At 39.2% G+C, this 62,119-nt stretch overlaps 3 protein-coding genes across 4 annotated transcripts; 1 reads left to right on the top strand and 2 right to left on the bottom strand.

Annotated features, from left to right (window-relative positions):
• Window positions 1-5,326: 5,326 nt before the first annotated feature.
• si:ch211-1i11.3 (mitogen-activated protein kinase kinase kinase 5) lies at window positions 5,327-21,366 on the bottom strand. The gene is made up of 28 exons (XM_057339777.1): window positions 20,867-21,366; window positions 20,648-20,787; window positions 19,929-20,116; window positions 19,538-19,706; window positions 18,958-19,064; window positions 18,619-18,789; window positions 17,551-17,663; window positions 16,974-17,133; window positions 16,637-16,787; window positions 16,407-16,511; window positions 15,930-15,979; window positions 15,168-15,263; window positions 14,871-14,961; window positions 12,962-13,095; window positions 11,854-11,981; window positions 10,519-10,655; window positions 10,324-10,429; window positions 10,073-10,230; window positions 9,762-9,957; window positions 9,133-9,295; window positions 8,853-9,021; window positions 8,533-8,715; window positions 8,155-8,260; window positions 7,844-8,069; window positions 7,355-7,473; window positions 6,774-6,859; window positions 6,116-6,192; window positions 5,327-6,036 (listed from the first exon to the last, which is right to left on the bottom strand). Exons 1-28 carry the CDS (start codon window positions 21,195-21,197, stop codon window positions 5,940-5,942), a joined length of 3,957 nt encoding a protein of 1,318 aa, XP_057195760.1. The 5' UTR covers window positions 21,198-21,366; the 3' UTR covers window positions 5,327-5,939.
• Window positions 21,367-22,128: 762 nt separating this feature from the next.
• Window positions 22,129-32,841, top strand: LOC130557760 (polycomb protein SCMH1-like). Of its 2 annotated transcripts, none has more exons than XM_057339778.1 (16): window positions 22,129-22,341; window positions 23,521-23,566; window positions 24,075-24,152; window positions 24,356-24,426; window positions 24,550-24,784; window positions 25,650-25,738; window positions 25,873-26,119; window positions 27,478-27,716; window positions 27,865-28,023; window positions 28,130-28,256; window positions 28,395-28,595; window positions 28,689-28,856; window positions 28,986-29,114; window positions 29,241-29,372; window positions 29,870-30,012; window positions 30,467-32,841. In XM_057339778.1, the coding sequence occupies exons 2-16, from the start codon at window positions 23,542-23,544 to the stop codon at window positions 30,587-30,589; spliced, it is 2,166 nt and encodes a 721-aa protein (XP_057195761.1). In that variant the 5' UTR covers window positions 22,129-22,341; window positions 23,521-23,541; the 3' UTR covers window positions 30,590-32,841. The 2 variants fall into 2 exon arrangements, with proteins under 2 accessions (XP_057195761.1, XP_057195762.1); XM_057339779.1 differs by having other exon boundaries at window positions 22,129-22,942.
• Window positions 32,842-37,461: 4,620 nt separating this feature from the next.
• Window positions 37,462-41,743, bottom strand: cited4b (Cbp/p300-interacting transactivator, with Glu/Asp-rich carboxy-terminal domain, 4b). Its single transcript, XM_057339912.1, has 2 exons — window positions 41,568-41,743; window positions 37,462-40,875 (listed from the first exon to the last, which is right to left on the bottom strand). Exon 2 carries the CDS (start codon window positions 40,868-40,870, stop codon window positions 40,124-40,126), a length of 747 nt encoding a protein of 248 aa, XP_057195895.1. The 5' UTR covers window positions 40,871-40,875; window positions 41,568-41,743; the 3' UTR covers window positions 37,462-40,123.
• Between the last annotated feature and the right edge of the window lie 20,376 nt (window positions 41,744-62,119).

Genomic DNA, 62,119 nt, shown 5'->3' with positions numbered 1-62,119 from the left:
AATATTTAATTTTATTACAAATTTTGTTACAAAACCTAGTTTTGTTACAAATTATGCTACAGTAATGCTTTAATGGTTATTACGAGACATGAGTTATATCTTCTTCCTTTTAAGATCATTTTTCATAGTGCGTGTAACGCTAAATTTAAACCATTTAGTTTTCCAAACCAACGAAATAATGACAGTAATGACGATACCTTTACAAATAAAATCATAAAACTATGCTTATTTTACATGTTTAATAAAAACCAGGGTGGTGAACAGTCGGTAGTTTGCTGTTATGGGAATACCGCGTATTACACCTCGGATTTGGGATATTTCCAACCTCAAACGCGGAAAGAAGGTCTGTATTTAAACACATTGAAAGTATTTATTAACATTAAAAGAGCCCAGTTTCAGACATTATTTCCGTTTTGCTCACATTTATTGTATTTTTTATCTAAGATGTTGTCATACATTTATTGGATCATAATAAATTAGTTTACCTTTTAATCAAAATATAACCAAATACATCATATAGAGCAAAACAATGATAACAGAGAAAAATATGTTTTGCTGAATTCTATGCTGCTTGCCACCTGTAGAGTCCAGCTGGCACTTGCTCAAGAGGGGATAAGGGTGGAGGCTTCTGGAGGGGGGTTGGTGCTTTAGCGATATTGTGGGGTGCAAATGGCACGCTTGAGAGGGGACATCCCGTCCCCGAATAGACCTGTGGGGCTCCTTTGTGCAGCTGTTGGCCTGTGTTAGCACAAACCCCCAAGAGCCACCTGTCACTACTGCAACTGGACGGAGCGGTCGGGGGGGGATGTTGAACACTCTGAATGGATGATCTTAGCAGATCTCGAAGAACCTGCATCAAAATATATGTAATTTTTGATTATGTGAGAAAACGATGGAAGAGTGCCTTTATATCCCTGTAGCCCCTATCCAGACACATACTGTACATAAGGAATATTTATGCAAACCAAAAACAAGTCAGGGGTGTAATTGTTTTCTACACTAAGGGAGGAAAACATGAGATAAGGAAACTTTCAACAGATAAGTCTTTAAACTTCTTTTATGTGCGTTGGTGTGAATAAGTTTCCACACCCAAAGTGTTACTATGCACATAACCAGTAAACATCGATTCAGAACACGGACACAGATTTATGAAGCAAGAGAAATGATCAGAATATGTGCAATTTTGTCATCACACCCTTGAAGTACAAAGAAAAGAAAATGCAACAGTGTTCAAGATGACCATGATTATCCAGATGTCTTCGATTAAAAAGCAATTTGACAGCTGGCAGTTTGTTACATGCACCCTATTCTGGTCACATATTTAGATTTAGTTTAGACTCTGTAGTTAGTTATATATGCTTGGTGAGACTCATGTTCAATAGAGTCAGTTTGAAGAAGCCTGCCCATTGTCCCAAAGAACCCAGGGGTCAGCATCACTGCATGGTCAGGGTCATCACTGGCCCCTTAATGAAATCACAATAACAGGAATGTCCAGAATGCATCCACTCACTGTTGCAATCTATCACTAAGTATGTTTCCATGTAAGGATTGTGGTGTCAACATGTTTGTCTACAACATCTTGTTTCATAACGTTAATGTTAACCAGACCAAATTCAATGCAATAATGTTTAGCAGTTCCTTGAATCTCACAGTTCACAAGCTCAGCTGCGATTCTTTGTATCGCAACATATCATATTATGGTTTTGGCTGGCTGTACCTTAAATCTTTAAGTGAGACAAGAAACAAAGGATCCAGTGGTCCCTAATGGTTGTTAATGTTATAGGTATCTTCTCCTAACAAACCTAGTTTGTATTGACACGCTGTGTCCACTCAAGGTACCTGCCCAGTAGCATACCACCGCTTTCAGAGACCAGTGTCGGAATTTTAACCACCGTAAATAATGACTGAAGGAAGCATACATTGTTCTTAGACAAATAGAAATATGGAAATACAATAAAAGAAGTCCTCCAGTGAAGTCCCTGCCCAAGGTATAGTCGGGCAAAAACAAGCAAGCCCTCTTATACACTTATTGTCCTTTGTACGTTGTGACGTCTCATTTTGGAGGTTTGAACATTTTTGTCCCATCAACAATTGAAAGACGTCTACTAAAATAAGTTTACTTTTACAGAATTACTTCATAGGGATGTAACAGAGATATGGTATATGTGTGTGTGCATGTGTGAGTTTTAATGAAAGCTTTGCAAAGAGGAAAATGGCCCATAATTGTTTACGCTCGTTTTTTCTAAATTCCATCATAAAATCTTATATTTTCCAAAACTTTGTCTTCTGGGTTTCTCAGTATCCATAAGCCATGATATGACCCCTCCACTGTAACTCCTTGTGGGCCTCGAGCCCCCCGTTTTGCCCCTTTACACCTTTAAATTCAGTCCCACCCCCTAATGACCTACCCAAAGTACCGCCCATAGACCCTTTCATTACCATGACAAACATTGTACTTACTGGCGAGAGAGAGAATAAAATAGAAACAGTGCGTAAATGACCCTTTGTGACCCTATTTAAGTCCCCACTGATCCATTTAAAAGCTTAAATTCCTCTTTAAAATGTCTTCGCCTGTTGGCTCAGTAAAAACTAAAACTAAAAGCTTTATTGCATGCAGGACTGCTTCTGGAAGTGTTGAACAATGTAAGATCCATGCCGTGGAACATTTATAACGCAGATGCAAAATTGAGCCTGCTGCATTAAATATAGCTGAACTGTGAAGCTAAAAACGGGCAGTGATAGACCACACTTCATGCTTGAGTTGCAGGAGAAGACTAAGATAAGACACGGTGAAAAGGTCAAATAACTATCATTGCTGCTTCACCACACAAACACACACAATAAGTCATGCAGCTGTTCAGGCACGCATAGGCATTATCATTGACGCAAACATACAGCAGCAAACACAAATTCAATGGACAATGCTGTCTGAAGTTCAAAACGTCTCTGGATCTGCTGAAGATGTGACTTGGCGGTAATTTCACACTTATTTTCTCACAAGTTCTGACACGGGCTGCGGAACTCATAATGTGGGCAGCACAAGTTTGAATGTCACTTGTCATTTCCTGATCCCCCTCCCTATTATTTCCTGTAATCAATCTTCTGTGCAATAATAAAAAAAATTGCTGAAGCTCTTCCAGGATTCATCATATACAGCTGCGGAAAAAAAAAGAGAATTGATTCAGCATTTGATGTATTTTGGCAATTCCAGTCCAGTGTCTCTTGAATTTCAATCAAATCAATGCTCAGGAGTGACATAAAGTCATCCATCAGCAATGTGAAAGACTGACAGCATGACAAGACACATGAAAACTGTGATCAAAATTTAGGTTATCACATAAAAAACATTTTTTTAACTTTTCTTAAATACATGTAAAAATATTACTGTTACTTAAAGTGATTATGAACTTCTGAAATTATGAAAACTCTTTCTGTTATTGTGACCTGTTTCTTCAGATTTCATTTTCTGCAAATAAATGCAAATACTTTTATTTTAATTTTGGGAGAAATATTGTAGTAGTTCACAAAATAAAACAAAAATAGTAGTTCAGAAAAACTGAAAACGGCTCAGTTTTTCACGCGGTTGTATTGTCATGTCAAGGGTCCAAAGCTTTAGCTGTTATTTTTTCATTCACTAAATGTCTTTCCTCACATAATGTAGACCATAAAACTGTATTATAAAACTTGAAGCTGTAGAACAGTGATAAGGGAGATGTATTGGAGCTTTGAGATGGTGGAAAAAATCTCATTGATGAAGAAGAGTAACATCCTCTGCAGGCTCTGAATAGAGCTGCTCAGAAATCCTTATTATTCCATTTTTAACAGATCCCATGCACCACTAGCTTGCACAAGGGAAAAAAGAGAGGTTTTAACAGTGAGAGCTAAAAACAAACAGTGAATTAAAAAAGACTGGCCATGAATGAGAAGAAAATACAAAGCAAACAATCTCTGGTACCACTGTTCCATGAACTGTTGAGAGCTTTGAATCGCAACCAGATTTCAAGGACAAAGCTTTGCTCTGCTAGCCTTTCAACTTGCCAAGTCATTAAATAGCAATTTTCCAGTGATGTAAAATCAATTAAAGCAAAACTGTGAAATTAGACAAACTTGTTCACAGCATTTGGGAAATTTCTTGCTCTTTTCTGGTTGGAACGGAAAATTTGGGGCCATGGGACATCGAATCACATTTTAATCTTAGTTGAATGAAGTGATATAAGGCTGTTTGACAGAAAACAGACTAAATGCCGTAGAAACTCTCACTGAATAATTAAGACTGGAACTCAATATATTAATGCTCCAAAAAGTACATCAATTTAAGTAGAACAAATTCAGCCAGTTATTAAATGACTTTTAAAGAGAAACATCACATTTATGAAAGAAAATGATTCATATTTTGGGTTACTTATAGCGATATTTTGACGGTTTACGAAACCAAAGCAAGCTCATATTACTGCAAATTTCCAATTTAGCGGCCTGTTGGAAACTTCAAATCTCATTTGTTCTTGTGTCTTGTGACTAGCTTAAATATTCTCACGTTTCTCCTAAAATGGGAGAAATTCAATTTCACATTAGCTGGAAAAGCGACTATTGGTAGGAACCACTCATGCTTTGGGTCATTATAACAAAGCCCTGACCTGCACGTCATCGGTAAGTGCATGTCAACGCCCAGATGATCAGCATGATCCCCCCACAAGAGCCAGAGGACTGTGATGTATTGTAAAAAAAATGATTTAATGACCTCAATATTTGTTAAATAAATAGAGAAGCCTAACCCGATGATTAGATCATTTCCTTTGGGACAAAGTGAATGCATCATTTTTCACGCTTTCACGATTCAAAAGTTGATCATTTCTATCATAAATCTGTATATAGGGAGAGACAGAAACATTTACGTGTGATCCTTAACTCAGAAACGGGGTAATAGTATGATGTAATGGCTGTTGCTATGGTAACATCAACAGTTTAAAAACACAAGGAAGCATGGATGGAATTTTTAGATTAGCTTCAGTGCATGGCATCACTTCTTCCAAACAGGCCTTTGAACCACCCACCTTCCACACATGTACACACACACTGTTCCTTTGCATCTGCCAGTACAGGAGAAGTCAAATCAGTGTACACTGAGAATGTCAGTAACACCAGTGAGATTCTTCACACCCGGAAAAAGATGATACTGTGCCTTGTCGGAGGATGTTTTGCACTGAGGTTCTGAAGAATTTGAGACTCGTCATCTCTCATAAAATGACATATTTGCCTACAAACTTAGCATCTCATTAGCTTTTGTACACTTAACATGTACAATAATAAAAACAGCATATCTTGAAAATTAAGATGAAAAAATTGAATTATTTATGGGCCCAGATGCATATTGTGGAGGCAAACAAAGCACATTTTAACAAGACTTTCAAATAGACTTAAGTAAAGAACAAAGTAAATATGTAATACAATGACTCGGTGTGCTTAATTCTGCATAAAGTATTACAAAAAACTACAAAGCAAAAATGTAATGACTATATTAAAACATTTATTTCTAAGATAAATTATTATATCGTAGTTTCATTTGTATTTTGTAAGTTGTTTTGCTGTTTGTACAGTTTCAAGCTAAAGCTGTCAGTATAAGATTTCAAAATTCATAAATACAAATACAGATTCTTTGTACCTTAATACATATAGTACACACAACTTAACACCCTGCACATATGCAACATTTTCAGAAAAGAAATGGTAACATGAAGGTTTCACAGAAAAGAGTTCTCAAACATAAAGAAATTAAATCATAAGAATTTCACATTAAAGTTATCTTCCTTTTGGAAATTGTTGTCTTTTATCTAGTGTCATGTCACAAGACACCAAAACAATGCCAAATAAAAAGGCACTTACTCTATACATTGCAAACTCACTGAGCTCATAGTATCCAAAAAAACTTTGGGTCATGTGTGTTAAAGAACGCTTTCTTCACTGTCCTCTTGGACCGGTCTGAGCTGAGACTTCCTCTGTTTGGAAATGGCAGCCCACAAGCGACACAGCATGGCACCTCTGAACAAACACACACGAACATACAGATGTTACACCACATACGTGTGCTATCTTCATGATGTCTACACTTATTACTTACTTGATGCCGCAGTAGTGCAGATCATCTCTGCAGGTCAGATGGACGAGATCCTCCAAGGTGAAGTCATGGAAAACAAGCTTAAACAAAGAAAAGATTACAATTCAACACAGGTATATTGTTCTTTAAGTAATATATCTTAAAGGAATAATTCCCCGAAAATGAAACGTATGTAAATGACTTCCTTCTTCGGTTGAACGCAAACAAATGATTTTATATTCAAATGTCAAGTTCTTATACATGACTCAAAATGGTGAAGCACCAAAAAGCAGGTCATCATTTTAATACATTTCTTAAAAATAAATATGTTTGGGAGGGAAAACTATTAATATCTTAAGCTTATTTAGCAAAAGCGAAACCAAAACAGGTGCATATTAGCGCTAAATTCAAATGGTGGCACATTGGTAACTTCAAATCTCATTGGTTCTCGTGTCTCGTGAATAATTGTCATGCGATATTTCATCACGAAACACACAGCAAAGGAAGTCATTTACATCTGGGATGACATGCGGGTGAGTTAAACATAAAAGAATTAGCATCTTTGGGGTGAACTATTTATTTAAACAGTAGAATAAAAGCAGGGTGAATTCAGATCAACCTAGATTTATTTATTTTCTGAACCTGATATATCTTCCTCCATTTGCAATGAAGTTCCACTCACAATTTCAATTGTTTTCTCATCCACCGGGATGCTTCTCAACCAGCGCACCATAGTGTTGTTCTGGGCATTGTGGGATGTTTTTTTATCTGTGGAAAAGAATGAACATGCACATTGTCAACATGTCTGAATTACATGCAAACTGATACTAATATGATTTATCAGTATGTGAATTTCTTCCCAGTGAAATGCCATTACTTTACTGCAAAATGATTCATAACGAAAAGTACGGGGCAGTGTTTCTGAATCATTTGATCCGCCTGCCATCAGCAGAACAATAAGATTATTTATTATACAAATACACAGGGTGAAAACACAAGGCCTGAGGGTGAGGCTTAAACTTGGGACAGTCGAGGTTGGGTAACAGTTAGGCGGATGATGACAGGACACATCCTCCAAAAGTATCAAGACTACTGACAGAGCTGAAGACATGCAGTGGCATGTGGAGCTGACGTGAGAATTTCACACGCATCGTTCTTTGGCCACACATTTTTAACTCCTCATACCGAGGTAGCGGTTCACTGATATTTGCTCAAGTTTAACGAATAAGATGTCAAGAAGAAACTTAGAAGAAAGGGAGTGACCTGTAGTCGCAGGGCATGCCTTGACCTCCAGGGTGTTGATGTGCATTTGTTTGGACTGAAGTGAGTTCCTGAGAAGTTCCTGGAATTCCCTCTCCTTCTCGTTCAGCTGAATCAGCAACCTGAAACACAGCATGAAAGCTTTCAAACGGCTTGAAATCGATGTGGTGTATCGTGTACTAGCCTCAGACGTCACGGACTGTTAGCTGAACATCTCATGCATATGGCACACACAATTTTTCTTGATCTCATTGGTTGGTTTTTGAGAGATGTGTATTTCTTTCCTCCATTTTCACACCCTTGAACACGACGCTAAACAAAACAAACTGCGACTGGTTGCTTTACATGTCAGTCAAATAGCCTCTTGGACAGTCTAGACTTGTCTATGCTTTCCTGTAGCTCAGTGGTTAGAGCATGGCGCTAACAACGCCAAGGTCATGGGTTCGTATTTGTAATAAAAAAGCAAAAAGCCCAAACATTTCAAGTGTGTACCTCCTGGACTCTTCTCGGAGTTCAGAGAGCTCCTTCGCGAGTGAAGAGCGACTGGGGAGGAGATCGCTGGCCAGATCTTCGTCGCTCTCTTTAGACTTCTGAGGGATTTCTAATTCCCCATTGATCTTCACGACAGGAATGAGAGTTTCTTCCGGAGCAGTCTCCTCGGGAAGCTCGGAATCTGGCGAGCCCTCTTCAAATGAAGACTGCAGCTGAAGTTTGAGCTCTGAGAAACACATTTTGGGAAACTGCTGTGAATAACTATTGATTGAACAGGCCCATTGTACTTTCAACAGGTGTACTTTTCATACCTGGGAGCAGAACTGTAATGGCATCCTGTACAGCCTGTCTCAACAGGTTGTCCAAGGCAAACATCCAATGAGGTTTAATCTGCTGTGTGCGCAGAACCTTCTTCACCTACACACATAAATAGGACTTCCAGGTGAACTTCACTTTAACATCAAATTAATATTTTCAGAGAAAACATTTATCGCGAAAAGAGAAACAAAGCACAACCTGTGCACAGTTTGTTATAATAACCATCAAGATAACCTATTTAATAACATTTATTTAATTCATTTATTTTGGTTTTACTAATGCTACTAATAGCAATAAAAATGTGATTATAAAAATCACAAAGTCATTTACTAACACCAATAATGACAACAAACTGAAAGTAAAGCACATACTGCATCCTGAAAGCTAAAGAGCGCCGCCTGCAGGCTGCTGAGGGGCACAGCGTCATTCATCAGGGTGGAGCGCAACTTTAGGAGGCTATTAGTCAGGTGTCTTCTGTCTGGGGAGCGGATGTTCTCTCCCAGGCAGCCAATCAGCTCACTGATGTGCTCTGAGGTGATAAAGTGCACCTCCGTCTGGAAGATAGGAAAAATGATAAGCATGTTATCAAACGTTCAGACCTTCGAGAAGGAACGCTGGCGGTTTGGCTGCATTCCACATAAAACATTCAGATATTTCCAAGAAATGGTGACATAGCAGTGTTTGTGTTTACCTGAGGAAGCGTTTCCTGAACGGTTTCAACTACGTGGTCGATGTACTCGGTAAGAATTCTGTGTAACTTGTCTCTCCTTTCGCTGTCCTTTCTCAACATGAACAGACCTAGATTTTCTCCGGAACCCGAAGGGCTTGTAGTCATGTCTCCTTGAGGCTCATCTGGTACCCTTCCAGGAGGAAATGCATATGCAGACAAATACCCAAACAAATGCAATAAGATACATTTGTCAGTAAGATAAAGAGCGTTTATAAATCTACATTTTGAAGCATTTACTTACGCCAAGAAGCTGCCAGAGCTGGGAGGACTTGCAGCGATGTCATTTCCTTTGAGAGCGCGTGTGGTCCTCCTTAGATCAAAAGAGCTGGACAATTCAATGTGGTCGACGACTGCGTTTTCCACATGGACAGCGATGGGAACAGACATGCTCCTGTGAAAGTCTCCTGCAAACAAATCCAAACACATGCACAGTTTAATTTTAAACGCCCAATGGCCCTCAATACATGTGCGTCGGCTCCAATGGCATCTATGCGAGAAAGATACTGAAATAAATGTGTTAGTAAACAGGTCAGATTTAAAGGAATAATTCTCCCAAAAATACAAATTCCGTCATCATTTACTCACCCTCTTGTCATTTCAAACCCGTATGACTTCCTTCTTTCCACAGAACACAGAAGAAGATAGTTTGAAGAATGTTGTTAACTGGCCCCCATTCACTTGCATAGTTTTGTGTCCATACAATAGAAGTGAATGGGTGCCAGTGATGGTCGGTTACCAACTTTCTTCAAAATATCTTCTGTTGTGTTCTGCTGAAGAAAGAAAGCAATATTTTTTTATATTTTTGGATGTACTGTTCCTTTCATATCTTCTTGTAGATGACGGTCTACAGACCACGTTTCATTGGCTCACCTGGAGGTTCTTTCAGGACGTTCTCTGTCTGAGGTTTTGCTCTTTTTCTTGGGATGCCCTTCAGAAAGCTGTTCTTGGAAAGCTCTGAGGCTGTGGCTCTCTTATCTGGGTCGGGTTCAAAGCAGCACATGATGAGACCCTTAGCCTCCTCTGACATGCACTCTGGCACCGTGGGGTGGATCTTAAACATGCCCACCTGCGAGGTCAAATTTTCAGGCAAACAGGGTGTGATTTCCTTTCCATAAGTGCAGTCATATATATATTGTGATAAATATATCACTAAAAAATGAGTCTAAAACAACACTCAGCACCTTAAACATGGCTGCCTGAGGACTCCCCAGTTCATGAAAGGGTGGTTTCCCCGTGGCCATTTCTATGATGGTGCAGCCCAGAGACCAGATATCAGCCGGTTTCCCGTACCCACGAGGCCCCTGGTCAATGATCTCTGGAGCCATATACTGCAGAGTGCCTGAGGTCAAATGAATCGGGAGGAGTTTGTAAAGCAAACACACAAGTGTACATACTGTAACACGAGAACTATTCACTACAGGACTCGGCTTACCTGTAAACGTCTCTGTACAAGGATTGATTCCTGCTAATCTCTTTGAGGTGCCAAAATCGGATATCTTGAGCACGCCGCTGTACGTATTTATCAAAACATTGTCCCCCTGGAGACATGAAAATCAATACCATGAGATGAAATATGAAGACGGAATTCTGATGTTGATACATTCCTGGCGCTGTAATGTTTTTTTGCCTTGATATCCCTGTGGACGATCTGATTATCGTGAAGATATTTCAGCCCCTCCAGAATCTGTTTGGTGTAGAAGACAACGGTTGCTTCATTATCTTTAAGAGGTCCCCACTTTGATCTTAACAGAGATGACAAGCTTCCTGTTGGGAAAAAGCAAGTCAATACTTGTTTTGTTACTGTTGAAGAATTATACAATTGCCTTAAAGTCGCAGTGACATTAAAATTGACAATTCCTATTTTTTTATAAAATATTGCGGCATTTATTGTAAATAGCTTATCAGTATAGGTCATTCTCTTTTAAAAATTCATGTGCCCTCATAATCTTCAGTTAAAATCTGAAAACGCACGTTCGACCTTTTGTGACTATCCATCTCAAATGACGTAAGTTAGACGGCTTGGGCGGAGCATCCATTAACTCCTCCCCTTCAACTGTCAGTCTGCTGACAGTTCCACTTCAAAATGAAACGGCTGTTTTTATAAAGCCAATCAAATTGCAGTGAAAAAACAAGCCACGCCTACTATTTTGACAGAATTCGAAATTCTGTTTTGTTCGGAAATGCGTCAGAATATGGAAGTAATAACGATCGCAACTTCCGGTTCACAGGGACTTTAATCATAAGTTATAATGTGTGACAAAGTGATAACTAAAAAATGTCTCACAAATAACATATTTCACCACAAATCAAAAAAATAGAAAATTATATTTTGCATAAAGAAACCATTTTAAAGCAACATCTTTACTTCCATAAAAGTAAGCTTTATTTTCTATATGCAAAATATAAATTATGTCATTTTTCTTTGATTTTGAAGTAAAATATGACCTTGGAATTTTTTGACAGCTGTTAACAAAAAATAATCCTTAGAACCAATTATTCATTTAAGATTTGGCACAGCAATTTTGTTTTTATAACTTGTATTGTGAGTGGACAACAAACATGGAACATCAATAAGAAGTGTTTGAGTCTCTAATATTATTCATAATATTTTGAGCAAATATTTGCTGGTAAATGTAATATATAAGCTCCCAAGCTCATTTTTACAAGACATAAATATTTCTTATAATAAAAGACCAAAGTCTGTAGACCAGAGTTTTGCTTTGAGTATCTCATTTTCAGCTTTGCCCATGTCCTTGCCCTAAAAGGGGTGTGGTCTTGAGTTCAGTATAGCACATTTTCTTTACACGCCCAGCTAGAGATCTTCCCCCACGCATACATCACACACAACACACCCTTCCTGAGAACCAACAATTTCTCAACAGACTTTGCAAAATCAATATTCCTCCCCTTCGTCAAAGAGCAACAGTTAAAGATTAAGTTGGAGAACAATGAGAAAGCATACCTCCAGGAACCTCCTCCATGAAGATCTTGATAAAACCGTCTTCACTAACTGAGCCCAGGTACTGAACAATATTCCTGTGCTTCAGCCTCTTATGTAGAGCGATCTCCTCGTGGAGCGGCTGAGAGTAGCTACAAGCAAGAAGAGAAAACTTTCTTTACGAAGACCATCAATGACACGCAATAACACATATCATAAACAACACAGTATACATACATATCCTAGACAGAGACCAAAATGAGACCAAGTAGACATTATGATTATCTAACTTTATGGGATACTTGGATGACGTGGAGATTATTCAAACAAGAATTACTCTTACAAACATCAATGAATTCTAGGGATCCTTGAACATTATCCAAATGGACAAAAAGAACTAGATTGAGGTCACACATTTTATAAAAAGATAAAATACAAAAATATTTTATTTCTTAAAGGGATGGTTCACACAGAAATTAAAATTCTGTCATCATTTACTCGCCTTCGAGTAATTCTGTATACATTTCTTTGTTCTGATGAACACAGAGAAAGATATTTGGAAGAATGTTTATAACCAGACAGATTTTGCCCCCTATTGACTTCCACAGTAGGAAAAAATACAATGGTAGTCAAAAGTGCCCCAGAACCTACATTCTTCAAAATGTCTTCTTTTGTATACAACAGAACACAAAAAATTTAAGTAATTTTTCCTACTATGGGAGTCAATTGTGGGCAAGATCTGTTTGGTTATAAGCATTCTTCCAAATATCTTTCTCTGTGTTCATCAGAACAAAGATATATAAACAGATTTGGAACGACTCGAAGGTGAGTAAATGATGACAGAACTTTCATTTTTGGGTGAACTATCCCTTTAAGATTAAGATACAATGGAAATTAAGTGTTTACGTGCCAAGAGTCTTTCTTTAGCTTTCTAAGTTTTTCAAGTTCTAAAAGGTCCTGTATGTTTTCATAGTACAAAACGACAAACACTTTTCAACTTATCCTAAAAGGAAAATTTAAATGATATGACCACTTTAAAAAAAATCTGACAGCTAGACTGATTAATAAAGGAGATTTTAAATCAACCGTCCAACCAGAAATACTGGCGCTATATGGAAAAATGTGTTCATACATGCTGTCTTTTTCTGGGATCTCTTTGATGGCGATGCGCACTTGATTGCTGAGATCTCGACCAGCGTACACCACCCCATAGGTTCCTTTTCCCAGCACCACTTTGTCTCCATTCACATTTCTCTCATACATGTACTGCAAAAGATGGAGAAAATACAACTGTATTGTAATCGCATAGATCGAGAACACTCATTATATAATGCAATATATTAGCCAAACATATATTCAATGTAACTATTCTATTTAGAGAGCTTGTGTGCCCCAAGTGACCCAAAAATAAAATTCTTTGCTGCAGCTTAAGCAAGAACTAAAAATTTAGCAATGATTAACTAACCTTAACCCTGAGTTAAAAGGACACGGCATGCCAAGTATTTTTTAAAAGCACAGCTGAACACAGTTTGGTCATAAGAAGCATTCAATTGCAGTATGCTACATAAGCACTAAACTGGCAGTAAGGGCACGGAACAGCAGCAGGAAATGAGTGGAGTTATGACAATACTAAAGATAGTAAAAGGGGAAGCAAACGGGCAGACAAAGCAGTTGCATTATGGTAGTACAAGTCATGTAAAACTTCTATGTTCACAACTTGGCATGACTCAACTCTTTAGCCAAAGATTTCAATGCAACGCTTCCAGAGCAATGCTTTGAATGAGCCATAGAGTTAAGCTTAAGTTATAGTCATGCGTAGGACCTACGCCGTAACCTACGGCGTAGCCTACGTACGTAGACGACGCCGTCGTGAACATTTATGGTTCTGCGTTGAGAGTATGCGTCGTACTGCAATTACACCGCCGAAACGCTAGTTGGCTCTTTGTGTTTTCACGGGTTTGCTCTTCTTCGCCGATGTTTTGTGTGTATGCTAGTGTTTGCAAGCGATGGAAGCTGATCGCATCTTAACGGAGTTGGAGCTGATCGAAGTAGAAAAACTGTTACTTTTAATTAAATCACTTCAACAAAAAGCTAGAAACCAGAGATGTCGATGCTCGCCATGTTGTTCTTTTGTGGACTCTGAACTTGCCGGAAGAAGACGCCAGAGAAGAAGACGCCAGAAATGCGTAGAAGGATGTACGATGCTGCCAAACCGACCAATCACAGCGCTTGCGGTCTGCGTAGGGTCCGCGTTGAGTTGACGCGTTGTTACATTTTTGGAGAGGTGCTCATCAGGCTACGGCGTCGGGTACGCACAGGGTACGCAGCTCTGCGTAGGCTACGCCGTAGGTCCTACGCAGAACCATAATTTGGCCATTACAGTGTTAATTATTTTTAAGGCAACAATCAATGGATTTTTTTGTTGTTGTCTGTGCACATTGTGCTAAGCAGTGTTGGGCAAGTTACTCTGAAAAGTAATGAATTACTAGTTACTAATTACATATTCAATAGTGTAATTAGATTACTGTACAAATGACTCTCTCCAAAAAGTATTTAATTACTTATTACTAATTACTTTCTACAGTATATCCTACATCAACCTCGATTAGTTAAGTGATTCAAGGATAGACATCTTTTAATTCATTCAAATAAATACTATAAAACTAAATAAAGCAGTATTATTAACTGACCAAAGTATTACAAATGTGAGAGTTATACATTAAAGCACAGATTTTAAAGTTAGACTTTTAATTTTGATGTCAATTCCACTATTGCACACACATATATTACACAGAGTATTTAGTTTAATTACATCAGAAGTAACTGTAATTAAATTACAGAAAAAATAGAGTAATCCCTTACTTTACTTTTCAAAGGAAAAGTAATTAAATTACAGTAACTAATTACTTAGTAACTAGTTACACCCAACACTGGTGCTAAGATAGAAAATATTTTATATGAACTTTTTTTAGCTTCGAGTTAATTATACGGTTATTGAGCCTGTACACATAGTGAGGACAATCAAGTTGATTTTTGTCTACCTCTAAAACTCCTTCAGCACTACTGAGATGACTGGAATCTTCCACTGGAGATTCGGTTTGATGCAACAGGGAATTCACCAGATCACAAAACCTGAAAAGTGACAAATTATAGGTGCATATAATCATTTGGAAAGCTGTTTCCATGTGACGCATGATATTTCAGCAAAGCGTTTGGTTATCATCGCCATCTTATCATAACACTTCATTCTTTTGCCATTACACAATCACTCATGTTTAGTTTATTATTTATTTCTAGGTTGTTTTTGGCACAGTGTCTGTGGGAGGAGTTCAGCTCACCCTTTACAATGAAGATCACTGGGAAAGTACAACTGGAAGTCGTCGGAATTATACAGGACGTACAGGAAGCAGCTACGTTCATCGAACTTTGAGATGCTGCAAGAGTGTAATTATGAGAGAATAACAGTGATTCATCATTTATCATTTGTACTGCCATGAAAATATTACACAAAACGTGTCACAGCTCTTTCACACTTGGATCGATCCAAATGCAATTCATTAAAATGTGATTGACAAATGCAAGGCGTTGCAAAATCCTGGAAGTTTTTAGTGTAGTTAAAGATCCAACTGATAAAACAGAGCTTCAATGCCATGGAAAGTGCAAACTTCGATGAAACTTTCATGTGCCGAATTATACAAATAAGATGCTTCCGAGTGGAAACGTTGTGCAATCTCTCTTTTATTTGTAAATAAATCAACCTAAATTTCCATCTAATTTTAATATCACATACTACAAAGCAGCATGTCCTTAGAACTGGAACAAACTCTAAACAAGCTGTCCGCTACCCTAAGGGCTAGATACAAAGATCACAAAAAAATGACCTAGAGCTTAAAAAGCTGGAAAGGAGGTAACGGGCGTCAACTAGACCAAGCAAAGTGGTTAAAAAAAGTTTCTAAAAAAAGACCTATTCAGAGAAAATCTGTGGTCAAAACAGAGCAGCCCTACCGGGGGATATAAACTGCTGCATGAACTCTAAAGGTTCTTTCTGTTCGCATGGAATGGACATTTTTTTGGAAACCATTCCCAAAAGCATACAGTACCTTACTCCACGAATAGCAGATGCTGGGAAAGTCCACTCATGAAGACCCTTCTGGGAAAGCCAAAGAAAGCACATTACACTCCCACAAACATGTGCACAGCAAAGAATTACAGTACATAGCATACGGCAGCCAGCAAGTCTCTCATACTCCCTTTCACAATATCGTGCGTAACAAAACAATGCGACGAAACTGCAGCCAACACAATTAGTGCTGAATGCAGTGTGTGTGTGTGTTTGTGTGGGCTGTCCTGGTACAGAAATCCCAATAATCTTTGGCCTTGTTGGGACATTTTTTTGGTCACCATGAGGAAAACAGCTTATATATCAAACAAAATGTTGTTTCAAATGTAAAAACGTTTTCTGTGATGGTTAGGTTTAGGGGTAACGTTCGGAGATACAGTTTGTACAGTTAGTACACACATTTCTGGTCGATGGAAAAGCCCCATAAAACATGGAAACCCAACGTGTGTGTTTTTACCTCAAGAGGTATAACATGTCTTAGCTGCACCGTCCGGCTGTCGTCTTCCTCGCTCACACTTATTATACTGGGTTGGAACACTTTGGTTGGTTCCAGAATGAGAACCTAAAAATATTTTGGATTTGTTTATGTTCTCCACATTTTTGGACTTGTTCTTTAAACTGTGGTGGTTCATACAATAAAGTAAAAGGAATTGCCTCTTGGATGGTACAATAAAAATCATGTCTTACTGGGCAGTGGGCAGTGGAAACTGTAGGCTTGCATGCCTGTACCATCAACTTCATCCAAAAGTCCACGGTTTCTTGTATGGGATGATTCACTTCTCGAGGTTTGGAAAACTGCTTGTATATTATATACGTCTCCATAATTGATGCAATATACCTGTTATCGGGGACAAATCACCTCGTATTAAGAACACATCCTATTTTAACCATGGAAATGTTATGCTCAGTATTAAAAAGTATCAATAAAACAGAATTATGTTTGAATCTGGGGTGACAACCAAACCTTTACATTACTTTATCGAGCCAAAATCAACATGGATAATAAGCGATTTCCGTTACTCACCACATTGGTGCTTTGAGTCTGTAGAGTTTCTCAGAAGCTTCCGCGACCTTCTTGTGCTCGTTGGCCAAGATCCCGGCCCCCAGATAAAAACCCACATCCCAGTAGTCCTGCATCTTCTCCAGACTGCCTTTCCTGCCCAGCAGGCTACTGAGGGTGACACCTGCACTCCAGACACAAACACAGAGCAGCTTAAACCAAAACCCTGTTGAACCTCTGGGGTATATAGACTGAGTTTCAACCTATACCAACAGTATCCATTCATGCACATCTATACCCGTTTATGAAAACAGGAGACAGGGCATGAATGTCTGCAGACATAAGCCATGACGACATCCACTTAACATTCATAAACCGCCATTTTCTCACATTCTCAAAACACATTTGTGCTATCAAGCATTCAATATGTGCAGTGCCTGGGGCATTTCAACTGTATAAGTAGGCCATTAAATATCCGTTTCTATATACTAACTAACAGATGATACTTTATCTCATAAAGCATTACATAATAGAAGCAAACCATATACGGGGAGGCACACAATCAGGACAGTGAAGGTAAGTGAGGGACACACAAACAAACCTATTTTACGCAGTTCAATAGAGGTGTCGAATTCATGCCCGCTGGCTATTAGAAGCACAACATTATTGATTCCAGAGTGCAGAGTGGATTCGATCTCAAAGGCCTTGCCATACCTGTAAAAGTACATGAGGGTAGAAGACAAATTGTTTTGAGTTGAATATTAGAAAATGACCCTTACACACAAATACAACAACATGACTGGACCAATCCTTAAACCAAAGAAACATTATTAATAAGCTAAAAAAATCAAGATTTACTTTCTGTTCAAGTTCATATGTTTATGAGATTTTGATTCTCGGGTACACTGATATAGGCTATTGTTTTTTATTAAGAACAAAATGAAAATCTTTCATCATTTACTCACCCTAATGTCACTCAAAACCTGTATGACTTTTTTTGCGTAACAAAAGATATTTTAAAGGAACACTCCACTTTTTTTGGAAATAGGCTCATTCTCCAACTCCCCCAGAGTTAATAAGTTGAGTTTTACCATTTTGGAATCTATTCAGCCGATCTCCGGGTCTGGCGATAGCACTTTTAGCATAGCTAACTCCCATTCCTGCGTAATAATCAAGGAAGTTAACTTCCTTGATTATTACGCCAGAATGGGAGTATAGTTCCTAATCATATCGGCCTAGAAAATCGCAACGTTTCATTTTCCACCAGTCTTAGCACACGATATAAGTACAGAAGAGTCAAGTTTTAAATAGGAAAAATATCGAAACTCTTTGGTCATTTTTGAACGCGATGCTACTGGTCTAATTGGATTCAATGATCTATGCTAAGCTATGCTAAAAGTGCTAAAAAAGCTATGCTAAAAGCTCATTGGGAACCTTATGTTGTAGGCATGATGTCATCAACTTTAAGTGAAGTATAATGTTTATGCTTAAAAAAGAAAAAAACTCCAATGGAGTGTGAAAAATAAATGTAATTCATCAAGTTTATTATTGTACACAACAAGGGGAATCTTGTCTTAAGGACAAGACAACATTTTTGCATTTAATTTTTATGAGACCACAGCACCCTATAATAAAGTGGATGTTTAGCAGCTAATGAAAAGAGACCCACCAGTAACACGCTCTGTCTCTGCTGTTTGTGTCTTTAAAGCTTGAACTCAAGAACATGTCCTTGTAGATGCGGCCGCACAGGCAGTACACATCTGAGGCCACGGTGCCCCCCGATTCCACTATGGGTAAAATGAGCTGTAAAGCCTTGGCGCGGTCACCAGGGTGATTCCTCCTTTAAAGGCACGTTAAACAATAATAAACCTTTATTTATACAGCATCTTTTAAATGGCTTTGAAAAGTGCTTTGCAGAAAACATCTAAAAATGCACATCAATGATGTTAACATCAAGAAAATAACCATGAATACACAACAAATATGTTTTCAAAACAACACTGCTCACCTGTTCAGCGCAAAAATAAATTGAAATTTGATGTTCTGATGTGACGTCACCATGCACATCGGCAAATTATTCAAAGTCTCCACCAGATTTATTATGGAATCATAATCCTTGAATGGGATAGAGAAAGAGAGTCGCATTTGAATCAATTATTCACACATTTGGATGGCACCTCTAATATTTCACAACCTTGATAATGAGTCTTGCCAATTCGTCAGGGAGTATTAAATGTCTTGCTTTACTAATATTACACACACAATGAAATAGCTCAATAGGAAAATCTTAAAATAGGAAACAATGGTAAACACATCAAAGCTGGTGCAACTGCATTTCTACATCTCATTAATAATTAAACAGATTGAGGTGTGGATGTCACGGCAGCAGTCAATACGCTCACACAAAGAAGTGCTGACAGAACTATGTGGGCATGCACTGAACACAGCAAAGGTTAAGGATATACACAATTGAGTTATGATAATGGGGCCATAAATGAACCGAAATGTGAGAAGCTAAACGTGTTGTTCGCTAGATAAAGTGACTGCATGTTTGCTTAAGTTTATACACATATGACTGCAGTCCTCACCGGAATGTCTCTGTACGATAGCAGAAGGCTCATTACGATGTCTGGACTCAACAGCTCCACCGAGTCCAAGCGCTGCTGGATCCGACCCAACTCCTGACTCAGCGCCTGTCCTGTGAAGTGCTCTCGAGCCAGACGGATCTCTCTGCGGATCGCCTCGTGCAGGTATTCGCTTTGAACAAGAACGTGTTTAAACGTGTTGCAATATAGGTATAGACTGAGCTTCATGGTAAAATGTAGCACTAGCAACACTACATGTTTGACTTCCAAGCAAATAAATGTATAACCGTAAGTCACTTCACATGGCAACATTTCTGTTTTGGGTGATGTAATGCTTTACTGTAAACATGCAGTTCAGAAAGTTAATGCACAATGTTACACAATACACACTTACCTTGAATGAATGTGAACGCTTTCCAACAACTTGACCAGTCGATCCACCAAAGGGGTCAGCAAGGATTCAATTTTAAAGCTGGAATGGAGGAAATCTGTGATTCCTCTCATCAGAGTGGCATCACAGGCAAACACCTTACCCTGCGGTGACACCATGTAAGGGATAAAAGTGTAGCCCCCACATTGCTCCTGTTAAGAACACAAAGAACCAAATTAACAGAGCAAGTTATTAATCGTATTCTGGAAAGACCGGGGCTAGTCGTCACAACTATGAGGTTTTAAGTCACAATATCAATCACACAAATGTTCAATAAACGGATTTCAATGTTTTCAGCGCATTCAATGTATACATTTTTATTACTATATGTGTTCCCTGGGCATCGAAACGCTACCAAATGGCCAACATATTCACTTGATTCAAAAGTGTGACCACCACTAGCCTGGCCCCGGTTGCATAAAGCACCTTAAGTTTTTCCCTTAAGTATGACACTTAAGGGGTGATTTTCCTTTACCAAAGACAATAGGAGAATAACTTAAGTAAAACTTAAGGTATACTTAAGGCCACACTTAAGGGAAAATTACACTTAAGGTGCTTTATGCAACCGGACTTTTCCTACTTCAGTGTTGCAATTTCTGTATGAGTGGACTTAAAAAAATACATTTATGACAACATTATGCACATTTCACACAATGATGTGTTGTAAGGGTGCAACGTCACACCTTCACAACTTGCAGATCATCTTCTTGCTTGTTACAGTAGAGGATGACATTGTTGGTCATACTGAAACTCTCTCTGACGCCCAGGTGATAAAAGAGCGACGGCTGACAGATACAATTGCTCATCTCCACCACTGCAACATCTACAACAGTACGAACAGTACATTTTAGGAAAATAAATAAATTCCTGAAAGTTCCGCGTAAGTGCGTGTCAGAACTTGCCTGCGTTGTAGAACGTGTCCAGGATCTCAGTGGTGCCCAGAGCTATGCGCTCAAACGAAATGCACTTCAGTAGCGCGTGCGCGTCTGCGCAGGCTTCTTTAAGACATGTCAACGAGAGGTTCTCTTCTGTTTGAGCCACAGAACCGTCATCAACCGCGATATACACCACAGATAGCGCTCTGGTGCGACTCCGCGGCGATATTACGCCTTTATTGGCGGCCCCGATTTCGAGAGCTAAAGGGTCCTGCCATAAACTTCCAGCCGAAACTCGGACGGGGTCTTTTCTCTTCGTCTCGTGCAGGCTCATGCGCCTGCGTTCCGTCGTGTACATAGCGTATCTTAAATATAGCGTCTACCTTATTTAAAAGTCATCTTCCGAGAGCTCACTTGACATGCCTTCACTATGGCGTTAAAGTATTACCATAGTTTTTCCAGGTAACACCGTGAGGAGGATCCGTACAGATGAACCCGCCCACTGGACTCCGCCCTCGCACACACGACACGTTCCCACAGCTGCGCGACCCCTGCCTGCCAAAAGCTTACGATTACAAGTGTTTCCCAACTGACTTCAAAACAAGGTTATACGTTTACTAAAAGTATTTAAACATTTCTGTTTATTACTTTTAAATAAAACATTGGACTGAATATTATGGAAACAAATACTTCATGTTACATCTGGAATAAACTGAAATAAGTTTAGGATGAGGCACTACAACATTAAATGAAAAATAAAATAAATTATAAATGTATATAGTAAGATAAAAAAGGATAAAATGACAAAAGCACATAATATAATGTGAAGAGTTTGGTTCCATAATGAGATAGCTCCGTTTTTAAAAACGGATTTTTATTATGTTATCGTGTTTTTCTTGTGTTAGTTAGCTATAGTTTTTGAGTTATTATGGCCTAAATCAAAACAAATCAACTGATTGATTTGATATTAATTGGAATGCACAATAAAAAACATGATTTTTATCTCATTTTGGAAACAAACTATAATAGATTTTATATCAGGCTAATGAATTTTGTCTGTACCCACTAACATAAAACGTTCTTCGCATTTTTAAATAAAAAAGCTAATTTAGTATAATTTATATTAAAACATATTTTTTAGCATCTTGAGCAATGTATCTGATTCTTTGTTACAATGCACGATAGCCTTCTTAACAGGATTTTTCCTTTCTTGTTGCTTTGTCATTGTTATGCTTCTGTGTCGAACAAAACACCAACGAAACAACTCAATCGGTTTCTAATGACAGACATTGTGGTAGACAAACAAACAAATTATGCCGAGATAAACAAGCTTTTGCCTTCTTGACCCACTTGATGGGGTCTTTATCGTCTCGAGCAGTCGCGTGCAGCCCCTCCCCTCACCACGCGCTTGACACACATACACACAAACGCGCACTACAAACATGGCGGATAAACACTAAACCTCACGTTTGAGAAATTACACTAAAATCTTTCCGCACAAGGTAAAAAGTCCCCTTACTACCGTCCGTAACAATCGCGAAGCAGCTACGACATCACGTCATAACTTGAGTTGGCAAACATTTAGAGGAAAAGGCACAACATGTGACTCAGAGTTGCTGCACGTTAGCATTTAGCTAATGTTTTCTGTACACACACTAGAAGTGTAATTTTGCCCTACGACAACTTTTGACTGAAATGTGTGTGGTTGTAAGTTATGACTGAGAGCAATGTAATTTAAATAAGTAACGTTAAAAAAAGTCATGCATGTTGTGATGCTAAGTAGCATATAGCAACATATGTTATTCATTGAGTAACGTATGCATGTACAGTATGCCGTTTAAAAAGTTGATTATTTTAAACTGTCGGATGCGCGTAAACGATCTCTTGGGGGATTTCCGCGTTTTAAATGAACAAACAGCAAATAATAATATTTTGTTGGAGGTGTAAAGTTAGGAGAGAATGATGCGCTGCCCTGTCATTTATGGAGAGGGAGGGACCGTGTGTTTGGCGCTCAAAGGCGCTCTGCTTTTGAACAGAGACTTGAAAAACTGGGAGACAGGAGCCATCTTTCAAAACAGATATGCGTTACTAAGGAGTATTCATGTATGTAATTCCTCTTTTTATTATTTATACTGCATGTAGACATTAAGGTGGTGTTTGAAAACATAAACGATAAAGATGCACGGGAACAAAATAGCTTGTTTATTGTTTATTAGCCTTTTTATTCCTATGGGACAACGCGTGGTTTAACGGTATCTTGGGATTTATAGTTTTTTTGTTATAGTGTTTTTTTTTTGCCATGATTTTATAGTTGTATAGTTTATTGTAATAGTCAAAAAGATGCTTTGAAGCGATTTACTTATGTAGTATGCTGTTGTTTATCACTTTATGTTGACCTTTAGGGTCAATTGCTGCATGTTAAGCATCTGACCTAAAGACCTCTTGGTCAGTCTAGACGGAAAATGGAAAATAATTCATTTTAAGACAAATTACCCTTTGTCTTCAACACGTAGTTTATGTCGTCCTGAGAATATAGCTGGCATTGGCTTATGGTTCTGTGCTTCAGCAATGACAGCTGACCAGCACACATATTCAGTGTCTGGTAGGCAGACAATACAAATACAAGTACTACAATAAAAATATTGATGGAAGAATGTTTTTTGTGTGTTTATTCTTTATAGAGAGGTTGAATAAGGTGGACCATGAAGAAACCTGTACCACAGAAAGGTACGTTTGTTTTTATACTTTTATGCTATGCAACACATTGACAAACGACAGACAGTGTCATGCTGTCATGGTACTTCAGTAAAATAGGATTCAGGTTTTATTTTTGTAAGCACTTGTTTTGGGGGCACAGCTCTGATGGGCAGTTTCCTTGTAGCTAAAAGGGAGAAAATCCATTAAAATCGAAATGAACTATAACAAGAGTTTTTACAGATATAGACTGTTTCATCAGATGTACGCCCAGGCCCAAAGTCAACTTCCGGTCTGTGTTTGGTTATAATATAACAATTTATTTTGTATCTAATTTATATGAATATTTTATAGTATATTAATTGTATTAAAACGGTTCATTTAAAACAGTTATCGATTCTTCGTAGAGGTCTACTAGAAGTTGAGTTTAGGCCACATAACGTTTGTTTATGTTGTTGACGCTTGAAATCATCTATATGATTCACAAATAATAATTTGGATGTTGTTATTTTTACATTCAAAGTGTTTTTTCTGCCTTTAGCTGTTGAGTGGAAAGATGGCAGGAGGATCAAGCACCCTCGCAGTGGTCGCCCGTCGCGAGTGCAATCCCAGTATCAAGGTAGCAAACTCACTGGATCAAATTTCTTTTTGCTGCTTTGAAATAAATGTGAGAATAGAAATTGGAGCCTGTAGGAATGGAATGGTTTAGGTGAGGTTTGAGCAAGGCATCATGTTGAGAGACAGGCTTGCTAAATTACAGTTTGGATTAGGGTAGAAATATGAGCGCCATTTGATGCTCACGTGTTTGCCTTTATGTTTAAGGGCATTTTAGCTGGGAGAAGTACCTGAAAGAGACCGGAGCAATCGCGGCACCTGCTCACTGCTTCAGACAGGTGAGCCTTTTCATGCACACGTGATTCTGGATTCGCCAATTATAAATATTACATCCGTTTCCATTACCATATACAGTACCTTGAAATCTAAAGTTAAAGAAGTGACCCCTACCCTCTCTGTAGAGCACCACTCCTCCTGTAAATGAGTTTAAGGCGGGTATGAAGCTGGAAGCTCAGGACCCAAGAAACACTACATCCACCTGCATCGCCACTGTGGTGGGCCTGACAGGCTCTCGTCTCCGCCTGCGACTAGATGGCAGCGACAACAAGAATGACTTCTGGCGCCTTGTAGACTCCTCAGAAATCCAACCCATTGGGAGTTGCGAGAAGAACGGAGGCATGCTGCAGCCACCACTCGGTGAGAGAGACAAACACTTCTTATTACTCAACATTTTTACTAGTTAGAGTTGAATAAATTACAACATTTGTTATTAGGGATGTAACGATTCACTCAGCTCACGATGCGATGCGATTCACGATTCTGATCTCACGATGCGATTTATTCACGATTTACTTACGATTTATTTTTAAAAAATGAGTTGAAACAAATTAGAAATGAACAACTTCCCTTGCATTATTTCTTAAATGCTTTACGTTTCTTTGCATAATAAAATAATGTTTTATTTCAAATAACAAAACTAAACTGTGATTTTATAACAAATTAATAATAGAAAAAGTCTCTTTAATATAAACAAACGAATACTGTCTGTGCTTTTCTTGGATTTTTTTGCATTTAAGAAATATCAGCATCCACGTTTAGGTTTGCAGTGAAAATAGCGGCCCCTGCTGTTCAAAAAATGTATTGCGATTCAGTTCAAGCCTCAACCGAATTGAATCGTCACTCATTATAACCGATTTTCAACCGGCTCACGGTGAATCGTTACATCCCTATTTGTTATAGTAAGCTTTGGAATGCTATTTATTTTAAAAGACTACGTTACGTCATTTTAGTCACTTAGTAAGAAGTAAATGCTAAGGTTTATTTCTGTCCTCTAGATGTCACCATCCACTGATGTATACTTTAGCACAATACTCTTATCAACCCAACAATTAGAAACAAGTATCTTAACCTTTACAGTAATCGCATATAAAAGCCATCTCATGCTTTTATGTAATGAATCAACATATTGAATTGTCAGAGCATCCCATCTTGCATCCATACATTAGACACCAAACCATGTTTATACTTCGACTGGCAAATAACTGTAAATGCTGTTCTCCAGGGTTTCGTCTGAATGCCTCTTCATGGCCCATGTTCTTACTAAAAACACTCAATGGAGCAGAAATGGCGCCAGCTCGAATCTTTCACAAGGTACCTGTCAAAAAACACCACCATAACACACACAGAGCAACATGTCTAGGCTGGTCTGTCTTAAACGTGTTTCTTCAGAGATGTACTGTGTTTATGTGAGTCGGTTAACTAAGAACAAAATCTCCGTCTTTCAGGAGGAGCCGCCAGCTCCAGAGCAAAACTCTTTTCAGGTGGGAATGAAGCTGGAGGCAGTGGACAGGAAGAACCCTCACTTCATCTGTCCCGCCACGGTGGGCGAGGTGCGAGGCGTGGAGGTGCTGGTCACCTTCGACGGCTGGCGAGGCGCCTTCGATTACTACTGCCGTTACGACTCCAGAGACATCTTCCCTGTGGGCTGGTGTGCACTTACTGGAGACAACCTTCAGCCACCAGGCACAAAAGGTGCGAGTTATTCCTAATCATTTTAGATTCGCAGGTGTTTGCATTAGCTCAGACTCAGAGGATGGAACGCATTAAGATGTTTTAGGGGGGGTACAAACGATATAGGAGCACAGTGCAAATTTGCTAGACGTGCAAAAAGATTCAGTAAACGTGAGCCAGGTATGTTTTATTTGGTGGTAAAACGACAATCTGGCATTAACCGGGCAAATGTGAACATGCACCACGAAGGTAGAGAAAAAAAGGGACAGATCGATGGTCGTTAAAACCCTTGGATCTCTGGGCATCGGTTGTTAAGCAATAACTGATAGAGGGAAAATCAGCGAGAACACAAACTGTTTTTCACATTGTTGATTTACAAGAGCTTGGCATCCACCCATCTGGCATGACTACAAACCCTGTGCCCAATAGCGGCTCTCATCTTGAAATGATTTGGGGGATGAGAGAAGAGGCTTAAAAAGATGACGCAATGCTTGATAGTTTGTCAGAAGAAGAAACTTTCCAGGCCACTATCAAGGCACTGTAGAACTTCACAGATGGTTGAGGTAAGCAAGTTTCGCTTGTCAACGCGTTTAAACGACATTAGGAAAGTACCAGCATGCTTGTCAGTGTTTGCTGCAGTGTTCGTTGTTTAGCATAGCCATAAAAGCAATGCAATTAAATGTAGTCTGTAAACTGTTAGATGACCATCTCTGGGTATCCTGTCACCATCAGCAAACTTAACATGGCTTTAGAGAGCGCATCGAAAGTAAGGGGCAGGAAGGAAGTGATCTGAGTGAGAGAATAAGATGACAAAATTGACACGCTGCAAGATCAGGAACGACAGACCCTCTTTTAGTGAGGCAGCGTAGTATTCATTCTTCTGTGTTGGATGTGTATAAACTGCAATGCTGTCCTTATTAACAGGTCTGTAAAGCTCATACTCTGAGGTTTGTGTGTGTGTTAGTTCTCTGACAGGTCATTTAGTGTTGTTTGCTTTGTGCTCATTTTAGCACACATTTTTAAAAGAGTGCTGTGTAAATGTTTTATTCGATCTTGCTTATCTGTTCTTCAAGATCTCGTTCTTTCATTCTTACTCTTCCTTTTCTCTTTTCTTTGTGCTGTCTCCCTTGCTCTCTCTCTCTTTTCTCTGTAGCACTTTAGAGGCCACCCTCGACAAAAATGTGTAACACAACTCGTCTCTTTGTTAAGATGGCTCACAGAAAAATGGGTCAGCATGCAGAGTTCTGCACATAAAGTCTTCTACTGTGATGTTTTTTGCTAATTGTTGCGGTATACCACCTATATCAGTCTGCATTTTACTTCCTGTTCATGTTCACATATACCAGCTGGTAAATTCATCATTCGTTTTCTCTTTTTAGCATTCGGGGTACCGAAGACATTGGGTGCACCTGGTCTGCTTCCGGATAGTAGCGTAGAGGGGACAGGCACGCCCCCTACACCAGGCAGACCGCCACCCCAGAAAAAACGTAAACCCGGCCGCAAGAAAACCAAACTATCCGGACCGTGGGGTCAAAAGGGAATGATTGGTTCCCAGATTGGAAAAGAACTGGAAACGATTCAAATCCCCAAAAAGCGAGGCCCCAAACCAGGAAGCAAGGCAAGATTGCGTCTGGGGTCTTTTTCTTCTTTTGCTGTGTATTTGGTACTGAAGTATTGGTCTTTTTGACATCCTTAGTTGTATCTCTATGTGTTCTACTCAGTTTTGGGGATGAGTAAGAATGTGTTGTTGAACGTTTGTCTTTTAGCTGGGTTGGGCCAAAAGGGCCGCGTGGCTGGAGGGCGCTATTGCTGGTCCAGGTAGACCCAGAGGCAGACTGCCAGCCAACTGGGCCCAAAAAGTACAGCTGGACCAGACAGAACCCATCAAGATACCAAAAAAGAGAGGACCCAAACCGGGCAGCAAGGTGTTTCTCTTGGAACGTCGGCAGGCTAATGTTGGAATGTAGGAATCAATGGTGCAGTGTTATTTATACACTTCCATCTGCATTTTATCTTTCTATTTGCATACAGAGAAAGCCCAGATTGATGCCCAACCCTATGCCCACCTCCCCAAGCAGTAGCACTCCAGAACCCGACACCAGCTCGGTTCCGCTGGACAATGCCACCATTCCTAGCGCCGCCCTACAGGCACCTACAGGTACTGCAAGAGTCTTAATGAATCTACAACTACATTCATTTTCTCATTTCTAACCAGTCCATACCTCAGCTCTGAATTTTTCGAAATAATAACCTGTTTTTGCGTTGTAGTAACGTTGCATTTATTTCTCCTTGTCAGTTTGTGTGTACTTAAATAAGTATGGGAAGGTGGGTCCCCACCTGGACGCACGGCGAATCCAGTCTCTGCCAGACCACTTCGGGCCAGGCCGAGCGTCGTCTGTGCTGCAACAGTGTGTTCAGGCCTGTGTGGACTGTGCACATAACCAGAGCGTCATCTTCTCCTGTCTCAAACCAGGCCATGGAGGAGAGCTCATATCAGGTCAGCATGCTTAGATCTGAGCATTCAAACCAATGATCTCATCACAAATTCAGTTCCTCATTTTGCTATTTTTCCCTGAACTTGGCTCCACAGCCTACTTTGAGCAGCAGCACCACACTCTGGCGCTGCCGGCGGTGAACAGCGTGACATACGTGCTGCGATTTCTGGAGAAACTTTGTCATAACCTGCACTGTGACCCATTGTTTGGCAGCCAGCCTGTCCTTCTGGGAGGAGTTCACTACGACAGCAGAACTTACACAGGTCAGCGCTCATGCATGCAAGTGCTTATGCTGCTCTAGCTATCTTGTGGGCTTTTTAAGGTTGGGGTTATGTAATGCATTGAGGTTTGCCTTTAGTGGCTGTAAAGAGAGGTCCTTGTATATGTTGCAGAGAGGAGAACCTTCACAGAAAGTCTGTGCCCTGGACCTGGTCGAGGAACTAAGAGGTTTCTCCAGCCCGACCCCTACGCCAACAATCCTATACCGCTCAAAATAGCCAAAACTCGCCTCTCCTCAGAAGGTATTTACACCTCTTAACTTCCCTTTAACAGGATCACTAAACTGTAGATCATTGTATAGATAGAGTTAGTTACATTTTTAATTGCCCTTTTGCAAGTAATACGGAGGTATTTTTGCTTGCGATCAGAGCCTTTTCTGATGGAGAATGGGATCGGCAGCTCAGATGTCTTGGAGAAAACACACTTGTCTCCCGGACACATACGTCCGCTTTCTCAGAACAGTAGCTCACCAGGACAGCTACATCGCCTGGGATCAACAGGTACACGCACAACCACCTTTTAAAGGGATAGTTCACCCCAAAATAAAAATTCTGTCATCAGTTCTTCAGCCTCATGTTTCTGTATAAATTTTTTTGTTCTGTTGAACACAAAAGAAGATATTTAGAATGGTGAAGAAACCAAAGCATTCTGGGGCACCATTGACTACCATAGTAGCTTTGTTTCCTACCATGGAAGTCAATGGTGCCCCAGAACTGTTCGGTTATAAACATTCTTACAAATGTCTTCTTTTGTGTTCAGTGGAACAAAAAAACGTATACAGGTTTGAAACAACTCTAGGCTGAGTGAATGATGACAGGATTTTAATTTTGGGGTGAAGTATCCATTTAACTGCAACCCAGTGTTGAGCATTACTTGCTTTTACACGCTATAACAGTCTAGTGGCTTAATTTATAAGTGTAATGCTTCATTTAACTAATGTCTGAATGCAGCTTTCGAGCCCTAAAAGATATATTGTGAACCTGATATTGTTGCTCAGGTTCAGAGCGCTTCCTGAGCTCAAGAGAAAGCCCACGGCCCAGCGGGCAGGACCCCAACTTGTGGACGGTGGAGGATGTTATGCAGTTCATCAGAGACATCGACCCTCAGCTCGGACCACACGCAGACCTCTTCCGCAAACACGTATGTGAGAAATGGGGAGATTCAATCACTTTCTTCTGTGTTTTTGTAAAAACCCACATCCTGTGAAATCTATTTTATGATTGTTGGAGACATATATCAGATCTCCGATGAAGTTCTGACAGTATCAGACATTTTGCTTCACAGTTCTGCATTGTGACTGCTTTTATCTAATGAACGACCAATAGGAGTAAAGCAGTTAATGATCCGTGTTGGAGAGCGAGATGGATATTCAAAAATATTTATTCTAGGTTTTATGGTATTTAGCGTGAAGTTGCTTCAAATTCTCTTTCAAATAGAAGCAGTCCACACATTCTCACAAAAAGAGTTTGTTTTATCGGCAGAACATTGGTTTGCACGGTCTTACTTCAGATTTGTGCTGTTCTCTTACTGCAGGCAAATGTAATTAAAACTGGAGTTAAAGTGGTCTTGTTTGGGTGGTGCTCTTCTGTTGCAGGAAATTGATGGCAAAGCTCTACTCCTGCTCCGCAGTGATGTCATGATGAAATATATGGGGCTGAAGTTGGGTCCTGCACTCAAACTCGCCTTCCATATTGACAGACTGAAACAGGGCCGTTGAGTTTCTGTCACACCCTCATCCTCTACCCCTTCCAAGCACATTTCAAGATGCACGGCATGCTGGGATCCATATGTCCCCCAGCAGTACTGTAGCAAGGGTCGGCAAGCTTTCGAGCTCCGGCCACATTTATTTTTTCTCTCCATTCATTTCGTATACTTCTCGGTTTTTCTGTTATGTCTTTATGACCTTTAATGTTCATAATTGTTCTCTTGTCATATTCATGGTTATCTAGGTATCGTTTCAGAACATATCACATGTTTGTGGCCTTGCCAAGGAATAGACTGGAGTTGGACTGTATATAGGCCTTTTTAGGCCTCAATTTTTATGTTGTACAATTAATCGTAATGTCTATTTTTTCAGCCCACATCAGTCAGGGTGTTTGTGGCTTAATACTAGTTTTCATTAATTCACTTCAGACAAACACTAGACCACACCCGACTTTTACCTCTTGCAGAGACCATAACCCATCTGACAAACAGTACTTTATATACCATCCAAGGTGCCGTTTAGGGGTGTAACGATACTTCGTACTACGATATTAAGCGATGCGGATCAAAGAGAGATGGGGATATTTTACGATATGATGTTTAATTGTATTCGTTGAGCGGTCAAGACGCTACCTACTCTGCGCCAGCGCGTCACGTGTGCTTATCTCACATATGCGCTAGAGAGAGAAGCACGAGACACAATCTGTGTCTCCAAGTGGTTTACAAAGCGTCATATTTTCCCTCACAATCGCATTATTTATTTTCCCTCACAATGTGTAAAACACAGCAAACTTGACGCGTGACTGCAGGCGAGTCACCCCGAAACTCATTAGAAAGGCAGCACAAACGTGTTTAAATGCCAATGTTCGGTTATCCGCTGACGTGAGCTGCTGCGTAACGTGATATGAACATTAAGTACGCCAAAAGAAACCAGCGCTGTTCTGATCAGAGAAGCGATGAAGTGAGTCGTACTGTAGATTAAAAGATCAAATGACATGCTAAAAATCGAACCAAGTATGTGATCTGCATGATTGAAGAAATGTAATACAGGTTATGTAATACGTCTTTTTGAAAGATTTTTCTCGTTCATTACTGTCTCCAGCAAAGACAGCGCAGCTTCAAAGAGACACGAGCCAATAGCGCTTGAGCGTGAGCTCTGTCAGGGCGTTTCATTGGTTGAATGTACTGAACACGCCCTTCACTGAACGAACGAGTCAAAATGAGACTGAATGAACTGCTACATGTCGTTCATGGTCTAATATTCTCTGTTACAACAATGCATATCCAGTAGTTACTGAACTTTTCTGAAAAATAAAGGTAATGACCTGGTTTAATTTAATTCTAAGGTAAAGTAAATGATGTCGAAACAGTTAAATCTTTGTATGGAACATTTAATTACACCATTTAAATTAGTTAAACCAGATAGATTTTAGTAGACTAAATATAATGTAGATTTTGTCGACTAAAACTAAATTGCATTTTAGTCAAAAGACTATGACTAAACCTAAATCAAAATTGACACTGATCTTAATTCTAATTTCAGTTAAGCCTTAAAATGTTAAAATTCTTTATTAAGTTGTAAGTGCAACAAAAAAAGTTACTGAAATTGTTAATATTTTAAAAAGTAAATGTTATTTGAATTTCAGTTTCATTTTTTATTTTGTTCAAAATATCGAGATGTGTATCGTATTGTGAGCTGAGTGTATCGTTACACCCCTAGTGCCGTTACACTAGACTTCGTGTGTACAAATTACTTCAACCCTCACAACAAATATGTTAACAGGATACTTCACGTTCTGTGGCTCTTGTTTTAATTAAATCCTTTGATGTTCTTTTTGTCATACAAAATTGCAGGCCAGACCTCGGTACATTGGAAACTTTTTCGCTCGCCTCACACATTTGTGTGAATGAAAGTGAGGGGAACGCAAAGTCTAGTGTGACGACACATTTACTGCTATTAAACTCTGTCTGCATTTTATATTGTATTGATGTTTACATTGTCTCTCTTTGTTGTTTGTACTTTTGAAGTCTTTATACAATATGGTTGAGTTCATACATCGAGAGCGTTATACTCGATGAGCTTCGAATAAAAATGAAGTGTTCTTTGCAGCTATTTTCTGTAGGTTCTTCCACATTTTTCAGATCAGATTAGTTGCTATGCAATCCGTATCTTCATATTTTATGTACAGGCACCAGAACTGTTCTTTGCTCGATTAGATTTGCTTGATATACTACTATCTACCATAAATCACTGTTGTATGATACGATTGATATGATAAAATACTGAAAAGTTACAGAAGTAATTTTGCTTTTCTGGTTTTCCATACCCTTTTCGATCACGAGGGGGCAGCACAATCTTTTGTTACATTTTTACGAGGAGTCATGCTTAAAGGGACTTGATCGTTACAAAAGCTCCTATGGGTAATACTAGGGGAATATATTGCAGGGCTGTCTTCAAAGAACATGAAGCTGTGCAGTTTAACGAGATTGAATCTGAAAGATTGATGAAATGTTATAACATCACACAGTGAACGTGTGTATTCCTGGGACAGAGTTGTGTTCGTGTGGCAGTTTTCGTCTGACTGACATGGGTACACGTATAGAGCAGAGAGGGGGGTGTCACATACTGTAAGTCTTACCACATTCGTAAAAAAACAGGAAGGAGCCTTTGAGGGTGCAACACATTGGCCAAATCCCTCAGTCAGAGTCTGTGCACACTTTTATGCCAATATAGTCACGTGACAAACTCTAGTTTGTAGTGTGGAAAACCCCTCTCCATCATACTGGCTAAACCAACTTGTTATCGATGCAGTCATTATGAGTTCCAGTGTGCTGTCTGGGCTAATACAACCTGTACAGATGTTAGTCAGACATAAGATTTGAGCGATAAACTTGGTGGATTTGAATGTGCTGGAGTGCAGTGGTTTTACTCATGTTAGGCAGATTTTAAAGGGACAGTTCACCCAAAAATTCTGTCGTCATTTTCTCACCCTCGAGTTGTTCCAAATCTGTATAAATGTCTTTGTTCTGATGAACACAGAAAGCTATTTAGAAGAATGCTTGCAACCAAACAGTTCTTGATAGTAGGAAACATTGCTACGTAAATTTCTTTTGACCACAAAAGAAGATATTTTGAAGAATGTAGGAACCGTTCAGGGGCACCACTGACCTCCATTGTAATTTTTCCTACTATACAAGCATTCTTCCAAATATCTTTCTCTGTGTTCATCAGTGCTTTATTAGCTTTCCTGTGGCTCAGATTGCACATAGTCAGAAACAAACGTATGTATGATACAATGCAATGTTTGGGTAAAAGCGTCTGCCAAATGCGTAAATGTAAATGTTATGAGAACAAGTCATTTATACAGATTAACTGGCGTTAACAACTTTTTCAGGAAAGAAATGCACAACTGACCTTTTTAAGATGCATGCTTTTTTTGTTCAATCGTTACATTTCTTGTGCGTTAGGTATATCTTTAGGAATGCTGTGGGTTCAACACAAGGAAGGCTTTTGACAAGATGTGACAGGTTTTTGATAAATAATTTTGTTTCATAAAAAACAAACAGTAATTGTGTTAACAGTAATGCTCTTATCAAAAGTCAAGCATTCTGCAGCTAAAATTACAAGTCTGCAAGTCCGTGTTTTTTATTTGAGTTGTAATGTTATCTAAAATCGTCCTTGTAGGAACTGTCTCTAAATGAACGTCTGTTTGTGAGTTATCTGTGTAATTTCTGTGGGTGGAGTTTGCTCTGTGTGAACAGTCCTTTGTGGATAGTAATATCACATCTTGGTATCATGCGGTAATCATGACATGAGTTAAGATTCGAAACGGCTTTCACGCTAGATGTTTTTGAAAATGTGTTTGTAGTCTACTTTAGAAACGATGTCTTGACCCAAAGATTTACTGTAAACACAATATTTATTATTATTATTTAGCTTAACTTAGAGCTTATTCATCTTGAAATTGAACCCAGAACGTTTCCCTTCCTCCTAACGTCAAATGCTGTAAACAGATTTCTAAAAGTATGGAAGACTGTATAGATGTGTTGGAAAAACGCAGGATCTGGGCGTTATTTTGAGTCCGCGTGATCACAGCAAGTATATTTAGAATTCAAGAGCATCTAGCAAACCTGGTGCTATCCAAGCGGAAGTGTAGACAGGTGCGCTCTCAGCCAGACATGTTACAAATATAAAAAAATGTGTCTGTCAGGCCCCTAGAATGTTCTGAATGCTTCGAGCGCCTGCACACTACTGTGCGCCACAAGGTGCTGGTTGAGTATCTACCATCTGTGATACGGGTTTGACCACTTCCAGACTCCCCTGAATGTTTTCGCATCTTTATTGCTCGCTGGTGCCGTTGTGCGTCTCATCTGAGAAAGCGTGCTGCCTGCTGATGTTGCACGCTTGTACGTCAGTTGTCAGCGTGATAGTAGTAATCTCCGGCGGCCAATATCAAGCCCACATGGATATCTCAATCTGCTCCATCTCAACTTGCCAAAACAGCGTACTTGAAATTCTGCTGTACTACACTGGAGACATTCAGAGTATGTACTTGGATGACCTTGCGCGGATGGCTTTAGTTTATTGGTGTCCATCTGGCCACGGGTTCCTTATGTGAAAGCGCCGTGTGTCCCGGCGTTGAACACTCTTACGGCCGGGAGTGATATCGGTAATCACATGGCCGTCAGTAAGATTAACACACGGGAGCCTAAAGCCGCTCTCACGGCGTGCACACACAAACATTGACAAACAACAAACGGTGCCACTCCTGCCTTGGCTTGTTGAAGCTGGCCTGGCTGTGAGGCAAGCTTCACACAGAAAAATGAATAATTTACACAGTGCCCTTAACTTCAAAAGCCCAAGGCAATAAACAGTGGATAGAGAGGGGGTGAAAGTCACACAGCGGAAGGGGGAGCGCTCGATAGAATTCTCCAGCCATTTTAGCCGTCAAACGCGCCATGCCGCGGCCTGCCTGAACACGTGTGGCATCAATTTCAGATATAATGAAGATCTTGATATGTACGAAAGCTTATGACAAATCTGAACATCGGTATTCGTTAAAGGGTCGTCTGGTTTTCGTAGTTTGAGCTGTCTCTTTCTCTTCCTGTATCTTCCTTTTTCTAATTTGGTGATCTGAAACTGAAAATCCATATAATTGAAGCCACTGTATTGCTCCTGATCTTTACTAATAATCAAATTCATATGCAGGAAAGGCCCATCTAAAGGCTTCTAGATCAGAGGCTTTGTAGTCTTCAAGTCCACCAATAACCCTTGTATATTACTTAAAAAGGCAAAAAACCTTTTTCGTAGTTTAAGTTAAAGAATTTGTTTGAAAACCATCCGTCTACTGAAGAATTAATGATTCGCATTTGAAGTATTTCTTACAACTTTTTTATTGTCTAAAAAACTTTTCCCACTTGTGAAACAGAAGGCTTCTTCGGTTGTTAAAGGTTCTTTGTAAACCATTCATCAAAATGGTTCGTCTATCTATGGCATCGCGAAGCACTTTTTAGAAAGTGTACCAGAGTCTGACTCCTCAGGAACATATAAACGTGACATCACCCACTTTTTTGTTTTCTCACCAACCGCAAAGTTACATTTATAAAATAAGCGATTCGCTGAACTTAGTGCTAAAGAGCCTTCGCTTTTAAAGGGATACTCCACCCAAAAATGAAAATGATGTCATGAATCACTCACCGTCTGGTTGTTCCAAACCTGAATACATTTCTTGGTTTAATTCAACAAAGAGAAAGATATTTGGATGAATGTTAGCAACGGACAGTTCTGGGGTATCACTGTCTACCATAGTAGAAAAAAGTAAAATGGTAGTCAAAGGTGCTCCAGAACTGCCCCTCAAAAAATCTTCTTTTTTGTTCAACAGAAAATCATGTTTTCTACTATGGTAGTCAATATGCGCTAGAACTGTCGGTTGCTAACGTTCTTCCAAATATTTTTCTTTGTGTTTAACCGAACAAAGAAATGTATACAGGTTTGGGACAACTTAAGGGTGAGTAAATGATGACACGATTTTCATTATTGGGTGAAGTGTCCATTCAAGAGCATTTAACATGCCATAGAAGAACCATTTTTGGCCAAAAAAACGTCATCATCGAATGAACTTTAATGTTTCACAAGTTTCTTTAATAAATATTCATTAGATTATAAAAAAAAGTAAGAAAGGAGGGATTCTTATAAGAATATTTCACTCAGTGGTTCTTTGGGAAAACAAAAATGATCCTTCTATGGCATCGCTACGAAGAGCCTTTTGTATCACCATTTTTAGGAGTGTTTGCATATTTACGTTACAGTTTTGTAAACTGATTGTTCCTGCAGATATATTTCTGAGAATAAGGGCTAACTTCTCTTTTTAGACACAGGCTTGAATTAGTAAACCCCTCAGCCTCAAACGGATGTCAGGAAAGCTGTGTAAGAAAGAGAAATTGCTGAGCGTGTGATATGCCGTGAGAGGGGTGGTCTCCATAATCCTGCTAGGCTCCTGGGTAAAACCCTGCACAGAATTTCCCAGACTACCCTTCTCAGTTTCAGTAGTTGCTCGCTCTTTTTCTGTTCTTTTAAACAAGAATTTTTATGACCTTGTCATTTGCAAATTGTAGTGAACTGACTATTGACAAGAGAGCACACACAAAAACAACAGTAGGTGTGTGTGTGTTTAGAGATTATTGCGGGTGGCCTCGGAGTGAGAGCAAAAAAACAGCCAACAATCTCCTGTCACACCCCGCTTAGTGTATGTCTAGTCTTGTTCCTTAAAGGACGATTTGCACCAAGAGTCTGACAGAAAAACAACAAACTCTTAAACACAAACCAAGTGTGACAATATGAAACATAACTATGCTAAAAGATGAAAATGAGCGTGATGTTTCATTCTTTTATTCTTTATGCAACGACAATCAGCTAAGAACTGAAAGTAAGAATGGTCCACACCCAGTTTATCTAACAGACACCCTGTGGATTAGTGGTGTTATCTGAGGACGCCCATAGACGATACATGGCATACTGTTCTCCTCGAAACAATAGTCGTGTGTTTTATCAATTAGAACACTAACCCTACACACCTACCGTCTCCCTGTTGCACACACACACACACACACCTATGTGTCTGCTGTCCGTGTGTTAAATCGTGAAGTTTAGAGGACAGCTGAATTCCCCAGAGAAGATGAGAGATTAGTGATACAGAAAACCCCCACCGTTCAATTCAAAAGCATGTAAGGCTTCTCTTTTGAGCTGTCTCAGTCTTAAAAAGTTGGGGTTGTCATTTGAAACATCTCAGGTTTACAACTAGAATTTAACATAATTAAATGAAAATGTCTTTTCATATATGTTGGGATTGTTAATAAACGTTTGCCTCCAGAAACATAACAGGTTGACAGTTTAGCAATTTAGCCAATACTAGGTTTTATTACTATCATAATTTAATGCAGATGTTTCTTCAAATGTTTATTTAAAGAGCCTATAATGTGCGCACATCCTTTTTAACCTAACAGCTTAATGGTGATTAAAAAGTCCACGGACGCAAAGCAAATATTTTTATGGCCACGTGAATTACCCGCGTGCACATTCATTTTGAATATGTGTATATTGCTCAAAATAAACATAAAAATATCTAAACACAGAAAATGGAGCTGTATCCACGCTTGAAGCTAGACAGATCTCGAGACGGGTCGATCAGTCAATGAGAAACGGAAGACGTTCCGAGATCCTAAATGGGAATCTACACTTCAGTGTGACCACAAGGTAAGACCACAAACAACATTGATGCTTACAGGTTTGAGACTAGACAGCTAGTGTTCACCTCAACATATAGCCACGATGAAGGGATCTTGCAATTTCTAAAGTGTCAACTCAACGCAACCAGTGCAGTTTCTAAACAAACAGCTATTATTGATGGTGTCCGTGTTCTGGCAACCTCACCATTCACAACCATTTATAGATTCTACATCTCATCTCAAGAGTCAAGACCATTGCAATCGGAGAGAAATATGTTACAAGTCTTACTATTTAGTAACCTCTTTGCACCCTTTCTTAGCCGAGGAGGAACAGGAAGTGACAGTGGAGCGTTAACGGCTTGTCGCTGCAATCTTCAGCCCTCCCCCCGTCCAGAACCCCTCACCCTAGCATGTCCGTAAATGGACAACACTTTGCCCTCCATTCCCAGGACAATTGCCACAGGCCCAGGGTTCGTGTAAACCCGCGTATTGTCAATGTAAACACAGATTAACCTGGACAGTTTCCATTACCTCCTCCGTACACACCTTTATTTCATTTGTATGTAGGTGAAAGGTTTGCGCTTCATCTTAGCGGTTAGGATTCGGTGTTCTAGCAATAAAAGTGCAACATACAAGCGTCCTGACAGAGACGGTGCTATGAACTAGCTATATGAAAGTGTAGTTATTTAATTCCCTATTAAGCCTGAAAGATAATGTTTAGTTTTAACCAAGGAATGTTGTTTGTGGTTGGTTTTGTGCGGAGTATGTTTTAACTAATAAGTTAATAACCTATATAAGACACGTTGTGGGAATTATAGTTTTCAACTGTATGACCAGGTTTAAATGATTACATATCCGTCATTTATTCACCCTTAAGTTCATTCAAAACCTGCTTTTTCTTCTGTGGAATACAAAATAAGACATTTTGAGAAACGTCTCTCTGGTTTTGTGTTCAGACATTGGAGGCCAGTGTTATTTGGTTACCGACATTCTTCAAAATATCTCACAGGTTTGGAATGACATTAGGGTGATTAAATGATGAAAAAAATACTCCTTTAATCTTACAAACAAAAAGCACATTTCTTTATGCATTTTCTCATGCCTTTACAGATCTCATCCCTGTTAATCGTCATACCAATAAGATCAGAGATTGATGAAAAATTAGGCCAGAGTTAAAACTTGGCCATCTTTATTAACAAATCACACACAGATTTGAGCCCTCCTGGACCATAGACCGGGGGATGGAGGCAATGAGGGACAAATAAATAAAAGCAACTTGATTTAAGGCAACTCTAAAGCTCGGACAAAGATAGAGGCGTTAACCACTATTGAGCAAGTGAGCAAGCAGTGGTTTAGGGTTACTAAACATCATCCGTCCATCCAAACGTTAGACTTACGGTTTTGGATCACACAGCTGTGGGACGAATGAAGCTTTGGGTCTAAATAATCAGTACCCTGGATAAATTTAGCATTTCCTATAAGCCACACATTCTAAAAGACGTCATCGCGGCTTTGTTCAATGTTAACACGTCTGATAAAGCAATAAATAAATACAATTTTTAAATGTAAAACTGCACTGAAGACAAATAGGGGTTGAGTGTCTTTACATTGCACAAAGTTCACAGTCCTGAAATGTTGTTACATTCACCATTGGGACACGGTTTAAGGTTCCAGCAAGAAAGCAGAACCGTCGTCCTCTTACAGGAGCCCGACCACACATTTCTGTCCAAAGAAAGCCATCACCTCTCTCTGGTGACCGTGGTCACAAAAATACCGCATCAAAAGAGTAACATCACTCGCTTTCGGTCCGTTCAACTCGGGCTCAGCAGCTAACTGTGCTCGGCTGCTGTTTGCTGACAAAGTCCGAAATAAAGTCAAACTCGTTTTGTCCCAAAAACAGTTCGGGAAGTTCTTGCACCCTGTCCAACCCTAGCTCCATGACCAGCGACGTCAAAACCTCTTCGTCGATCAAGTCGACGTCCATACCGTTTAAACTGAGAGCGGGTCCAGACATGTGTTGCATGTTGGTCAGCTGGGCCTGACCCACGCGAAACTGTGCACTGTTGGCCATATGGTTGCCGGCCATGTGTCCCAGCGGGTGTCCGTGGTACTGGGTGTTGAGTTTCTGAAGGTGCATGCTGGCCATGAGCTGTTGGGATGTGAGACCACCGCTCACGTACTGTTGTTGTTGCTGCTGCTGCGGGGGCTGCGGCTGTTGTTGCGTCGGATGCATGTGGTGGTGCTGTTGGTGCTGTTGATGCTGTTGAACGTGATGCTGCTGAGGCTGCTGATTGTTAAACATCATGTTAGCCGACTGCATTTGGTGGTGACCCATCTGTCCGTTCATAGGTCCGGCCATGTTGGGCCGTTGACGCATGGCGGCCTCCATGTTTCCCTGAGGCCCCGCTCCATAATGCATCATCTGTCCGTTAGGCATCGCCCTGAGGCCGGCCTGGGGTCCGTGTTGCTGGGGGCCCGCCTGCAGGCCTCCGTTCATGCCCATCCGGTAGGCGTGCAGACTTCCGTTTCCCTGACCGTGGTTCATTGGCATCATCATGTGTTCTGCCATATAATCTGCAAGAGGTTCAGATTCAGAATTTGATTGATGGTAAAAACAAAGCAAGTTCACTTTTGTCCTCCCTAATTTAAGGGAGGTTGCAATCTTAATGTGTGCCAGAAGGTATAAATACCATGATGTGCAAGTGTTCGAAGCAGTTTGAAAGAATTAACCAAACACCACTACATTACTAAAGAAAAATCAGTGCTTTACAAGGAGAAGCCCACCTGACTGCCCACCCAAACACTACAACATCTTAAGATTCAATGGTGAACATGCAAACAACATAATTAAACAGCTTAAACCGCGTATCAGTGTTCATACATATCGCACGCCCTATGTACGTAATACGTATATTTAAATGCTGTATAATTAAATAGCGTCTTAATTTCAACAAGAATAGAAACGCACGCAAATATTCGACTTCATGCCTAGCTCGCATAAACCTAAATGCACAACCTAAAGAAAGTCACCATGCAGCGAAGCAAACAATAGATCTACCACCCCGAGCCCTAAAACACCGGCCGTGTCCCAAATCCTAGCGAGCTCCCTACAAAGACAGCGTTTTGGGACTCGCACGCGCGTTCCAAATCTAAAAATGCTGCACTCGTCGACGATTGCCAAAAACGCACGAGCACGAAAACACTGTGCGCATAGCGTATTGAGACGCGACCGTTGAGTTTCGCAAAGCGTTGCTGAAGCGTCTTACCTCAGTGTCCTGTGCGCGCACAGCTCAATGACTCCACCGCAGCAGGAGAAATGTGCTTTATCTGACAAAGCCAACGCTGAAGAACTACAGTTTATATTCCGTGAGGCGAAGCGTCATACTCCAGGCACAAAAGAGCACTGCTCACAATCTTCTCACGAGTCTGTGTGTTTTCTGGGTCAACTCCAGGCTTATATACATGAGAAAAGCGAAGAGGTGGAGCTATCGCTCGTTCGTTATCCTTTGTTGCCATTGGCCCCGCTGCTTAATATCAGCGTGCATAGAAACCCCTAGCGGTTTCTGTCAAACACTGGCCAATTTCTGTCCACAGTTTTTGTTTGATGTCTTTTCGTGTATGATTTAAAGCGAACAGGAAATCCCTCTCTAAAGTTGCGTATGTTACGTTAAGCTTAAGGGCAATATGACCTCTTATATCTTGTCAATAAATAATAGATAGATAGATAGATAGATAGATAGATAGATAGATAGATAGATAGATAGATAGATAGATAGATAGATGGATAGATGGATGGATGGATGGATGGATGGATGGATGGATGGATGGATGGATGGATGGATGGATGGATGGATTTTTATTTATTTTTATGTATCAATAACGTAGTATTTTTCTCATGGTGTTTTTTGCAAATACGCTATAGGCCTATATCATGTTAAGATAGATGGATGGATGGATGGATTTTTATTTATTTTTATGTATCAATCACGTAGTATTTTTCTCATGGTGTTTTTTGCAAATACGCTATAGGCCTAAATAATGTAAAGCTTTTTTATTTTGCCGTTAATGGTAGATATATAAATAAAGCCATTTTGTATTGTATGTATGTGTTTATATCGTTTTTATTAATAATAAGCTATATTTATTGTTAACAGTTTCTTTTTGTAGTGTAAATCTTTATTTTTCTTTTGTAGACAGACAGATAAATACATAGATACAGAGACTGTGTCCACGCTGTGATCTCAACAAAATTGAGAGGGAACTACACTTCCTAACAGAATGCACAAAATACACAGATATACGGACAATATTTTATGGAAAAAGTGTCCGTATTAACATTTTCCATCACATTGCACACTTGCACATTGCACATAACATCTGGAAACTGTACATTGTAAGAAACAATAGGTTAAACCTGTAAATAACACATCTGTACACTCTTTTAAAAAATTATATGTTGTTTTTTGTCTATATTTTTTCATTTTTTGTATATAGTGCATTATTGTTTTTATTTAATCTATCTTAATGTATATTTGCACTATGTTTGCACCACGTGTACACTTTCTTCTGCACTAAGCTCCTGTCGCCAAGTCAAATTCCTTGTGTGTGTAAACATACTTGGCAATAAAGCTCCTTCTGATTCTGATTCTGAAAAATCAAGTCCATACACCCGTCTTTTTAAAGTCTGTCAAACGATGAGAAACTGCCGTATCTCTTAGGAGAACACAAGGACTGCTGTGTGTTAACTGCACTGATATGTGTCTGCCTGCCATAACAAAAGAGAAAACAATGACTCTGACCTGACCTGATGTTTCCAGCATATGTACATAACATTATATTACTCTATTCTTCAACTTAAATGTATATTTTGCTTTTGTAAATCTTTGTTTAAACTCTACATTATTTCTGTTTTTATATATTTACATATATTATAAACCACTTTAAGTTGCACTACATACGTCGCACTTTATTTTGTTTATCACTCTAGTTATTTTTCTTTTTGTTTGTTACATATTTGCACTATTTGTACGCATCAGCTGCAAATGCTTTGGCAGTACGAATTATTTTGTCGATGCCAATAACGATATTTTGTCATGCCAATAAAGCACACTTAAACGGAATTTGATACATAGATAGATACTATATAGATTCATTTATATCCTGCATTTTATTCTAGATCCATTAACAGACGTGTCTACTGTATTGGATAAAAAAGTCACATTGATCAGTCTGTTCGGTGTAATGTCCTTACATGTTGTTTTGGTCAGTGTGAGTGTTTATACATTGTAACGAGTGTGATCCGCCGGCTCAGTGGCAGTCCATGTGACCCAGCGTTCTGCTGTGCCGTGTCTTTGCTGGGGAGAGAGGGGAGGGGAATGGAATGCTGGTGCTATTCTGGGCCACTGGCTGGGGTGTTGAAGAGCAAGCCTGGACTGCATCTGCAGTATATTGTGAGTTTCAGATCATTATACACAACACCAAGGCAAATGCTGGGTCAGTAGAGACACACAAGAATAATTTAAGACTGGGTTAAATTCTGTGGTATAACATGGCAAGATCCAAAGTCCAGGCCACGATTACTTGCCTGAGCTCAACAACACTGGGCTGTCTGTTTGGGAGAACAGGGAATCAACATTCTCTGTTTTGTCACAATGGCTCTCTGTGTACCCAAAGGTCAGCGCTGGTCAAAGCAGAGGATCACACCTCTAAAGTGCATTATCTCTTGACAAATTAACATCTCAATTCTGGTGCCTTTGTCTTGGGTTATTGCCAAGACCTTGGGTGTAATTTGTATGATAATCTGTCGGCACTTTAAACAGCACGATGTTCCAAAGTGCTAGAATTGGGAAAAGAAGTCATGTTCCAAAAGAGGTTTGGAAAAGAAGTCGCGTTCATTTCACATGGTGGGTCAAAGACGAGTGATTATGATAAGAACAAAGTGATTTTTGTTCGCATAAACATTCCAATCTGGCCTTACTACAACGTATCTATTAGATGGGACAGCACTGATGTTGTTCTCCAGAAAGAGCATCTGGTTCTTAATGGTTCATGCCAAGGATTGTGAGATGCAGAGAAGATTATCAGTGGTATATGTCCTGTTTCAAATGACCAGCATGAGTGTTGGGATAATGGTGTCAACATTTACATTTATGCGTTTGGCAAACGCTTTTATCCGAAGCGGCGTACAATGAATTCAATCGATACGTTTATTATATATTATATTACAATCAATGTCACTGTTTCAAGGCATTCAGAGACTTCATGCAGTCCTCAGGGCAGTTATACACGGTCCATTAAGAACTCAGGTGTGGGAGTTGCTTATTTAACTACAGCTCTACAAGGGTGTAGATGTAGATAGACATGAAGGATTAATGTCTATTGACACGCAAACATATGATTTAACCAAAGCAAGTAGATATGCCTGTGGATATCACCACAGCCCCTACACTTAGTGGTTTAGCGCTCAGCTTATAGACACCTAGTTTGCTGATGTGTTTGTACAGTGTGCGTGTCTGGCCCAACACGGGCTCGTCCTCCCCCACACCTGATTAGCAAAGAGTCAGGAGCTGGAGGATGGGCCAGCCAGCTGCCACCAAGAACTGCTTGCCACAGAACTCAGAAAAGACTAAATACAGTTAATAATGAGTCAGATGTGTGTCAGATGGTAAAACAAGAAGTCATTGAGAAATGATCAAACCATGTTCACTTCATTAATGGTTTATGGTTTAAATTGATGTTATATTTGTGTATTTTGCTGATGATTTTTCTCCAAAGGATTCAAGGGATACCTTTTATTAGTGTATGTGTTCCGGTAATTAAAACCACAACCTTTGCACTTATAATGCAATGCTTCGCCGGTGAGCCGGAGTAACACATTTGAGTCGTTCCAAAACCACAGAAGAGATTAAGTTATATGGGTTTACAATGACTTAGGGCATGATGATAGATAATGATGATAGAATTAACTGTGATATGAAATAAATATTTCTTATTAATTTAACCAAAAAGTTGTAATTATTGTTATAATTTGTTAAAGGGATGCTAAGCTATAAAGATCTATTTCCTTACCAACCATAACTTAATTTACACCTACACTGGAAAAAAAGCTGCCGTTAATTTTGGTATTTTTATAAACTTTTTTTATATTTTGGTATTTTTTAGAAGTTTTATACGACCTTACCCAAATTTTAGCTTGTTTAATATGTTAATGCTCTCTCTTTTGTAAGTCGCTTTGGACAAAAGCTGCTTTTAAATTAAAATTAAACTAGAATCATCTTAGTCATTTTAAACGTTTCTATAACATTTTTAAGACTTCAACCAAATTTGACTTATTTTAACTCTCTCCTTTGTAAATCCGCGGTCACGCTTGGTTTTTCGTTCCATTGACTTCCATTCCTACGCATGCGAATGCGTCAGACCGGAAATGCAAGCCCGTCCGAAGACATTTCGCTGCGTAGCCAAGGTTAAAGCTGCGGTCAAACTTGACTTTTCCCTCCATTGACATCCATTCATACGCATGCGAATGCGACAGACCGGAAACGCAAGCCCGTCCACCGATATTTCGCGTTTCGCTGCGTAGCAAAGTTCAAGTTTGGCAAACTCTGAGACCAATAGAAGATCAAAACATCACAGCGTGACCTCTCGGTACAGAAATGTAAAAGATGGAGGCATCACTCCCGCCCATTTTCGTAGCACCGTCCGAACGAACTTCGCATGCTCAAAGTCAAGTCTGACCGCGGCGGTCACTCTGGATAAAAGCCTTTTGTAAGTCGCTTTGGATAAAAGCTCCCTTTAATTTAAACTTAAATTAGAATCATCTTAGCCATTTTAAAGTTTTTTAACGTTTCTGTTACATTTTTTCTGACTTCAATCTAATTTCTAATTTCATGATTTCAATATTCAATCTAAATGTAAATACAAGTGGGCAGAATTCATAAAAGTAAGTTTAAATGACTCATCAAGCCAATTGGATTGAATGTAGACATTTCAAATTGCCGTTTTTTTACAGTGTACTGCTATAACCCCCGAAGGAGTTGTTTTGTCACTCATATACTTTGCCCTGCTGATCAGGCTCAATTCCACCCCCCAACCCACCCCAACCCAACCCAGTTACAGAAACACTTCTCCATCCACCTTGTTTATTTAGCTTCAGAATGACCTTTCTCTCTCTTTCTTTCCCGCAAGTGTTGAGCAGTTGGATATTGGTGCAATGTTGTTTTCGCCCATGTGTTTTTGTCCAATTTCTCAGCAAGGGCTGGGATATTGTTTTCATCAGTGTTTTGGAATGTACTTTTCTTTAAACTTTGAGTAAAACTCTTATGATAGCAAGAATGTCAAAAGGTTCACATGAGGTCAGAAAGGTTATTGGTTGGGAGCTGGCTCACTTATAAGTGCACTGCACTCCCAGTAAAAATATGATCACGGTTAGAAAAATGATCATGAAGTTTGTTTTTTAACTTCTGGCCTTTTGCATATGAATATGATTTAGCACCGTTGTTGACTTCCATGACATGTTTGATCATTTCTTTAAAAACATGACATTTGAAGTAACCATTTGGGTTATTTCTACACAGATCTTGCATCATAAGGCATGACGAATAAAACATAACAAAACCAACCCTCTATCTTGTGACCGGCCCTGTAATTCGCATCGTCACAATTATAAGGCACAGTTCACATTTTCCCATGACTGTATATTTGACAGCAGGACCTTCTAGAGTTTCACCAAAACAGAAACACACCTGCTGGGCTTCAGAGAATCTTGCAGCCTCCCCCATTTGCCTGGACCCTCCCCTAAGAACCAACATATCCATAATGCTTTGTCCTCTACAGATCAACTTCTCCTAAGTGCAGAGACTTAACACACACTTAGCAAAATAAAGAACGTTACCACCCACTCAAGACTCGGGCCATTGAAGGTGTTCATTCCAGTGCTTCGGAGCCATCACAAGCAAGCATTTCCTTCTTTTGCTTAGAGGTTGGCCCATAATCACCAATCTGTCTGTTGGAGCATTCGCAGGTAATTAAGGAAAATATGTTCTCGGAAGATCACAACGACAACACCATCTGCTATGTTTGTTGACTGTTTAAACAGCGACGTTGGTTAGCCTACATGACGTTTGGATGTAAATTTGTTAACTACACGCTTGTCCCTTGAACAAATAGACAGACCCTTGAAACATGACAAATAAAAAATCAGATCTCTTTAATATCGAAATGGTTTCTCATAGAAAGCAGTGAGATTAGATGGAGAGAAATGAAAGTTTGCACAGGTCTTTTGCTTCTCAAATGGTTTTCTGGTTAAAAACTCAAAGTTTCAGATGATCTCAACAATGTCTCAGACTTTGCACTTATTTGCCAAGATACCAAAGTCTGCCATCAAAATTCACTTACACTCAATTTGTTTGAATAAATTTCCTCCAAGACTTCTACTTAAAGGGACGGTTTACCCAAAAATAAAAATTCTGTCGTTCTTTAAAAAAACACATTTGTGTTCTGCAGAAGAAAGAAAGTCATACAGGTTTGAAATGACAAGAGGGTGAGTAAATGACAGAATTTTTATTTTTGGGTGAACTATTCCTTTTAGCTTACTTTTTATACAGTTGTGTAGACGTCTATTTTAAACAATGTTAAAAGGAACATCTGAGCATGAAAATGTTCCCCGGTCGGTTTCAACACCTGCAGACCCAGTTTTGCTAACGCAAAACAATCTGTTTCAGTTGCAATGTGTGCACAGTTTTGCATGATGTTTGCCCGTGATCGCAGCTGTGCCATGTGACCTGTAAGAGTCTGTGTCCTATCTTGTGTTGTTGTTGATTTGAGTGTGTGAGTCATGACTCTTTTTGTATTTACAGTGGGGTGGGATTAGACAGAAGGTATTGTGGGTGCCCACGGCCTTGAGTGTTCAGCAGCCAGATGGTCAACACTGATTACTGGACCGATACATCCAACAAAACCATGTACAGGAGAAAAAAATCACATGTACATTTATTCATTTGGCAGATGCTATTATTCACTGCCACTTACAGTGCACTCAAAGTGCACACAGTTTATCATGTAAGGTCGTGGGTTCAATTCAAACCAACGACCTTAACTTAATGACCCGTGATAAATTCATGACCTTGTATGATAGTCATTTGAAGGAAGTTGAGTGCTGAGGTTTGTTGCTATTAAAGTATCGCAAGAATACATTTTAATTGTGTACAATGAATGTGTTTTGATTTTGGATACGTGAATTATGTTTCTGGCCACTATGTGTTTAGGTGAGAAGGAATAGTTCCCACAAAAAGGAAAATTTTGTCATCATTTACTCACCCAAACATGTGTGACTTTCTTTCTTATGCAGAACACAAAAGAATAGATTTAAAATGCTGTTGGTAACCAAAAAACATTGTCCTCCATTGACTTCCAATTGTATGGACAAAAAAAACATTTCTCAAAATATTTTGTGTACCACCGAAGAGAGAATCATGTACACGTTTTGAACAAAATAAGGGTGAATAAATGATGGCCGTTTTTTTAATTTTAGGTGAACTATCCCTTTAAGATGAGAAGTGCACCAGCCAATTTTCTCTGAACTTATCTCACTAAAATCTCCCAATTCCATCTTAGCTGTCAAAACCACCTCACGAGGTCTAACCAAAGTGAATGGCTCTCAGTTTTATTTTCTTGTCATCATTGATCAGTGAAACTAAAATCGGATTCTGCACTCTTCTACAAGCCACCCCCAGCCATACTTTATGTTTTGGTGTTGAAGTGGCTTTGGGGGTGGGGGTTTGTTTTTGTTCAGACTTCTCATAGAAGAAAAGTCTATAAATACATGCAGTGCTTCCTCTTAGTGAACAGAACGCCCAATCGCAGGGAAGTGGAGGACGCTGGACGTGATGAGTCAGGGCCATGGGAGAGGACAGTGGGTGGATACACGGTTTCTGAGGAAGAGTCTTTCGGTCTGCATGGGAGAAATGGGGAGATTTCATGTTGCAAGGAGCGAGAGCAAGGTTCAACTTAACGAAACCCCATTTAGAGAGGAACACATCCTGTTACAGGTGGCCTAATATGTGATACTAACCGACAGACCCCAGATCAATGACTGTATCAAACTAGTGCGGGTCAAATAAAAGAATTACACATTTTTAAATGATCATATTTTAAAAGTGAGATTATAATCATCGTCTTTTACTGCTTTCCATGAATCATATGAAACAAAGGATTTACTTACAGTACACTATTACAAAAATGCAGGGTTATTTTCAACCCAGTGCTGAGTCAGAAAGGGAGGAACCCAGCCACTGGGTTAAATTAACCCACTATTTTTTTATTTGACCCAAAGATTGATTAAAACAACCCAGTATATACATCAATTTAAACCGAACGGTTGGGTTTGTCGCTTTTTGACCCAACGCTAGGAGTATACCCACGGCTTAGCCTTACACCGTGTCTACACCGGACGTGACACGACAAAAGACATTAGAAACGCATTAGAACCCATTATAATTTTACATTTTCAAACCCATTAAGAACTAGCAGGTTGTCGCATCCGGTGTAGACATGGTGTTAGAGAGTCCTTTTTTAAAGGAATGGTCAGTGAAACTTTCATAAAATGTGAATTGTAAACCAAAGGAGGTTAGCAGATTTGTAGTAATTTTGTTCAACCCTATTACCCTTTTTGAGACAGCGCAGTTTAAAGAGCTAATTCGTCAATTTAAAAGAATTAATCAAGTAAAGAAAAGAATGTCATCTGAATAGGTAACAGGGCTTCAAATTTAGCCTAAATTAAGTTATCACTTATAAGGAATTTGACTGAATGTTGGTTATTGAGAAGCATGTATTTCTCATTTATCGAATAAAAATATTTGTTTATTAAGTTGTGAGAAAAAAAAAAAAAGGTTATAGGGTAAGACATATAATATACTGTATATAATATAATTGAATAAAAAAACTGATTTTAAAAGTCTGATTTTAATAGGAGAAATCATGTTGGTGTATTGGAATTACTCTGTATACTGTACAAAAACCGGTCTAAAATACGGCTCAGTGAGCTTCTCAATACTGTAGAAGTTCCTTTTCCACTGTTAGCACATCACTGTTTACTCTGCTCTCCACGTCTAATGGAAGTCTTGATTATTTATGGGTCTGGAGACAGGGCTATCCATCAGCACAGGAAATCAATGACACACCACTGTGCTGTCACTATAGGTTGGCCTGTATACCAAAATATCCCCAACAAGTCACGAGGAACTGCATATAAACATCCTTTATTAGAATTTCGAGTGTAGTACAAAAACAACTTTATTGGCACAAACAATGAAAACATTGACTGTAAATGGAAACATTTTGAGGAAGAACTTACATTGCTCAATAGCATTTACTCAGTTATCATCACTGTTGGGCGGAGACATTTTGGTTATCTCCAAAACTGTTACTTTTCAGGAAATGAAAAAATATTTTTTAATAACTAAACGCTGTGTTGTCAAAGTTGACAAGCACGTGTTAATTTGTTAAATTGCTGCCAAACCCACAGACAATCATAAAGATAGTCCAATAGTAATGATTTTAATGAAATGAATACATAAAAAAAAATATGGAGATCGACTGGATTTCAGACTATATAGTAGGCTTTTAGGAATTCCAACCTTACTGTGAGAGGTTTGTAGGGCTGTTATCAAGTATTTTGGGGTAACAATCTGCAGTTAAAAATACTGCGTACCAAAAATATTGGTGAACCACTAATTTGAATTGTATGTTGTGGTTACAGTTGGCTAAGTGGGAAAATATTTTTTATTGAACATTAAGCAATATTTGTTCCTGAATTCTGCTTGAGGTTGCATGTTATTATATTACTTGAGGTTACGTATTACAAACAAGTATTAATTCCAGCTGGGCTACTTGTGCTTCAAATAACATGCAGGTATTCTGAACAATGTATCTGAAGTGTTACAACAAATACAAATTGAAAGTAAAGTCAAAAAATGGGAATCACAATTACCAGAATCACAATTACCAGAAAGTAAAATGACAACTTTAAATAATGAATTTTTAGGAAGAAGGCTGTGATTCTTTGGGAACCCCCATGACAAGACCACGTTTATTCCAAAGACCAAACAGAACTGATTAGATCTGCATGTGCTTTTGACACATTTGGTGATCTTCTCGTGTCATTCAGCGATTATTAAACTGTGGGTATTTTCCACAGGATTTTCGTTACTGACTTTTTGAGCTATAAAAGCAGGATTTGCATACGAGGTGTAATGGAGCAGAATGATGACTTTTAAGAATCGCAGTATCAACCCATCATGTGTAAAAAGCTTTACTTTAGACAAACATTTCTGTGTAATAGCCAGGGGCGTAGCTACATGGTGGCCATGGGTGGCCACGACTACCCCTGAATGATGGATGGCCACCTATCTGGCCACCTCTGTTGTGCGAAGCAGTTTTAAGATGTGTGTCGGAGTTTACGGAGTGCTGCGCAGATCATTTAGCGCATGCACTGAAAGTAACGGGAGAACATTACTCTCACGTTAATATGATGTCATACGCTGATGCATTGATGCAAACAGTCTGAGCGCTATAGCTGAACAGCTGCTAACCGCTTCGTGACAGTGTACTGTCTGTGTACCATGGAAGTTCATCGCGAGCAGAAGGATCTGGTCAGTAAAATCAGTCTTGTTTAACTGAATTTCATTCATTAATTACATTTTCGCAAAAGTTTAAGTTGGGGTACTGCAATGTTTATTTTCTATAAAAAATGCTAACTTACTTCCAATGATAGCTAGCAAATTATTTTAAAATAATGTTAGCACATGAAAGCATTGCAAATAAATTGTTTACTTTACGTTCTTTGTGTATGTTTTTGACCAGCAAACTATGTGTAATGAAGAATTGGTGTAAATTACAGTAGAAGTTAAAGAATTTATGTCTCTGAGGATTTTTTGGTCACCCTAATAAAATCACTGGGTCTTGCCTGGCCACCTCTAAAAAACAGTTCTGGCTACGCCCCTGGTAATAGCAGAGAGCCTTTTACTGACAGATAGTGAGATTGGTTTTCAAGGCTATGATTTAAATATCATAATACAGAATAGCTGATGCTGAATATGTTGGGACATTTTGAAGTTCGTGTTTCTTTTCCATCTTAGTTTGACTTCAAATAAAAGGGTCACTGTAGGCAATCCTTGTCCAAGGCTGGTCCAGTAGAACTTCCTGTTTCAGTTTTTTTAACATCACACAAATGTTTCAACAAATTTTGTAACTGAATCAAAATGTTAAATGAATATCTTATTATTATGTATGTACGATTAAAAAACAACAACAACAACAATAATAATAATAAATAAATAAACAATGAAACCAGAAGTGATTCTAGAGCGTTGTTTAGTTCTCTATATTAAACTGGTGCCTTGCAGTTTTAGAAAATCCATATAAAAACAAATACAGCAAAAAATATATATATATATGTAGAACATCAAATAATTTAGATTTTTTTCATTTTTATTTGCTAAAACAAAATAATGAGACTAAAAGTCTCACTAATCTAAAGGTTGCCTTTTGGCTTTAAAAAAATGTGAAGTGAAGGACTGTTCACACCAAGTATCATAACTATAAAGTTTCAAAAAATAAAGTAATGATATGATACAGAAAAAACTGACCAATCATTTTTGAGCTCACGCTTTTAAAAAGGGAAACTGCAAGCTTACAATAAACACAATGTTATTATCGTCCATTGATGTGAATGTTATATTATTGTTATAGTTTTAGTGCATGGAGCGGGCCTTAAAGTTGCCGTTAAAATGTTCATTCCTCAAGTTGTTCAAGTAATTTTTTGCCACATATGTTAGAGACATAAATGGCGATAGTTATATTGCAGTCTGTTGTCAACGTTCAATCTAAATGCACTGTGAAAATAGCCATAACTCACGATGGCTGGCACTCTGATTACACTGAGCGACCTGTATAGATAACAGATAAGTTCTCGTGTGAGAATCCTCGGGGAGATGAGACGAGGCGGGAGAGAGTGAGAGAGCAGTGACGCTTAGAATGCAACATGAATCTTTTATTAGCCCCTAGCCCAGTTAATGAGGTGGCGCTTCTTTAATAATTAGCAGAGCCATGTATTTCCACAGCAGAGCTTAAGGATGCTAAGGGCATCGGGGAGAAGATGGGAATGTGGGACGCAGTCCAACAGATATGCTGGAAACCACACGCTGAGCTGCGAGAAATGCATGTTGTCGTGTGCGTGAAAAGTTTGTTTCCATGTGTTTGGGCAGCGAGGACTTTATTTTCCGACATGCCCTTTGACATTTTAGAAAACCAGAGGGTTAAGCTGGTTTCATGAGATGTGTGACGTGCCGAATTCACCAAAACATGCAAAAGAACAAGCCAAGAGCCACATTCTTGACACTCAACCCCATTACCCTCCCCCAACAATACGCGCCCCTCCCCCCAACGGTGCACACCGGCGCACACACACGCAACCTCTCAGGGGCGGGCTGGTTGTGCAGCATGCCCTCGATGTTCGTGCGTGAGGTGGAGAGGGGGATGTCTTCTCTTTAGACAGCTAATTGACTCACAGATGTCAGGATGAACAGTGGGGTGGTAGTGTAACGCACGCACACGCTTGCACAAATTGGTCTGCAAACAAATATGTTTCGACCACATCGAAGGTTCGGTTCTACTGATGTAAATAAATCCAGGACACAAAGTCTGTGGAGCACGAGGACAGACAGGGATGTGCATTTAGACCTTGTGTGTAACCCAACTGGGTTGGAAGAGTTTTTCATACAAAAATTTACCCTAAAATGAAATTCCTTCATTATTTACTCACCCTCTTGTCATTCCAAACCTATACGACTTTCTTTCTTCTGCAGAACACAAAAGAAGATATTTAGAAGAATGTTGGTAACCAAACAACATTGGCCTCCGTTGACTTTCTTTCTTCTGCAGAACACAAAAGAAGATATTTAGAAGAATGTTGGTGTAACCAAACAACATTGGCCTCCATTGACTTTCTTTCTTCTGCAGAACACAAAAGAAGATATTTAGAAGAATGTTGGTGTAACCAAACAACATTGGCCTCCATTGACTTTCTTTCTTCTGCAGAACACAAAAGAAGATATTTAGAAGAATGTTGGTGTAACCAAACAACATTGGCCTCCATTGACTTTCTTTCTTCTGCAGAACACAAAAGAAGATATTTAGAAGAATGTTGGTGTAACCAAACAACATTGGCCTCCATTGACTTTCTTTCTTCTGCAGAACACAAAAGAAGATATTTAGAAGAATGTTGGTGTAACCAAACAACATTGGCCTCCATTGACTTTCTTTCTTCTGCAGAACACAAAAGAAGATATTTAGAAGAATGTTGGTGTAACCAAACAACATTGGCCTCCATTGACTTTCTTTCTTCTGCAGAACACAAAAGAAGATATTTAGAAGAATGTTGGTGTAACCAAACAACATTGGCCTCCGTTGACTTTCTTTCTTCTGCAGAACACAAAAGAAGATATTTAGAAGAATGTTGGTGTAACCAAACAACATTGGCCTCCATTGACTTTCTTTCTTCTGCAGAACACAAAAGAAGATATTTAGAAGAATGTTGGTGTAACCAAACAACATTGGCCTCCGTTGACTTTCTTTCTTCTGCAGAACACAAAAGAAGATATTTAGAAGAATGTTGGTGTAACCAAACAACATTGGCCTCCGTTGACTTTCTTTCTTCTGCAGAACACAAAAGAAGATATTTAGAGGAATGTTGGTGTAACCAAACAACATTGGCCTCCGTTGACTTTCTTTCTTCTGCAGAACACAAAAGAAGATATTTAGAGGAATGTTGGTGTAACCAAACAACATTGGCCTCCATTGACTTCCATTGTATGGACACAAAACCATTGAGACATTTCTCAAAATATCTATCTGAGAAAGAGTCACATAGAGGTTTGAACGACATGAGGGTGATGACAGAATTTTTATTTTGGGGTGAACTATCCTTCAAATGCTCTTTCATTTGTAGGTCACTTTGGATAACAGCCTCTGCTAAAAGAACACATCTCAATGAGATGTCAATAAGATGTTGTTTATGAAATGAGAACCCGGTTTTGTTTTTGTGTCAGAGATTCTTTGTTATGGTTTCCTCATTACTATCTCTCTGATATGATGTCATAGCGGCTTTGCCAGAGACCAATTCTATCTGCTTTGATGATGTCACGGCAGTTGTTATCAGAGAACTCCAAAATAATCAAAGACCCTGAGCCTCGGGAAAGTAACCGCACACACTCATTCACACTCCCACGCGCTCTCACACACGTATTAAAAAATCCCTGTGTTGTTTTGCAAAGCCACACATCCAAATCCCCAACTGATAAAACATCACACAGACCCGACAACAACAAAACCAACGTGGCAGATAGAAATGAAACCCGCCACCTTTAGCCAGTGTGATGACAGAAACACACAATCGCATTTACCCGCAAGTTAACTGAATCACATCTGAATACGAGCCAGTGCTGGACGTGACATTGGTCCTATCCACTGCCCACAAGTGTAAAGTTTGCATCCTGTTATTCCGCTAACCCACGTTGCTGTTGTCATCCTTTTCTAGGAAACCGTGGGGGAGATGTTGTGCCACCGGCAGGGTTTCATTTCCAGTCCTCTGGAGTGACAGGAGGTTGGGGGATGCAAGAGGAGCTGCCAGGACTTGTTTAATGAAAACTTTCTAATGCAAAACTAGCTAAATATTGTCCCAATCACCCCTCTGAACAATGATTTTTGGCATGCAATTGAAATATGTTGCGTACCCGTTCTTGCATCACAGGAAGTGAATATGGGAACTGTGACTTACTGCAGTTCATGACTGACACTATTATGTGTTCGGTGCACATTTGACACTATAAGCCAATTTAAAAAAGATTCATATCAGATTTGCAATAGTGACCACAAGTGATGTCCAACTTTGGCAACTGACGTTTTCGCTCTTTATTCAAACGAGTCATTTAAGATGCATTCATGTTGTATGCGTGCTGCATTTGTGTATTTTGCCTATAAACCGAAGCTCAACTTTGAAAAGAATTTAAGGAGGATTGACAAAAAATGACAACACATATATGCAAAGTTTAAAGACATGGCCCAGGATAATGACCACAAAATATTAACACAAGAGAAGATCAACAATTAATAATAGATAAAATAACAGTAATGTTTGCTTGATTTCAAGTGAGCCTTTTGTTTTTCTTGACTTTGTTTTAGAATAAAACCCATTTCTCTTGATATGCTGTATTTGCCATTTTGCCAACATTTAATGTTTGTCCATTTTGTATCATACATGTTATACTTTGATTATTTAAAGGGATAGTTTACCCACACATGAAAATGCTGTCATCGTTTACTCACACTCTTGTCATTTCAAACCTGTTTGAGTTTCTTTCTTCAGTAGAACACAAAAGAAGATATTTTGAAGAATGCTGGTAACTGAACAAGGGCGGAACCCATTGACTTCTATCGTATGGACACGAAACCAATGCAAGTCAACGGGTACCGCCGTTGTTTGGTTACCAACATTCTTCAAAATATCTTCTTTTGTGTTCTGCAGAAGAAAGTCATACAGGTTTAAAATGACAAGGGGGTGAGAAAATGATCACTTTCTGGTGAACTGTCACTTTAATCAAACCTGAGGAGGCATTAAAAGCAAATATTGTGCAAATATTCCACCTTGGACATAATTCATGGCCACTACTTTATATTCTTTGAAACATCTTGCAGTGTCTGTAATTTTTCCCTCTTTTAACTACTCATCACCTCGACTCACAGAATTCACTTGTTGGTGTTTATCTGAGGAGACCAGGCAAGATTGAGACAAAGCCGATGTAGTCATGACTGAATATGGCAACAGAAATTTCCAATGATAAAGCCATTATCATTAGACTATCTTCAGCACTATCAGAGTGAATAATGCTTCATTAGCATTCAGCCCCGTGTGCGCACTGATGACATTATCATCAAACCGAGCTGCAGCGACTGCTGGGCTTTCCTGGTGTTTTTTGGGAACAGGATGTAGCTGGCAGTCTTATCATTCCCTTTAACCTCTGGCGTGGCCGTCAAACTTGACACAGCTCCATCGCAGAGGCTTCAGGGTGGCGTAGGGGTTGTCGGTTGTTGGTTTGGTTGCGTGTTTGTGTGGGCCCTGCTTTCTTAACAGTTATTATTTCCTGTGATGTTGCGCAATTAGTCATACTAAGGGGGGGGGGGATGTTTGAATTCTGAACATCATGTCAAGGAGTTGGGTGAAACATTGAGGTTTCGATTTTCAAACACACACACACAACAGGATTTGGAAACAAACAGCAGGCGGTTACTTCCTCTTGTAGAGCATTTTGATGCATGGCATTACTCGATAATTGATTTGCCTAGACTTAAAGACATCCCTTGTGAAAATAAACCATGGTTTTACTCAAACGTTTTTTTTTGTAATGTACACGCAATTTCCTTTTCTTAAAAACTGTAGTCAAACGATACAATAAGTGCTTGTTATGTAGACAATTATACGGACACGGGAGAGCATCAATAGAAAAATATTTGCTGGAATTGATCGCCGGTCATGCATCGCCACAAGTCAGACCGCGGATGTTTATCGCGTCAATGATCTGAAGTGTCGCATTGTCAGAATCCTCAAGTCAGTCCCCTTCTGAAGACTTCTGACCGAATCAATACATCGAGTCTCACATGATTTCCTCAGATGACCTTCGCACAGTTAGGATGAATGGTGTGGAGAATCAGCAATGCGTAGGCCGTGGCCCATGTGATACCTCTGTAGCACAAACACATGTTTGTCAACCTTCACAAACACTCCAGTATTTGTTTGTCTGTCTGTTGCCTCCTCTTCGCCATGCGATCGATCCACTTGTGCATCTTTGAATACTTAAACAAGTTTTCATGCGACCATGAAAATCGATGTCTTCCGTTCGTTCAGGTGTAGCAAAAATATCAGAAAGATAAGTGTGTGATTGTGTAATCCTCTTGTAAAGCTAAACGTGGACAGCGTGAATAAAACACAGCCTGCCATGCGAGATGAGAGAGAGGGTGAATGGGAGCGGGCTCGGCCTATATGTGGGCCGTCACTTGTGCGGATGGTGATTTCCATATCAATATTTGAGAGCCGGTGAATAATTTATGGACTCGCTGATACAATGAACGCTGAACTGAAAGATACCTCAAGGGTGTGCGTGCAGCGGGAGACAGACGCACACACGGAGCGGTTGTGGTGGTCAACGTTTATTATCGATGGGGTCTCGCCGGTTCCTCTTGGTTTCTCTGTGTCGTACGTTGTATAAACTACGGGTTGCTGCTTCTTTTAGAAAGCAAGCGGTCCCAAAAAAAGACATCTGCTCTGTAAGAGAATGGCCTAATGATTCATGACCATTTAAGCATTGTGGAGTTTGTCTGTGTAGCATACAGCATGTGTCCTTCTCAGTAGCACATTGTTGGGACTCACTTGTTAGAGAGACTCGTTCATTGTATTTCTCCCTTTGCCTGACAATAGTGTTAAGTATTCATGCAAAGGAGCTCTGGGTTCTGCCCAGAAACCTATTTTTGGATTCTCTTTTGGTTTCTCAGATTCAGATTTTTTTCTCTCTCTTTCTGTCAGTGGCCTAAATCTTTTGGCGTGTCCTTGAATTACTTTTCACTCTGAGTGCCGATCGATATTTGTAACACATTTGCATCATACATATTGATATTCCGGTAACTCCAGTGCAATTTGCATTTTGCGGAATTCTTGAAAGAGAATTCACGCGGCCACCATAAGATCCTCGGAGCAGTCGATAGAGTTCTCTTGGACAAGAGGAAAGCTGTAATTAGAAGTCACACAGATAACGATCATTTGCACCTGGTACATCACCTTGGCTCTAAACAAAGGATTGTGGTTCTTTGTTGCCGAGGTGCAGCGTCAACGCCTGTTATGCACTGTCGTCATCAGCCCATTGATAATAACAATTTAGCACTCAATATCAGAGGTCAAACTGTTAATGTCACGCATAAAACTGCTGGGCTCACCAGCATATCTCTTAGAAAATGAAATCACAAATAAGATCTCTTGAATATCGCAGTAGTTTGTTCTAGACAGCAAAGAAAATGTTTTCTCATGGGAAACAGACTGTAGTAGACAACTGCATAGACATCAGTGACATCATAAGATTTCAACCATTTTCCATAGATAAATTACGAGGGCTGTAAACTACACATGAGCTTTATAGCTCCATACTTTTATTCTAGGTTGTGTAAATAAAGTTGTCTAATTTGTGGCTGTTTTTATTACGTAATTTTAGAAGACGTAACTGAGATGTCAATAAAATCTCTATTAACTGTGAACAGTGTTGGGTAAGTTACTCTGAAAAAGTAATGAATTACTAGTTACTAATTACATATTCAATAGTGTAATTAGATTACTCTACAAATTACTCTCTCCAAAAAGTATTTAGTTACTTATTACTAATTACTTTCTATATCCTATATCAACCTCGATTAGTTAAGTGATTCAAGGATAGACATGAAACGGCTTATTTAATTAATTCAAATAAATAATATAAAACTACATAAAGTAGTTTTAACTGACCAAAGTATTACAAATGTGAGAATTATACATTAAAGCATGGATTTTAAAGTTAGACTTTGAATTTTGATGTCAATTCCACTATTGCACACACATATATTACACAGAGTATTTAGTTTAATTACATCAGAAGTAACTGTAATTAAATTACAGAAAAAATAAGAGTAATCCCTTACTTTACTTTTCTAAGGGAAAAGTAATTAAATTACAGCAACTAATTACTTAGTAACTAGTTACACCCAACACTGACTGTGAAAGGGAAACCTCTGAGCAGTAACATTTCCCTCCGGGTATAATCAGCAGGAAGGAAATCAGCAGCAAGGTTCAATACATTTACATGTGAATTGTTCAAAACATCCCCAAGGTCAGGATTATTATGGTATGTATTATGATATGTACATGTGTAACGTCTGTTGTCAATGTTAAACGTGTCATTGTAGAGCCTGGAAGAAGCTTAACCCAGTGGCGTCACTAGGCCCTTTTTAGGTGGTCTTTAGCCACCCTAAAGTTCTAGCTTAGCCCCCCTAAAAATTGTGAGTAATTATGTCATCTGTACACGAATTCGAGAACACTTTATAGTCCTCTTTAACACTCTTATTATAAAAATGGCTCATTGTTATTTAGAGCATTCTTCACGTTCACAGCAGCACAGAGTGGAGTGAACGTCATAAGCAGAGTACAAGGTGTGTGCATTAACTTGACATCTGCATCTTGGCCATTCTTTGTTATAAATGCAGCTTACATAATATGATGCGGCAGCGATATAAGACCTTTTCCCATCCACTGTAAAAAGTTTTGTCCGCGCTCACCCCTCGTCATACTGTAACTAGTTGTTTGCGTTACCTCTGACAGCAAAATGAAAGCACTTGACACCAATGACGGCATACTTTAGAAAACGATCATGATGATATTGTAGCGCACAGAAATCTGTCATTCATGATGAAGTGCTGTTTTATTTTTCTGCACCTAGTTATAGAGAGCTGACGGTAGTTTTGAGATCCCCGGAAAGACTGGTTTCAGCCTGTGTTACTCATTGTTCTGAGTTCTGATCAGTGCTCGAATTGAATCAAGTCTTATGGGGGGTCCCCCATAAGACTTTTTTTTGGTGGGGGTGGGGGTTAGTCTCGCAATATACAATTTATATGAAATACACAATATATTTGATCATAATATGTGCATAACTATATACTATTTATTAGAAACAGGCTTACATAAAAGAACAGGCATCAAATCAATGCAGGCTTGGTGAACAGAAATGACTTTTGAACAGTAGTGTACGTCCAACAGAATAATTCTAGCATTATTTACCAATGTAGTATTTACTATTTTCCCTAAAAACAACTGAAAGATATAAATTGTGACAAGACCGGCTGTCAGTCTGTGTGTCAGTGTTGTGGGGATTTTTCTAGCGTTTGTGGTCTTATCAGCATGAAAAACAAGTTTTATACAATTCTGAATGGATTATATATAGCACAGAAACCGCACAACGAGCACTCCCTTTATAATTACTAAAAAGCTGTCACTCATCTTCATCGAGATCTCTAGAACCCCAGAACAAGGCCTAATAATAATTTACGGAAGGAATACAAAAGCCCCGACATGAAGTTGATAAATATAGTGGCAAGATATAGAGAGAGAGAAAATTACCCCTAAAAAAAGTAGAAGCCTCTTCCCGACTGCGAGTGGAGGTGTATTATTCTCCATTTTTTAGCTGAAGTAAGCCTCATCGGAGCGACGCCAATCAAGCAGTCATGTCAATGATGTCCTGCGCTTAGCGGTCTTTAGACGTGGAGCGGGGCGTTTAAAATTTAAAGAGACATGACAACTAGCCCATAAACAAACTTAATATAAATTATTGTAATTAATAATTCACGAAATTTACCATATCCATTTCATGAATTTAATCACATTTGTCATTATCATTTTTACTCAAATAAAATTATCGATTTTTAACTTTTTATGGGGGTCCCTATAATGCCTTATGGGGGGTTCCGGATCCCCCCAGCCCCCCTTCAATTCGAGCACTGGTTCCGATACCGATACCATAAACAAAAGTGTACCTAGAAGCTCTTTGTCATTTTTCAGACGCTTCAGTATTTTTATTATTAATTTAAAACATATTTTGGATGTGATAGATGAACACACAGTCATGCACAGGAGTGTCAACGCTCATGCTAATCAGAATGAATGACAGGCAAACATCATAATAAGTTATTCATTCTACTA

Source organism: Triplophysa rosa, linkage group LG8 (assembly GCF_024868665.1).
Source record: "Triplophysa rosa linkage group LG8, Trosa_1v2, whole genome shotgun sequence".
Lineage (NCBI taxonomy): Eukaryota > Metazoa > Chordata > Actinopteri > Cypriniformes > Nemacheilidae > Triplophysa > Triplophysa rosa.
The sequence above is the reverse complement of the archived record's forward strand: the minus strand, read 5'-3'. Positions and strand labels throughout refer to the sequence as shown.

Excerpts from the sequence above, each read along its gene's own strand:
- si:ch211-1i11.3 (XM_057339777.1), bottom strand. The coding sequence starts at position 21,197 with ATGTACACGACGGAACGCAGGCGCATGAGCCTGCACGAGACGAAGAGA. Across the intron at positions 17,134-17,550 it reads TATTGAACTGCGTAAAATAG|GTGTCACCCTCAGTAGCCTG; the intron begins GTTTGTTTGTGT and ends TCTGGAGTGCAG. Across the intron at positions 8,261-8,532 it reads TCTTTAGCTTTCAGGATGCA|GTGAAGAAGGTTCTGCGCAC; the intron begins GTATGTGCTTTA and ends TTATGTGTGTAG.
- LOC130557760 (XM_057339778.1), top strand. The coding sequence starts at position 23,542 with ATGAAGAAACCTGTACCACAGAAAG. Across the intron at positions 24,427-24,549 it reads CTGCTCACTGCTTCAGACAG|AGCACCACTCCTCCTGTAAA; the intron begins GTGAGCCTTTTC and ends CCCTCTCTGTAG. Across the intron at positions 26,120-27,477 it reads TCAGCCACCAGGCACAAAAG|CATTCGGGGTACCGAAGACA; the intron begins GTGCGAGTTATT and ends TTCTCTTTTTAG.
- cited4b (XM_057339912.1), bottom strand. The coding sequence starts at position 40,870 with ATGGCAGAACACATGATGATGCCAATGAACCACGGTCAGGGAAACGGA.